The sequence below is a fragment of the Lathamus discolor genome, chromosome 3 (genome assembly GCF_037157495.1).
Source record: "Lathamus discolor isolate bLatDis1 chromosome 3, bLatDis1.hap1, whole genome shotgun sequence".
Classification (NCBI taxonomy): Eukaryota; Metazoa; Chordata; class Aves; order Psittaciformes; family Psittacidae; genus Lathamus; species Lathamus discolor.
Genome location: NC_088886.1, coordinates 146,363,248 through 146,435,336, shown reverse-complemented (window position 1 = coordinate 146,435,336; position 72,089 = coordinate 146,363,248). Strand labels below are relative to the sequence as shown.

At 41.9% G+C, this 72,089-nt stretch overlaps 1 protein-coding gene and 1 long non-coding RNA gene across 2 annotated transcripts in view; both read right to left on the bottom strand.

Annotated features, from left to right (window-relative positions):
• The window catches only part of LOC136011316 (uncharacterized), a 20,933-nt gene extending 16,864 nt beyond the window's left edge, over window positions 1-4,069 (bottom strand). The window contains exon 1 of the long non-coding RNA XR_010611326.1: window positions 4,024-4,069. This is a non-coding gene — a long non-coding RNA (uncharacterized LOC136011316). The remainder of the gene's footprint in view (window positions 1-4,023) is intronic.
• A 33,495-nt stretch (window positions 4,070-37,564) lies between these two features.
• Window positions 37,565-68,793, bottom strand: SEC23IP (SEC23 interacting protein). The gene is given in 20 exon segments (XM_065672389.1): window positions 37,565-44,829; window positions 47,976-48,075; window positions 51,655-51,817; window positions 53,343-53,528; window positions 54,372-54,474; window positions 55,203-55,358; window positions 55,973-56,179; window positions 56,726-56,821; window positions 57,203-57,370; window positions 57,963-58,081; window positions 58,721-58,929; window positions 60,151-60,292; window positions 60,458-60,547; window positions 60,882-61,002; window positions 61,946-62,035; window positions 62,366-62,559; window positions 63,051-63,246; window positions 63,731-64,257; window positions 68,315-68,609; window positions 68,611-68,793. Coding segments are annotated over 19 exon segments (3,327 nt in total). The 3' UTR covers window positions 37,565-44,829; window positions 47,976-47,993.
• Between the last annotated feature and the right edge of the window lie 3,296 nt (window positions 68,794-72,089).

The window sequence follows — 72,089 nt, the reverse complement described above, 5'->3', positions numbered from 1 at the left end:
AGTCAGTCCCAGAATCCATCCTCCAGTTCTACCAGCTGCTGTGAAGCAGGATATACACAGCTGACCCCCCTCAAGCTCTCTAAAAAAACACTCTCATGGACTTCAACAAGGCTCAGCCAGCATTAAATCTGTTAGAAACACCATGCCAGGGTTCTATTTTCTTCTTCATAATGAGTCTATTGCTCACCTCCCTACCCCATTTCTCCAGGGAGGAAGCAATGAGGCTTGCAGAACAGCTGTGGCACAGATGTGCCAGCAGTGAGTCTGCAGAAGCCAGTCCGCTCCATCACACATTCAACAGCAGGGCTGCAGCTGCTTCCTGCCATGTGAGGCAGCAGTGGGGCTGTCTTCCCTACAGCCAAATTCAGTCATCCCCATTAACAGTTACCCTTCAGTCCCAGAACAGCATCTTTCTCCCCTCTCTTTCCTCACCCTTCTGCATCTCACACGCCAGCCACCCTGTTCCTTTGTATGGCATCAATAGTTGTTCCCAAAATAAGAAAGGCAAACTCACAGCTGCAGGTTTTCCAGACCATCTCCATCCTCTGACCATTCCCTTCTGCCACAGAACATCTGCATCTCTTTTCAGTCCCTGAAATCAAAGTCACTTCTACCAGCCTGACCCTCACTGCCTCCAGGGCAGACATCCTAGCCCCTATACTGGTGCCCAGTAATATCACAATGCAAAAGCAGGCCCTGGAATTGAGGAGCCCAGTGGTACTTGTAGATAGAAAGGACATCATTATTAATACAAAGGTTCATGCAAGGACATTTTCTCTTCCCATTTCAACTCATTACTTTCATATATTTGCAGCAACAATAACTTCTCCAGAAAAGGAACGAAGTGGTTTTAGATACCTACTAATAAGGCACTAACATACAGATTTTAAAAAGGACAGAAAATACAGCATAAAGTTTCCCAAAAGAATCTCAGATCATTGATTTAACAATCTGGGAACAACTTGGACTCCAGCTTCTTTCTTTTTCTTCTGCTAGCCTTATTTTGAAGCCTACGCACAACCAAAGAGCACTCGTGCCCTTGCAGCTCCTCAGAGAGGCTTATGAAATTTCTCTGTGTTATTGGCTGTCTATGCTAATAAATACTCCTGCTGTCATCACCTGCATTTCCTTCTCCCTCTGTTACCACTTTCATGATCCAATAAAGTTTCTTAGAACTTAACTGCTGTATTTATCTTCATGAAAACACCAGCATGTTTTAACAGAGATTCCATCGCCTTGTGATCAGGCAATGAAAGACGAGTTACTGTTTTACTCTGCAGAGATACAATCACACAACAGTATAGTCACACTTAAAACATTAAAGCACTGTAATTACAGAGCACTCACACTTCACCATGAACTGCTGAGGAGTTTATTTTCCAGAGATTTCAACTGTTGTTTTGGTTTGGGTTGGTTTTGGGGTTTGGTTTTTTGCTGGGGAGATTAGGCAAAACGAAAGAAAGGTAGGGAGAGATAGAAACTGTTCTTCATATGAAAGAGTATAATAGAAAATAAAGCATTCAACATTGCCGTAAGTATTATTTCAGTTGTATTAGACCAAGTACTTGGTCCATGATGCAAATGTGCTGCCAGATGGTGCTAAACCCCCTGCTGCAGAGCACAGACTCCCTTCTTTCCAGTCATTGGCACACAGCCCTCAAACCTGCCCCCCTTCCAGCTTAAACAGGAGTATAACATGAGCAATAAACAATACACACTGTAGCAATACTATTTACACTATATTAGACTAACTTCATCTTCATTAGAGATCCTTTTCCTTCTCCAGCCTTTTTTCACTCTTAATTAAGTTAACTCATTGTTGCAAATACACATTCACTCTTATTGAAATCTTCCCTAGCCTGTTGTCCCAACCACCCTCTATATCTCTGTTGTAGCACCCCAGGAGCTCCAACATCATTCAACTGGCTTTGATCTCTATTGAAGGCACAATCACAGCTGAACAACAGGCACTTGCGAGTCTTTTTACCAGCACTGGGCTGCAGGGATTGATATTGATCTGACTGCTCTCTGTACGTGAACGTCTGGAGCACAGCCTCGGTGCCTTTTAACCAGCCACATGTAGCTGTGCCAAACAGAAACATAGAGCAAGCAGCTATTCAAGAGCTTCAGGAAAAGGGAGTCCAACCCATGTGTATTGGGTCCCTCTTGTCTCTCCCTACTATCATATATTACAACGTTAACTTATTTTTATGCACTATATGCAGAGAGTATTTACATTTTCCCTTTGCTCATTGATGCTGAGTACTATGGAAAGTTTCAGTGGGGATGGGCAATATGCTTAAACTGTTAACACACCAAATCAGGAAGTCCAGTCTAAGCATGAAGAGCTCATTAAAAGACTGGGGTTGGAAAGGACCCAAGAAAGGGCTTAGAAAGAGACTTTCATTATTATGGCAGACATGTTTTATAATCTGGTATGAATGAGCTATTCTGCGAGGGAAGAATCAGAGTGGTTTGGGTTGGGAAAGGACCTTAAGATCATTTAGTTCCAACCACCCTGCCATGGGCAAGGACACCTCCCACTAGACCAGGCTGCTGTGACAGTGTCTAGCTGGTTACATGACACAGCAGGAGTGGCAATGCATCCCCACACATCCATGTGACAACAGCATCTCCCCATACTTATCTGTGTCTTGCTTTCCCTTTAAGCAAGTTATAACTGGATAAGAGACAGTAATTTCCTTCTCTAGGGAGAGTGTTGAGAAATGTAATGGATGTTTGCAAAGCACTAGCAGAGCTTAAGATGAAAGGTCTCCTTGTAAAGAAAAGTGCTGGTGATCACAGCCCAGGGGGAGATAAGCTGAAGAGCAACCCTGCTGTGTTAATGGGACCCCAGGGAGTCTATTGAAGAGCCTCACAATTAAACAAATTCATCACCCTTCCATCTCATGCCACTTATTTACTTTAATGCAATGCATAAGGAAGAGCAAGCAGAAGACAGGAAACAAGGAGCAGTTCTGATAAATGTTTCCTTTCAAGCCCCATCAACCCCAGGGAAGCAGGTAATATTTCTCATAGGCCACATTACTTACCAAACATCCAATACCTTAACTGCCAGCTTGTAACTGAGGCAGAAAAGCACACAGCTGGCAACCAACGAGCATGTCTGCAACTGCATCAGAAACCAAGGCAGGTGAAATCCATCACCCCATCACAGGAACCCACCCAGGGCTTCCTGCACAACACAAAGCTGCGGGTGCCCAAAAAGGAGGTGAGAAATCAGGTCCATGCCCTAAGGATAGCACAGCATAAATTAACAGAACTAACAGCAGGAAAGGGCTGATGTAGTGATTTCATGTTTCCTACAAAGCCATCAGCCATCCCTGACAGAGTGACTCTCCCCATATCTCCCACCTTAGCTGTAACACCAGGCAGCTGAGGGTGTGTGGCATCATACAAGTAAGGGGACTGAACTGGGAACCAGTCACTGCCTGGTTTGTTACTCTGACCACAAAGAAAGAATTAGGTTCTTACCTCCATTTTTATCTATTTATTACTTCTCAAAACCTTCACAAACAGAAGCTAATGGGGAGCCTACATTTTCTAGAACAGCTCAGGTCACAGGGTGAAAGAAAAAGCAAAGAGATGGTGGATAAAATAGCACAGCAAAAGCCAGAGAATTAAGCTATACATGAACTTCAGCTGCAGACCCATCCCTGCCAGTCTTTGCCCTCAAGAAAGAGCCAGCCAGCAGCCCAATGCTTATAACTATAGAGTTGTTCCCTCTTTCCTGAGATAGTAGTAAATTCAATCTTAAAATATTTATATACAGTTCATTTTGCAGAGTCTAAAGCCAAACAACAGCTATACATCCTGGTCCCTGAGTTACCCTGGCCACCAAACTGCATGCAGCCTTCCCCAGAGGCTGGCCAACTAACACAGCACACAACAAGGAGCATGAGCACACACATCAGCAAGGCAGCAAACACTACATCAGTTTACAGCACATTAGAAATTATTTGATTTCCATAAAATTGAAAAAACGAGAAGAACAGCACCAACCTCTTCCAAATTGTGTGGATTTTGACCTTTCTACTCCCTCCAGGACCCCAGCTACCTCTCTGCTGGCCTAAAAGACTTTTAAATCAGCTGCTAGGAATTAGGGCTAATGACAGACTTCTGGCTTTCCCCCTGCCAGCGGGTCTGGCTACAAGTTAAAGTAGCAGAGCACCAAGCTTGAATAGCGAATGTTTTCTGTCTCAGAGACTTTTTTGTATTACTGTGATTTGGCTTTTGTTTCCTGGATTAAAAGGTCTATTTCAGAGGTCTCATCCTTTACGTTTACTGCTTCCTTGTGTTTGAATTCATTTTATTAAATTTACTCTGCCATTTATGGTCCCTCTCAGAAACGAGGCTTTAGATAGGGAAGGAAACTGTTAGACTGCGATGACACAAACCGAAGGGTTACCGAACTGTACTGGGGCAGCAGTAGCAACAGCTTCACCAAATTCTAATGCTGTTCCCTGTTTTTACCAATAAAGAGGAGGAACTATGGGTTAAAGTAATAAGCATTCACAGAGTTGTTGCTAACACAGATCATTGCCTTCTAAAGCACCCATTTCCTAAAAAAGAAGAGGAAGAATAGCATCATTACTGGCAAAGCAGTTTCAAAGGAATTAATGCATTTGGCATGGCAGATGCACTGCTACTTCAATTTGGTTTTGACATCCACACAAACGAGTGTGTTAAGAAATGAAGCAGTCATAAAACGGCACAGTGCTTTCTTGAATAAAAACTTATGACAAAGATGGAATTTAGGTTTCCATTTCTTTTGTCAGGCTATCAGGGCTGTTAGCTTTTCCAAGTGTCAATCACTAGGAGCTGAAATCATTAGAAACAGTTCCACTGAAAGCCTACAGCACGCTCACCAAGATGTGAGTGAGGGCAGAGTCTGTCCTGAAGCAAATGGCATTTGCTTGAGATTGTTCGGAGTTACAAGGTTCATTATAACTTTTAAAGCACTTCTACAGTAATGACAAAAAAAGCCACAATAAAAAGCTGAAGTCTTACAGTAGGCTTTGCCTTTTTATTTCACAGAATTAAAGCAGGTCCCGTTTGCTGCTTCTTGGAACAGAAAATGTCATTTAAATCAAACTTTTCACTGGAAAAGCTTCACAATTTTTGCCTCGTTGAGAAATCACTTTTAGCAAGTTTTTGTTCAACAACAGAAGAAAAAAACCCTGAAATCTATAGGAGATATTCTGGGGAAATAATTTTGCTGTACAAAATACATTAGAATAACAAGATAAAACCACAAAAAACCCCTAAACCACCAGCCTTGCCATCCAGCAAGTTTGTAAGATCTTTCAACACATTACAGTTTGGAAACCAGACTTATGATTATCACTGTAATCCTGTAACTTCATGACCTATTCACATATATTAAAGTAAGGAACCTGATGGCTTTTCCTATAATTCATCTTTAAACGATGACTTCTTTTTTTCTGACTATTGGAAATTCCAGCCATTTCTGTGCACAGATTTGTTTTCAGTTATTTGATGACATGGACATTTCCCTGACATGGCTTTGTAAACCTGTGATACCTTCAGAAAGGGATGTGTTGAATAGAGCGATATTGGGCTATGGCACAGTGCAAAATTCAAGGTGTTCGTATTAAAGACAACCTATTTTAAATGCTTAGATTTGATATTCAGAACCTTTTGCTTCCAGTACTGGATAAAGCATTAAAGAAGGCAAAGTGTAAAGGTATCTGAGAATCTACAGTAACAATTGTGTGCAGCTCTGTCATGAATACATAAAGGCAAACCAAGTAGTGGAAAAACATTCCTGTTTCGTATCTCATATTGTGTTTGAACTAATGGAAGATGCTGTGGCAAGTACAGCTTGCTTTTCTCCTGCATACTGATGGCTGTATCAAAAGGATTTTTCTTGCTGAATAGATTATATTTTGCCTATTTTAAGTAAGCAGTTACATTTATGGTAGATATTTTTAAGTGATTACCTTATAAGACCATGTAACTCGCTTCAACTTTCACCTTGACTGCATAAATCTGCACTTATATTAATTAAAGTGGAAAAGATTCCGACTTGAGACAAACAGGGTAAAATTTCTGTCAGCTGAACCATCTAAAATGTAACTTTAAAAGCTACATATTATTCAGCCTGTCATTTCTGTTTAGCGGGGAAAGATTCTTTGCTCTTTAATCCCATTAGCCCTGCTGAAATAGCTGTCTGGAGCCTGCGCCATGTGGAACCAGTCAGAGCTAAATGAGCAGCTCCACCGGTGATGCTCAGTTGAGCAACCCATTGGATGTGCTGGAATGCAATCTGAGCAACGCTGCTCTTTAATTACTCACACTGAAAACAGGGAAGGAAAGCATAAGTGGCTTCCATTTACCTCTCCTTCGTCTGAAAACTCAGGACTGGCTGCTAGAATAAACATCCTTTCCCAGGATGTGTGTGCCTGTACCTCAGTGGGGTCATTGACTGAAAGGACTTTAATTTGCTGACAGAGAAGATGGTGATGGATCCATGGGTTGGTGATCCTATTTCACTTTGTTTTCTTTCCTACTTTCTTTCCTTTCTCCTTTTCTTCCTCTACTTTGGATCTAGGCCCACAAAGATGATCAGATAGGAGCAGCTCTCCTATAAGGCAAAGCTGAGAAAGTTGGAGTTGTTCAGCCTGGAGAAGAGAAGGCTCTGCGGAGACCTTACTGTGGCCTTACAGCTCTTAAAAGGGGTCAATAAGAAAGATGGGAAGAGAAATTCTTTTAGCAGTGCCTGTTGCAACAGGACGAGGGGAGATTCAGGCTGGATGTGAGGAAGAAATTCTTTACAATGAGGGTAGTAAAACACTGGCATAGGTTGCCCAGAGGGGAGGTGGATGCTCCATCCCTGGAGACATTCAAGGCCAGGCTGGATGTGGTTCTGGGCAACTTGATATAGTTGAAGTTGTCCCTGCTCATTGCAGGGCGGTTGGAACAAGGTGACCTTTGAAGGTCCCTTCCAACTCAAACTATTCTGTGATGCTATGATTCTGTGCTGGTCACCAGCACATGTGAATAACAGGAGTGTCCTGAATAGTACCCTGGGGAATCAGGATGGAACTGGGGAGCAGAAATGGGTGAGGTTTGAAGGAGGAAGGTCCATGCAAGGGGCTGAGGGGCACAGTGCACTTTGCGTGGTGTTGGAGAAGGTGTGATGACACATGAGCAAGATGTTCCAAAGAACAACAACACGCTTTTTATTCTTTCTCCTCAGGCTTCCAGGATTTTCAAACGAGCTGTAAAAACAATCCTCTCCATTTCACTAAATCATTCCTTTTTCGCTTGTCTATTTTTACCTTCTAAACTACTGTCGTGGTTTAAACAAAAGTCAGCCATAAATCACGCAGTAGCTCTCTCACTCCCCCCCTTCTTGCCCTCCCCCTACACCCGGAGGGACGGAGAGGAGAATCAAAAAGAATGCAACTCCCACGGGCTGAGATAAGAACAGTTTAGTAACTAAGGTATAACACAAACCACTGCTGCTACCACCAATGATAATAATGATAAGGGGAATAACAAGGGAAGAGAATACAACCACTCACCACCAGCCGACTGATAACTCACCCAACCCCACCCTACCAAGCACCGACCGATACCTCCTCCAACCCTGCAGTCCCCAGCCCTTCCGGGTAACTCTCCATTACATCCTGGGCATGCCGTGCTGTGGTATGGAATACCTCTTTGGTCAGTTTGGGTCAGGTGTCCTGTCTCTGCTTCCTCCTGGCCTCCCCTTGCCCCTGGCAGAGCATGAGGCTCAGAAAGTCCTTGGTGAGACTAAAACATTTGTGTTATCAGCTCTGTTCCCAGGCCGAAAGTCAAAACACAGCGCTGCACCAGCTACTAAGCAGGAGAAAAATGACTGCTACTGCTGAACCCAGGACAACTACAAATGAGGACAAAACTCCCAAGCTGGTACTGAGAAAGAAACAGCAGCAGAGTGGAGGAAGGACTGATGCTGTGTCCAGAGCCTGGGTTCTGCTGCTTCTGTGCTCAGCATGTGAATTAACCTCTGTGATATGGATATTCACACCATTAACTCACATGCCACAGCCCAACACTCCTCGTTTTTTCCATTTCAAGGTCCTTATCCCATCATTGCGGTTTAGGTTCCAGTCGCCTTATGTTTTTTTCCCAGTCAGCTTAGTGATGAATTGCCTACTTCATCTCTAATCCCAGTACGATATCTAGCAATATTAATCAATTTAGCAAGCCTAATAAACAGCATAGTTTTGATTTTCTCTATTGTATTTTTTTATTAATTCACTGTGTGCATTTAAGGAAGTGTTTCATAAGGAAACAGGTATTGACTGCCAGGTCTTCTTCCCCTGTAAAATCCAGGCTGTTGCTTGTATCTGAAATAATGTTAACATGCTGAAAAATAACACAGTAACGCATTGGACAGAAGTGCTTATATTGAGAGATTAAGTATATTCCAGTTTAGCCATAAGATTTCTAACTTCTTTTTCACTTCCACTCGTCTCTCATTTTATGAGCACACAGATCATTTTGGCACAGTGCATGACTAAACTGATTTCATGACTGTATTGTCTCAAAATTAGCTTCTCTAAACTGCCAAGTAAGGAACATTGGCCTATGTACAACTGGATTTCCTTTCGCTCTTCCCTCTCCCCTCTGCAGTCTGTAATGAATCCCTACTTTGTTGTCAGCCATCATCAGATGTTGGAACAACTTTAAGAAGTGAGGAAAAAGATTGCAGCTTGTTAAGTTTTAATAGGGCAACACTCTTTGGGAGTGGATGAAACTGTTTATTTTGCTTTTCCACAATCCCGTTTGGCTTCCCTAAATGGATATAGTGTATTTCTCCTTATGCCCAGCTGATGGAGACCCAAAGCATGCTTTTACAAATGCTGAGCCATTGGAAACTCTAAATCTAAGGTCTAGGCATTCTGCCTGCATGGCACAGTCCTATGGAGCCATGGTAGGACACAATGTGGGTGTCTCTCAATGAGGCTCCTCATGGCCAGCCTGTCCCTTTAGTTGTGTCCATAAGCACACAAGCAGCAAATGCTCCTGCTGAGCAGGTGGCAGGGACATCTATGGCTTATGCCATCAATAACCATCAATTAGGAGCAATTTTATAGTTAACATCACAAGTAGCCATGCTAGGAAAGCTTCATTTGACATGTATGCCCTCCTTCACCTGAGGTATGACACATGTGCCTCTTTGCCAGGTAAGAATCATCTATATGGGGCTCAGATAAACCTAGGTGAGAAGAGTTTTCAGAAAAGAGATATTGCTTTGATAATAAACGATTTGGAAAACATGTTTTGAAGAAATAAGTGGTTTAAGAGTAAAAAGATGGTAAGAGACCAGATTGGGGAAGCAAATATTGCGTGAAACATAAATGCCTTCACTACTTTTTAATGAGAGAAAAGACACTTGATTAGAACAGATGCTCCATTAGTGCTTCCTTCCTCTTTTTAGCAGCAGCTACCACCTGTGAAATGTTTTCTTTGGACTGGGGGAGAATTTGCTCAGTAAATATGGGCAAAAAGAAAGTCTTTAATGAATTACAGCTAGCAAATATCCAGGAAAGGGTCTGAGCTTGTGCAAAGAAGGCTCAATGATCCTTCTAGTTCAAATGAACATACTGCAATGTTAACAGTGTTAAAGGGGTGTTAAAGGGATGAAAGCTCTCCCTGACAGAAAGAACCATGTCTGAAACTCTCGGTAACCTACTTTTAGTTCAGCAGCTGACTTATCTCAGCCACAATCCATTTCTCCTGTGACAGATGATATATGTGAGCAAGCACTGATGATGGTCACAAGGCAAATGATGGATGACTTCACACCTACTGCCCAAACGCCAGATTTTATCCCACAGCTTTGGTCAGGGTGCCAGGCTGAGAGGTGCTGTAAATCTGCACAGCTGCAGAGGAGCCTACATAGAAACCTTAAACAAGCTAAAAAGCTTGGCTAATTAGTCTTTAAATAAGTTTTCATGGAGTAGCAAAAGAGTTAGAGGAGGTATTAGTTTGAAACAGTTTTGATCTACATACATGCACATTGCTGACAGGGAAGAGGATGGCACAGAACTAATAAAAAGGAAAATACTAAGCTGGGAATGAGAAAGGAAATGGGCAAAAATGGTTTTAATGTAATAAGGTCTATCACACAGAGTTGAAAAGTCAGACTGTGAAAAGCCAATTAGTGCATTGAGTATGAAAAGCACACAAATTAAATGTGAGGCAGATCAAAGAGAGCTGAAATGCGGATGTTCCCAGCATGCAGACATAAAGGCATTTCGGTTGAGTATATAAGAAAATGTTCTTTAAAAGAAATTAAATGCAGTGATAATTCAGTAAAAACAAGCCAGTAATGGGCAAACGACAGCTTTTGAACTGAAAGTATAAAAAGCCAAATCTTTATATTGTATCTAATGCTGATAAGACACATTCAAGTTGAGTTTATGATCTCCTGTGCCATAAACATCACAACTTAGAAAGCCCAGTTGTTATTCAAACACGTTTTTATTTCATCAGTTCTTGGACTGTTAATGAGCAAAAAGATGGATTCTGGTATAGTTCCATATTACTAGAACAAGAAAAAGTCCAGCATTAACATTCGTGTTTTAAATCATTAACAATTGTCTTGAAAATAACCTCTCCTATTAAACAACTTGGATGCTCATCCTGGTGTGAACACATTGAGAACTGCTTTAATAGAAATATTGAATTCATAAGTGGGTTTTCTGCATTTAGAGTGATCACCTGCTGGCTTTTATTCAGAGGAGATCAAACAGAAAGGGTTTTTTTGCTGCCCTCTTACATCTGGGTAAAGGAAACTACTAGGCAGTATGGGATGCTTTCAGATTACAGTTGGAAACAAAAAGTTGCCTGAGTCTCTAGCAATTATTGTTAAAATTGGTCTTAAAATCTCCATATAACATGAGAAAATATATTGGCAGAATATTTTCATTGAGATATGCCAACCCTGAATTAAGGAATATGGGTCTTCCTTGCAGAGTAAATGAACCTTGTCTAAATGAGCCGGGTCAGTGACAGCTCTTGCCGCAGCTCTGCTTCTGATGGGGATGTAAGGGCTAATCTCTGCAATCAGCCTGGCACACCGTGTCAGTCTGTTGGGTAATATTGGCAGAACAGCCTTCTGGGGAACAGTTATGAAAGATCTCTGAATCGACAAAACAGACCAATTCCTGCACTCGTTGTTTTCTGTAATCAGAGCCTAAAGCTTGCTTATTACTCCACCTGCTGAAGTCTTGGTGGAACAATTATGCAAAGAAATCATCCAAGTAATCCCAGTAAGGAAACTACCTTAGAAACTCCTCCCCCTTTCTTGTTTTTCCTCTCTTTTTCCCCTCTTCTTTTTTGCATTGATGCATTCTACATTTAAATGGTTCAAAAAGATTTTTATGTAGCATATGTTTTGAATAGTTTCAAGCTACCTTTAGAAATCAGTGTTTTTAATATCAGAAATGTAAGTACTGGAAAAGTGGAAATTACATTAAGGGGTCTGATCCTGTCTCTTTTAAGCACTGGGGAAAAGTTTAAGGATTAAATCAAGTGTAAGTTACATATCAGGAGCACTTTACCTTTTTTGAGGCAATCGGTACCTCAGACTAATGTCACATCAACATCCAGGATTCTTGTTGATACTTAAGGTCATATTTTAGTCCGGCCACTATGCCAAATGCTCTGCAATGTATGTGGAAGGTGTGGTATGTCTGTTCTTCAGATGAGGATTTGTACTTTATAACATTTCTACAGCTAGCGAATAGCTTTGCAATGCTTATTCACGGTACTATAAATACTGAACAGCTAATAAACCTAAGCGCACTTTGTGGATGTAACCTCTAACAGAGAGATTCTGCTCAAGCTTCTAGAACTGTCTCAGGAGTTGCTCCAGCATAAAGCGACCTGACTCCACTCTGGTTATGTGCTTACTCCACCAGCTATGAGCGCTTCAACTCCTCTCTGGGAGCAGATATCACATTAAGACCACACTAATCAGAGCTAGCAATTGCCTTGCTGATCTATCCTTGCTGTGATACACAAGGAATTGTTTTTCTATCGTGCCTCAAAGCTCTCATCTTAAAACATGACGAGAGAGTCGGAAAGCCTCGGGTGGTTGTTTTGCACAACTGTAGGGTCATAATATGCTGGATATTTTACTTCCAAATGAAAGCAGCCCCATGAAGATGCCTTGAATGAGTTAATTCTGGCTTTGAGCTAGAAATGACGTAGCTGCAGGTTAATGGAGACCTGAGCAGATCAGCAGCCTTCCTGCAGTGCAGCCTTCTAAGCAAACTCATGTTTGAAGTCACATGCAGACCAACGTTGGCTGGCTGTGAAATGCCGAATAGGTATACTCATGCTAGCCAGCCATTTCTGAAACCTTGAGTATTTGATTTTTCAGCTTCTCAAGTGTTCTTTTAAAGCTGCCAATTACAGACTGTGTTTAAGTTCCTCCCCATATGCCTTATAATTTATCCAGTGTGCAACAGATACATTTCAAACTCTTTTACTGAGACTGGCTCTTTAACCCGCTAAAAGCCAGCACTACTCACAACACCATTGAGATCTTTGTTAATTTTCTAAAGAATTTACATATGCATGTGCATAAAAGTATGTATATAAATACATATATATACATATTATATACATACATATATATACACATATATATGTATATATATTTATATACATGCCTACAAATGGTTTGTGGATGGAATTAATTCCCTCTCCTCCCGGAAGTCCATTTTCCTGACTGAACGTTCAGACAGCACCATTTTTTCTACACTCAGTATTAAACTCACTCTGTTTTACAGAGCAAATAAACCCCTACCAGATGGCTAGCCAAGGCTATTACAGGCTGTCATTACTTTCCACACCCACCTGTCCCTCCAGATTCAGATATATGACTGGAGAGTTGATTTTCCTCATGTGCCTTTTCATAGCAGCCTTGCCAGCGAACAGATGATGCCTCGCAGTTATCTTCAGCTCCTCCCCACTCTGCTGATGTTCAAGGGGGTGTCTTTGCTCTCCCTTTCTTAGAGAGGGAAACATAAGTTATGAAGATGTATTCTCATTCAGAGCAAAATGCCATCTGATAGAGTGGAGTATTGAACTTTTCAACTAAAACTTGAAGAAAAATCAACTTTTCATCCAAAAATAGGCACATGACAGAGCCATGGGTATCACACTTCTACAATCAAGTAGAGGCTCCATCTACTCCAACTTACACTATGTGGTATGTACTTAACAAATGGACACACAGGTAGCTGTAACCAGGCTCTCAGGGATTTCTCATAAACCAGGCACTTTCTTCCTCATTTCCAGTTCCTTCCTTCTCTCCCCATTACCTTGCAGCACACGCACTTCCAACATGTGGAGGAAAGCCCTCAGGCTTGATGGGAACAGACATGACACTCCAAGCTCTGATTAATAGCTCTCCTGACTCCCTTTTTGTCTCCCAATCTGATCAGCAAACTAATCTGCCTCCAGCTCTAAGGGCACAGACTGCACCATGGTCATCTAATTGGTGTTAATGTAGAGTGCATGGGAGTACCTGAAGGCACATGGCAGCTGATTTGAGTTAGCATGTTGGTCATCAATAAAAGAGGCCCATTTCAAATCATGCCACATTTGCTAGGGCTGTACTCCCAGGCACTTACTACAGATGCTGTCACCTTCTAACTTGTCTTTTCATCTGAGAGCTTAGGGATTTGCTTCATCTGGCTTTTTCCCTTCATTTGCACAGATGTACACATAAAACATAATTTAGTCCTTTCTTTTGCAGAATGCTCCAAATGCTATTTGTTAATTTTAGAGCACACAGCAGGGCTGTATGTCCTGTGAATGTTACAACTGCTGCAACTTAAATCTTGCTCCACAGAAAGCACAAACACTGCTAAGTGCAAACAAATATCAGCTGAACAGCAGTTCAGCAGAGTTCCTGAAGATGGGTCTGAAGGAATATTACGGACCTAAGTGATAAAGGGAGTTTTAATGTGCACAGCAGATGAAAATCTATTGCTCTTGTTACGAGGATGCACAGACCACGTGGGCAGGACAGGGCTTATGCACCACTCAGAGAGAGACAGAGCAGCTCGTGAGCCATCATGACCATGGGTGATGGTGGCATGAGCTTGTGCCTGAGCACAGGAATGAGCAAGGCCAAGCCTGGAGGGAGCCCTTCACCCAGCCCAGGCAGAGATGAGGGAATAACCTGACCTTTCTGGCTGTTAGTGCTGTCATTGGAGGCTTTTAATAACTCCAAATGTGATAAACTAACAAATCCTCTGTTTCCTACCCAAATTCACTGCTTTCTCCAGCAATGCTGAAATTCCCTTTCCTGGCTCTGTGAGGGGCAGCCCCTTTCCAGGAGCAGGAAGAAATCTGGAATCTTGGGTGATACAGTCTAGTGTGAGGTGTCCCTGCCCATGGCAGGGGGGGTCAGAACTTGATGATCTCAAGGTCCTTTCCAACCCAAACTATTCTATGATTAAAAGGGGTGATTAACCCTTGCCACCTCCAGTTTGCCTTTTTTGCTCCTGCACCAGCATTCCATAATTTAACATTTTATTGGCAAGTAATAGCTGCAAATTGCCCTCAGGTTCTTTCTCCTTCTTGTATTTATCTTTTCTCATTCAGAGAGCCAGCTTTAAACTCCACATTACTGTGCGCAGGGACGGCGAATGAGAGGGTCTCCAAATTTCCTAAATGAACATTTTTACGGTGTAATTCCTGCAGCCCATCCTGAAAACTGTTGTGGTGACAGTTTCACTTCGGAGAATGGCAAAGGCATCTGTCAGCAAGCAGCTGGGCTCCAGAGGACTCAAGATGTGTACACTCAGACGCGTGATGGATAATTAAAATAGTTGCAAATATCTGCTATGTTGTTCTCAACATTGCAAGGTTTTTTCTGCTGTTGAGCTCATAGAAATGAAGGATTAACAGCCTTCATTTGTATCTTCATTTAAAGCACCATCTTTGACCCAAAGAAATGCAACGGTGTATTTAAGTGTGACTTATTTCACAGTAATTAATCCATTTTTCACTCTTCACTGCCTTCCCAATGTTACAGTAAATGTATGGCGATCACAGGAGCAGATGAGAGTAGCAGCGATGCAGGTCACAGCACACACTGAGCAGCCATAAACTCCCTATGGATTCTGGCTACTCACTCTAGTTGAAATCACCCATGAATAATTCCTATCTTCAGCATTGCCATCCCTTTGATAACTGTCCTAACCACAAGACAACAGCAGAAATATTGTATGAACACCTACTCCTGTTCAACCTATGGGCCTAATGATGATTTTGGTTTCATTTCTATTGATTAAAGACCTAAGAATTAATCCCTGCTGGACGCAATACAAAACATCCACTTGGTGACCTTTCCTTGCCTCTGGTTATGTTCTGCGACCTTTTTGCCAGCCAGATTTTAGCATGCTCTTTAAGGCCTGAGCTCCGACAGCCCACGAGGGTGCTTGTGCACGCAGCAGCCTCGGGACAAGGTTGTAAAGCTGCTTTGGGCGCATTTATGTTCCTCAGCAAACATGCGTGATTAGGAAACGTCAACTGAGTAATCAGATGGATGTGAGATATATACAGTGTCAGAATTAGAAGGATTCCTGGTTTTTTACTCTTTTTTCCCTTCACAACATCAGTTCCACATACGAAGTTTAGAACATAAGTAGGTATCAGTCGGCATAATCAGAGTAGATGGGGTTTCTCCTTGTTGACACTGATATTTTGAGCATGAGGATTAAATACATGTATAAACAACTTCAGAATTAGCTCCCAAACACCAGATGGAAGAATAATTGAAGTAAACATAAAAAGCTGCATTCCAAATCTCCGATATATCTTTAATTCATTGTTACAACAGATAGCTTTCATTCACATTTCTGATCTCAGCTATGACTTCTCTGGGCTTTATCATATTCAGGTATAATGAATCATAAGCAGTGAAGGACATGGCTTAAATTTCGTTTCAAGTATGCCATTTACAGGGCAAGCAGTAATGTTTTGCTTATGAACTGAGCAGACTCATCTAGGAAGAGTAAAGCAACAAATGAACACGCCATTTCCCTGTGCTGCTCTTAGAGTGACTTTCTGGAACAGAACCATACTTGAACTTGAAAACAAAAAGTATCCCTGCCAAGTAATGCATATTAAAGAATGTGATTTTAATGATATCTCATTAGATTTTGTTCTCTATGTCTAGCTAGCTCAGAAAGTGCCTAGGAGACAACAGCCTGCCCTGCCATTCATCAAAGCTGTTGGATGGATTGCCATTAATTTTAATGGGCTAAAAATGAACTCTTGAAAGACACGTTTTAAAAAAAATAATAAAAAAATCTAAGGTGTTCTTTTTAATCTGTTTGGTATCAAAAAAGATTTCTCTCTTGCTTTTTTAAACCCTAAAGTCTTGAGAGGAATCATAACAGAGCTACTGCTAGCTGAGTTTAGCGACAGATACTGCAGAAGCAATTAAAACCTTTTGAGTAGCTGAGAGCAAAGTCTGACCTCCTTTCATGTTCAGAAGGTCACTAAAGTGAATTTGAAGCTGGTGTGATAGATCTGAATGGCTTCTAAGTAAGAAGCTGACATAGAGTTGTTAGAGTTTGACAGGGAGTGTCAAATGATTTCTGTAGGGCTCGAAACACTCACTTCTGATTATTTATGAAGCAAAGTATCATGAGAACATGGAAGTGCCTTTTCAAAGCCAGACAGTGAAATAAGCTTTAATATTTTAAGCTCATCTGTGCAATAAATACAAAGCAACTTCTAGCCTGGAATTTCTAAGCCAGATGAGGAGGCCAACGCTAGCTCAGCAGAAGATAAAAATGCATTGAAGCAAATGCTTTTCATAATAGTATTAACCTTTAAAGCTCTAAGGGCACTCAAAAAGATAACATCAAGCTTTTAGAAACTGTTTGAATTCAAAGAAATTGCAGTCACACAAAACTGAAAATTGGCACTACCACGTCTCTATCTTACCCAACCAGGTAGTTCAGAGCTGGTATTGCTGTAAAGGGATATATCACTCCATAAAACCCGAAAGTAGTATATGCACAGTCTCCAACTAAGAGAAAAGAAGCCAAATATTACCATGGCAACAGGAAAAGCTGGGGTCTAGAAGACACACCACTTTCACACAGCCTGTGCCTAATTCTGGGTCATCCTCAACAATGAAAGTCCAATGACTGAAGGAAGCTGAAATTAGCAGAGTTTTTTCCTCTTTCATAGTCTTGCTCCATTTGACCACCCCGTCACAGCCAGCAGTTGCTTACAGCTACCTGCAGGGTTTCTCAGGATTACTTCTCCCAGTATACAAGTTTTTCTTTTCTTATTCCTCTTAGCCCAGCTGGGCAAAATTTAGAAGGCAATGGTATATCCCATGATGGCAGAATGCAATAAAAATCAGTGCATGCAAGAGCAGTGTCTTCTGTGACAAAGAGAATTTGATTGAACTATGAAATTGTACTGTGTTTTATTCAAGGCCACACTTTTTCTATGACTAATGGTATATTGGGTATAAATAAAAATAAATCAGTTTGTTCTTTTCGGTAGTCTTATCCTAATGCTGGTCTTGCTTCAGGGGTAAATCTACCAGCTGTAGACCTGAATTTCACTCTGTACCTCAAGCAATGACAGTCTGAATCCACAAGACAGTGACTCCTACCTAGTACATTCAGAGAGTTGCTTAAAATCATAGAATCATAGAATAGTTAGGGTTGGAAAGGACCTTAAGATCATCCAGTTCCTACCCCCCTGCCATGGGTAGGGACACCTCACACTAAACCATGTCATCCAAGGCTCTGTCCAGCCTGGCCTTGATAAAACATTTCTAAGCTATACAAAACAAGTCTAGAGGAAGACTGAAAAGACAGCTGGGTCCACCTCCTATTTCACATCAGGGATTTACAGACATTTAGGCAGCTACAATTTCAAGAAAAGAGTCAAAAAGGCCTAGACTGAATTTGCGCATACTAAAAACAGAGGAGCAGTTGTTTCTGGAAGAAGCAACCTACTCTTGTGATTGAGTAAAATGTTCTTTCAAACACCCAGATACTGTAAAGGTCCCAAACACATACTCTAGACCTGAGCACCCTTGGAGTTCAATCAAGTCCTGAGCTTTGATGAATTATGTCTATCTACAACAACGTAAGCTAGCCATACAAAAAAGGTGCATTGCTAACATTTGCATGTACCCCCAAAAAACACTCAACGTCTAGACTGGAAGACACTTAATTCTTTGCCTCTTCTTCCATCATTTAGCAATGCCAAGTGATTTCTCCATTCAGAAGGTGCAAGATTACCTTACAGTGTTCAAAATTCTCTTAGCTTTCAGGCTGTTTGAATTAGTGTCTTAAAGGATGTAAGCAAATAGGAAGGCATCTAAAAAACCAGCAATTACAAAAGCACAGGTTTTTAATATTAAAGGGCTTTTTAAAAGAATCAAAGCTTCTGTGAGCATCACTGTGCTTTGAAGCTTTTAATTAGTTCTCTGTTTAAAGTATATCAAAGAACAGATGGTTTCCAACATTAATGGACCATTAATGAAACCATTGAGTATTAGCCCTCTATTTCTAATCTGGTCTCCTCAGGAACTTCAACAGGACATAGTTTAAGGCTAGACCACCTTTCCAAATAGACATGGACATGTATATTTGTTCCTAATCTGCAAGAAACACATCTAGGAACAGATAAACATGCAGAGAACCACCAAAGTACTTGTTTTATGCAATTGGATCTTTCAGCTTTTCCCATACCGAGGGCTCTAAAGGTAGCAAGTCAGAAATTAATATAGGTCAGTATTGATTAATATTGATTTTTGAAAGACAGTATGAGATGTAGGACCTTGGAACAAGCTCTACCCGAAATACAAACCCTTAAATCCAGGATATTTTAACAGACTCTGCTTCTCATCCTTGTGACTGAAGAAATCTCTGAAGAAACAACCAGCTTCAGTTCAATACCTTTCTTTAGAATAAGGAGCTGCATTTTGATTCAGCTTTACCTAATTAAGTATATACTGCATGCTGAGCTATGCTAATGATCTGACAGATTTAATCCGAGTATTAAATAATAACTTAGTAGAAAAGTTCTGCTTAAGCTTAATCACTGTTTGTGTTCCCTTAGGTGAAATCTTTTGCTCCTGATTTTTTTTCTTACTGGGCTCCAAATTAAGATGTTCTTAATAACAACTTCTCTCTTCCCTTTAAAATCCTATGGACCTTAATGCAGTTCTCTTCAGTACCAAATAAGTTTTCTCTGCGCTAATGAGAACTGGATGTGACCTGACACTGAAAAGGTTCAAAGTCAAAGAAGGAAAAATCTCCCAGCAAACACCGAAGACAACATTTCTCCTCACCGATGTTAGACTTTTAGACCATGGTTGATTTATATCCCTATAAATGGTGTAATTTCTGTGTGCCTATCTTTTAAAAGGAGGGGTACACAGCATACATGCCCCATTGAATTTGTAACCACAATGTCCCAGGTCAATATTCATACATGCACAGAAAAAGAGCAAAACCCTGCGGTGGATACTATCCTGATATCTCACTGACGGGGTTAATAGTCAAATTTAGAGTTGTAAATGCCATTATTTCCTATTGGCCTTTATTTTTTTAATTGTTTTCATCTTCAACAGAAGGACTTTAATTTGGCTTTGCTCAATTTGCTATTATTAAATGTACTTAGCTTTGATATTAATGATAAAAGCAAGTTGTTAGTTTTGATCCATTGTCTTTATAGGGAAAATGGGAACAGGTTTTGGATGAAGGCCTTGACTTACAAAAAGAGATGACAACACCGTGATCAGATCCAGACACTTATCGTGATCATAGAATCATAAAATAGTGAGGGTTGGAAAGAACCTTAAGATCATCCAGTTCCAACCCCTCTGCCATGAGCAGGGACACCTCACACTAAACCATCCCACCCAAGGCTCTGTCCAGCCTGGCCTTGAACACCACCAGGGATGGAGCACTCACAGCTTCCCTGGGCAACCCATTCCAGTCTCTCACCACCTTTGCAATAAAGAACTTCTTCCCTATATCCAATCTAAACTTCCCTTGTTTAAGATTTAACCCGTTACCCCTTGCCCTGTCACTGCAGTCCCTGATGAAGAGTCCCTCCCCAGCATCCCTATAGGCCCCCTTCAGGTACTGGAAGGCTGCTCTGAGGTCCCCACACAGCCTTCTCTTCCCCAGGCTGAACAGCCCCAACTTCCTCAGCCTGTCTTCATACGGGAGGTGCTCCAGTCCCTGGTCATCTTCGTGGCCTCATTTGGACTTGTTCCAACCATGATGCATTTTCTCCCAATGCCTACAGTAACTTGCGTATTCCAGTATGTTCATACCCTATCCTTAAAAGAGTACCTTATCATAGCAGTGACAGGCAGCAATAATAAAGCTGTTACAATTTCTTATGTACAATTGGAAAATAACCATAGAAATTGGCCTTTTGACTGGTTTCCCTAAAAAGAAAAAAAAAACCTTGATTGCTTGGAAATACAATACTACGCAGCTTTGGAACTATGCTTTTATGTAACTGTACAAAACCAGGCTTTTTAATCTTTAGAGGGGAAATAAAAAAATACTGTATTTTTCAAGATAAATTCATTAAAGTCAGTATTCAGGACTTGGACCCTTAACCTTTTCTGCTGTAGTGGTACCACAATGATACATATCAATGTTCCAGTTTGTTTCACTTACTGGTTTTGTCCTTTATGTAGACTGCACCATCTTAGAGATGGGGTTTTTTACATATAGATACAGGAAAAAGATAGGTAAATATCTGTATCTTTGGCCTTTCATCTTTTGTTGTAGTAAAGCAATGACCACAAGTTTCTATGAACAAACATGTGTCTTGCATTTAAAAGTACACCAAATTGTGTTAGATGACTTCAGGTATTGATAACTACTCCTTGTAACAGCTAAATACACCAAAATGGCACTTTCCATTCTGAGAATAGAGACTATTACAGGTAACATGCTAAGCCAAACTCAGTAGCCTGGTGAGCACCGATGCTTTCCTGAAGCATGCATTCTCCTTTTCTAATGGCTAATATGGAAATGCTGATGTTTGAAATGAAAAACCATCACCAAACAGCTGAAGATTGTACCATATACCTGCTATTCTGCTTAGAAATGCTTCTTGCCTGAACATGCTGGGTCCATGGTTAAATGGGGTGCAGATCTCCCCGATGCTCCCAAGCAGTCTTCTGCTCTTCCTCTAATCACAGCAGGGCTAGATACAGGCATCCCTGTTTCCTGTTTTGATTTCTTCTATTGCTTTCTATAGCTGTTTAGAGCTCTTTGTGCTGCCGGTAACTGGGGATGAAAAATGAAGCTCAACCGGTGGTAGGATTGCTACTGGCAGCTGATTTATCAACATTAGCTACTAGAAGGAAAACAATGTTCAAATAAAACTATAATTTAAAAACATAGCAACTGATGGGGCTGTAATCTCTGTACTTGGCATGATTCTTAACTGAAACGAAGCCTCACAGTCTCCATTCATCGAATTCTTTTCCTTAAGAAATCTTGCTCTGTATACATTCAGAGGATATAATACGTAGCTCAAAGTCTGCAAAATAATACTGATTTCATATCTGTTTAGATTTCTTCATTCCAGGGTAAATCAAGAGGAAAGCAACAATTCCCACTGGGTTACATCAAACTGAGATTAAAGATGCACAATAAGCACATCAGTATTTAGCACATTGGTGATAAAATCAGCCTAGCAGGAATCCTATTAATGTTAATGAAAGCCACTGGACCTTGGGAAATATTACATCCCAGGCTGAGCCCTGGACCCCCAAAAAGCATATTTAACCAGTCTTCCAGGACAGATTTTTATGTGAATCTTGGTAAGAATCATTAGACAGAGTTTTGTGTTTACTTTCCTTATATTTTTAAGCCTATTATTTGCAAGTAAGGAAACGTTTCAGTTCAAGAAAGACAACTTGACGCTCATATTGAACTCCCAGTAACAATGATGACACTGAAATGGCCTCAGAGGTCTTTCAAAGTGCAAGGTAAATCTATGCCAAGTATACAGGTGGATCGGAGTGGCATTCTTTGGAAAATAAAGACAGTTTCATCCTTGGGTTTGCTGTGTTCCCTCAATTCCTCTGCAGAAGTGCAGTTATTTCTCCCCCTGCCTGTCAGGAGGGGTCAGACATCAAGGCTCCATATCCCCCCCAGTGCCACAGCAGGGATTAAGCTGCATCCCCTGAGAATGCAGCCCATAGCTTGTGAGGATGGTTCCGCAGAAAGAAGCCCCCATGCACAGCCCTTGCTTGCTGTAACAATCATTCACGTGAGGCATTTAATCATGTAGCAATAGGTAAACTGGCTGCAGTCTGTGGCCATTAAGGAATACTAGTGGAACAGAATACTGCTTTAGGTCGCTACTTGCAAACAACATGTGCTGTCTTTGTGATACTGTGAGAATACAGAGCCCAGATTGGCACATATATAGAATCCCAGACTGGTTTGGGTTGGAAGGGACCTTTAAAGCTCATTCATCCAGTTCCAAGTCCCTTCCAAAGGCAGGGACACCTTCCACTAGAGCAGGTTGCTCCAAGCCCCATCCAACTTGGCCTTGAACACATGGGAGAGCTTGTCTATTCAAATGCACAGGATTGCCTGTAAGTAATCCACAATAACCAGAAGATGGAGCTCATTGAAGATTAAGAAACTGGTGTGTGGTCATATTGTTGTAGTGACTTCAGAGAGATAAACTAAGGCCAGATTCCTGATGGGACACCATCCCTGCCTGTTTTAATCGAGTGGTGTTTCTATAATAACCCATGCAATTCCAGTTAAGTGGGCAGCAGAAAAAAAGCAACTCAAGATGATTTTGGAAACGAGCCATTACTCTGTGATTCACCAACTGAATCCCAAACCCTCCTTGCCACTATGCAAATTGCCAGAGTCGCCTATGAATCCAGCAGCAGGCTACTAACTCAGTGTTGTTTCTCTGGCTAAGTCCACTGCAGCTGCAAACCCACTGCTGAAAACTTCTCCCCTCTCCCGGATTCATTAGTATGCTGCTGTGGTTTAAATGTCAGCAGCAGAACATGTAGCATATGATGAGTTTAGAGAGGGAACTAAAATGAGCTATCACGAGTGGCATGTGCATTGCTCTGAGTGGCACAAACATTCATTATAGCAATTCACTAGTTCCCTAAATATCTCCCCACAGGCTTTAATGACACAGGGGCACATCAGCATAATTATCCAGGATATTTCGCTGCAACTGCTTCATTTTCATCTCTTATATCATATTGTCTGGGCTTTGGGGCAGCTTCCTGCTTTTTGCTGTTTTGGGGCTATAGAATGCTTTCTTTAGTACTGAAAACTTCACCAAAAGTCATCGCAACTCAGTGGGATAACTGAGCTGCCCAAAGTTATTGCTGGATGAGGAATTCTTGCATTTCATTCACATTAACTTCACTGACATTCTTGCCACTGACTTCCCCAGGAGCAGGTATAAGCTGTTGCAGCCTAAAGGAATAACTAGCATGCAGCTATCAAGACAGAGTTGAATCTTGGAGTCAACCATGAAACAGACACATAAGCCAAAAAGACCACGAGAAAATTTATGCTGCAGAACAGGAGCCTCAAAACATCTGGACCTGCTGCATTAGACTTAAGATCTTGACTACTAACATGCCAGGAGAAGCAGAAAGCATTGCAATACCCAAGCCAAACAAGGTTATGCATTGAAGTTAGGAGGCTTGTGTATCTTCTTGCCATGAAGAGGATGAAACACAGCTGACTTTAAAGAACCATGTGCAAAAGGTACAAGGGGCAGTGATGCAACTTCTTATCTTTGTCAACTGGGAAGCACTTGGAGAGTTCCAGCTGATTGTTATTACCTGTACTGCTGCTCATAGAAGTGATTTGTCAGTGGTCACATTTTTAATATCTAGCAGCTCTTCAGCAACCAGAAGTCCCGAGGACTTCCAAACAGCCACCATACCCAGCTTGTGTCCCACATTTAAACTCTGCTTAATTACAGTAAACTCGTAGTTCTTATACAAGTCTTTCCTTTTATAGGTTTTCCCCAGCTCTAAGCAAAGTCAGTAGATGCCCAGCTCTTGAGGATGGAGAAAGCAAGATAAAGAACATTACCTGAACAAAGCCTTCTGCATGCCACACAGAAGCAGACACAGGAAGATGTCACCAGCAAGTGGTGAGGGCTGGCTGCTCCCTGAAAGACAAAGGGCCACAGGACATCTACTTCACTAGTTAAGTCCTATCCACAGTACCCAGGTGCAATCAAGAGCTTGTATCACAAAGCAGTGATGAGGCAGGTCTCAGGTCCATCTAGGTCAATCCACAGGACCAGGCAGAGAATAAGCCCAGAGGCTGAGGCCAAGATCAAGGAGCTATATAGCCACACATCACACTAGAGGCATTACCTTCCTACAGCATTATTGAGACTATTACACCCTTAACAGGCCCAGAGCTAAGCTTAAATAGACCCCCTGAGCCAGGACTGGGGTGGGGTGGAGGTTCCAGGTGAAGCTGGTTGGTACAATTAGGCCTTATTAGAGCCATTAAGGCTCATTAGTGCCCTCAGGACCCTGGCATACACTCTCCATCAAGCTATGTCTGTTATTTGCTTGGAGAAGAGGGTCCATGTGCAAGCATAGCAATCTGGTTTACTGCCTGTGAGAGGGAGCAGAGTACCTGTGTTACATGGATCTGAGCTGTGTATAACTGGTTCTTCCGATGTCCAGGGCCAGTGGAACATGCTGTAGGAGACGCAGCTCTCCGCAGACAAGCTGTGTCGGGTTCTCAGGTGGTGCAAATCAGCTCTGGTGTTGTTTTAGGAATGATGCAGACTTCAGCATCTTGAATTATTTTCTGTTGCCTGAATCTGCTCTTCCGCAGGAGGTGGGAGGCAGAGGGAAGGGAGAAGGGGCTGAGACAGATGCTGCATGTCCTCAGTGGCTTTATTTTGCATGCCAAAGGCTCTTTACATGTCAGAGAGCCCTGGTGGAGATTACAAATGAACTCACCAGGCACATGAACGACAAGAGGAATAAAAGACAGAAAAGAATCATGGAATCATACAGTCACTTAGGTTGGAAGGGACCTTAAAGATCATCTGGTTTCAACCCCCTGCCATGGGCAGGGACACCATTTAGGTTATATTTTCTGACCTTCCAGCTATCAAGTCAATGAGTCCCAGGTGCAGAAGTTAGCCATATAAGATGTAATTGCCCCTGAAGCTCCATGGCAGCTTTGTTACTGGTTTATGGGAGAAGACTGCTAAAACAGTGCTAGGAAAAGGAAGACGGAGATCACTTTCTTCCTTGTTAAGATTGGATGAGAAAAATGCTGTTAAGTCTATAAATTTCATAGCATAATGAAATATATTACAGTGCTCTATGATTTTCATGGTGTTAATAGGAAAGAAAATGACAAAAATATGATTGGCAATAGTGAAATTGATGACTTTGCAAAGATCACCTACAGCAATTTCATATGTTGTCTTGTTTGCTATTCAGTTTGCAGGAGAAAGCTGATCCTATTCTACACACTAGTATAGCTCCACTTGTAGCAGAATATTCATAGAATCATAGAATACTTAGGGTTGGAAAGGACCTTAACTTCATCCAGCTCCAACCCCCTGCCATGGGCAGGGACACCTCACACTAGACCATGTCACCCAAGGCTCCGTTCAACCTGGCCTTGAACACTACCAAGGATGGGGCATAATGTCCAGAAAGAAGATGCTGGTTGTTGGCATAATCCTACCCACTTTTGTATACACATAGTTGATTTTATATGAAGCTTCCTTAGCAGATAATATGACTTAAGTGTAACTGTCTCTCCTCCTCCTGTCTACGCTCCTTGTCTCGAAGCACCAAGTTGTTTGAAAGTGGAATCGTTGCTCCTATATAACCAGCATGACTGAAAAAATAAGTTGGCTGAACTTCAGATCTTCATTTATAAAGCGGCAGTGTAAAATTACCTTATTCTTTCTCCAAAGATTGCATTTAACAGTTTAGCTTGTCAGCTCTGTCACAGCCACTTTGTACAGATGAGTTTATAGTTTGATGATTCAGCTGTACTGGAGAGAACATATCATGTTGTGCTGACTGGTAATAGTAGAAGCTGTACTTTCTTCATCAGCATGAATGTATTTGGATAATACTTCTTTTTTCCAAACAGTTTGAGGATTTTATTCTAATTCTTTACTTACGTTTTAATGAGGCATTTTGAATGAAGCTTTAATGCGTGTTGGGTTTGCTATGTTAATTAGACCACTTCCATTTATTTGATGTAAATGTTCTAGATGTAGTTCTATACTCTGCAAAACCACATTGCAATGACTACATCTTGAGTCTCATGAGATAATACAGGTGTCACAGTTTCATGTTCTGCATCGGATATAATTGCAGCTGTCTTCCAATATTCCATTTCTGACAAGAAACCAATAAACCAAGAGAAGAAAGGAAAAAATACCCAACCAAAAGAAGCAGCGATTGATGGGCAGACAACTGAGCTAGGATTTCCATGAACAATGTTAGTTACACACCATGCCAAAAGAAAGACTTTCCAAAGAGAATGGGTTTCTGATTAGATATAAATTACAATCAGGATCAGACTAGTTCTAGGAATTAGATGCTGCCAAGCATGGAAATGAAGAAAAAGGATAACTGCTCTCCTTTTAAACAGGGGTTTGTTTTTCTTGGCATCTTATTTTGTGGCAGCTGTTCTGCCTATAAATTATGGATTTTTATCTTTTCAATGGACAAGGGAAAAATGTCATTAAAATATTAAAGCAGAACCCTCCCTGTGTTGCTGATAATATTCCACGTTATTAAATCTGAAAGAATGCTTTAAAATCTCATTTACTTTTCAGTAATTCACCACTCACTCATGAGATGTCTTGGGCAAGAAAAGTATCCGTAGTTACTTTGCTTTCTGGGATGCCATGTTTTAACAGGGTTTTGCAACATGTGAAGTGCTGAGGGAGGGTTGTAGGCAAAGGTTTCACACGTTTCATTTCCCTAAAATGAAAATACGATAAAAGATGTTAATCGATATCAGAGCCTGTAAATGCATTTTGCCTTCTCACAAAACATGAATGGTCTGACTGCATTAATAGAGGGAACGGAACTGTGTGAGAGAGAAAACTTCTGAAGTTTGGTTTGAGAGGCCAACATGACAGAACAACTAACATAGGCTGTGCAAACATTGAACTCCCGTACCCAGCACAAGGCTGTGAATGGAAATAGAAATTCCTCTGAGCATCAAGATGTTTATGGGATGCCTGCAAAGGGGCTGCGAACACCTAACCCTGTTCTTTCTTCTAGTCTTCCACTTCTCTCAAGTAGAAGACCAGACCGAACTGTTAGCATGTTGTCTGAAAGCACGTATGTCTGCAGACACTTGTGTGTACTTGTTAACCCAGCTTGGTGACTTGAAGCACTTCTCCTATGAAGCCAGGCTGAGAAAGATGGGGTTTTCTAACCTGGAGAAGAGAAGGCTCCTGAAGGGGAGACCTGAGAGCAGCTCCAGTGCCTAAAGGGGCTGCAGGAAACCTGGAGGGGGGCTTGGGACAAGGGCCTGTAGGGACAGGCCAAGGGGAATGGCTTGAACCTGCCCGAGGGGAGATTGAGGTGAGCTCTTAGGCAGAAGCTCTTCCCTGTGAGGGTGCTGAGGCGCTGGCACAGGGTGCCCAGAGAAGCTGTGGCTGCCCCATCCCTGGCAGTGCTCAAGGCCAGGCTGGATGGGACCTGGGGCAACCTGGTCTAGTGGATTGCTGTTGTTCAGAAATGTGAGCTGGGCTTTACAGGCGGGAGATACCAACGAACTTACGAGGATCTCTTGGCAGTTTAGCAGAAGCTCTGTCTCAGCTGTGGCTTATGCTTGGGCTGGACAGAACACTGGGAAATGCTGCTGGCACAGCAGAAACGCTGGGCACTGGTCACTTATCCAATGGAGGCTACAGCTGGACCAGATCTGTACAGCAGAGGGGGAGGATTTTAATACACAACCCCATGAACACAGCAATGGCAGTAAATAAGAATTAATAATAAATAATAAAATAAAATACAGGTATTTTATATATAGTATAAATAAATAAATATATATACTATATATAAATAAATATAAATATATAATATAAATAAATAACAAAAAATAAATTCACATGATGAAGGATATTATGCTGTGTGCTCAGAGAAGGGGCTGTATCAAGCTATTTTTAAGTAGGCTCACTTTTTTCTTAATCCTTTTCCAATAGACTTTCGGCCTGTAGTCCTTCCCTTACTCCTTAAAACCAAAGCAGGAAAAATATGTCAGCTATTGGTTTCACATCTCACACACAAATCATCTTACTACAAGGTCAACATTGCATGTGTTGTCCTCCCATGAATTGTCTGCACTTGCTGATAATTCATTCATTTTCTGGCTCATTACCTCTTCCTTCCAAAGGATTAAATGGCCCTCATGTCTCCTCAAGAAATATGAGAGCTTGATTGCAGAGGGATGACAAAAAGGATGAATGGATTGCATTTTGACATGGCTCTTTCCTTTGCTTATTGCCCTGCTTCTTGACAAAAAACCAATCTGCTGCCAGTGCAAATGTGCATGAGAAAAGCAGGAGAGACTCACTGGGGAATTTTACCCTCCAAAATGCACGTAGGGCAGTTGCTAATAGGTGAAAGTTCCCTGTGGAAGAATCCCTCTGAACAGCAGGGTGTTACTGTCTACTGGGAGACTGGCACAAACCACATCTTTCACACCCATTTGTTATTGTCTCTGGAAAAGCTTCTTGCAATTTGCATGTCAAAGAAGGAATTCCAATGAATTTCCACAGTGGCAGTAAAAACTCTTCCGCCATTCCTCAGTAAAAGTACAGATGAAGTTCTGATTCTGTGACACATCTTCTCAGGAAAAGACTGTGTGAGAGTACTGGATTTATGCCATATCCAAGCAAGATAGAGGCATCATTAGCAGCCTTCCAGTATCTGAAGGGGACCTACAAGGATACTGGAGAGTGACTCTTCATCAGGGAGTGTAGTGATAGGACAAGAGGTGATGGGTTAAAACTTAAACAGGGGAAGTTTAGATTGAATGTAAGGAAGAAGTTGTCTACTGTAAGGGTGGTGAGGCACTGGAATGGGTTGCCCAGGGAGGCTGTGAATGCTCCATTCCTGGCACTGTTCAAGGCCAGGCTGGACAGAGCCTTGGGTAACATGGTTTAGTGTGAGGTGTCCCTGCCCATTGGAACTGGATGATCTTAAGGTCCTTTCCAACCCTAACTTATGGTTCTATGATTTTACCTCCTTCATTCCTTATCTGATCATTTAATGCCAATAAGCGCTTTTGTTCCCCATGACATCTTGGATCATACAATGAAGGACTTGTCACAGTTACTTTAACATTCAAACGGGATTTTGGACATCCTTTTCTCTTTGTGGTTTTACAAACTGCCTTTGAAGAGGTGCAGACTGAACTGGTCATGGAGAGAGCAGCAGGAGGTTGCCGTTAGGACTGTCTCTCCAAAAGCGCACCAAGTCAGATCTAAAGTCCTATTGAAGCACTACCTTGTCTGACAGCAAAAGTCCTTGTCTTTCAACTATATTTCTATTTCTGATACAATTAATCATAATTTTATGTGGCACTTCCCACATTCAGTACTGGGATGGAAAACAGCTAATTGATTTCTGCTCAAGCACACTTCAGACAGAATCAAAAGAAGATCTGCAATATATATTGAACGGCTGATATGTTCTATTAAAGGGTTATTAGAGCTCCTTTTAGGAGCCATTGTTCCACTGCAGAGGGAAATACTACAGTTGTAAAACTGCTCCCAGACTATTCTGGATATCTTCTGGGTTGACGGAAGGGGGTGAGTTGTCAGTGCCAAGGATATGCCAGATGGTTCTATGAGCCATAAGTGGCTCTTGTACCTTAACTCCTCAGGGTTGTTTGAGTGACGGAGATGGTAAGGCACAGCTTAAGGTCATGGAGCAACAGTGCTTTAAAACTGTTTTATTTCCCTCTGTGTTGTGTTTCTGAGCAGCTCCACGGCTTGGACAGCCTGCAGGGCTGAGACCCTCAATAGAAGCCTGGTGCTTGGCATGCCTCTGAGCTAACACAGGCTATTAGCAGCTCAAGCACCTGCTTGCAGCTCCACAACATGAAGGAAACAGCCTCTGAAAGAAACTCATTGCTACACGGGAGTTTTGTGAGTGTTGTGTCCTGTGGAACCATCAGAACCCCGTAACAGAGATCACGCAGAGCAACAAGTCGCATTATACAAGTCATCACTATGCACATGGCATTAGAGGAACTTGCTCATAGTCATTACACTCCCTTACTCCAGCTCACACGTGTGAATTCCAGTCCAACTGTGCCGCTTATCATAAAGGATATTCAAAGGAAACATGATTTTTTCCTGTTCAGCGTGAAGTCCATCAAGCCACTGCTCCCTTGGCCCATGAATGTTGTCCCAGTGCTCCCAGAGTAAGGATTTCTGCGCATATGGGTGGTATTACTGCACAGATCTACCCAAATGAGCATCAGATGGTTTAGGAGCCCACTGCATACCAATTTGCTCTGCTAGTAAGCGAGCAGTGAGTGCTACTTTTCTGCCAAGAGACACAGTGAAAGGCAGTACATGGTCTGCGTTTGAGTACATAGCTGAAGGCACAGCTAAGCTATGCGTCAGCTAAGTGGTATTTTTGGAGTATGCACCATGAACATGGTCATAGTCTTAAGGCTTCTTTTTTTGGAGAGGAAGGTATCTCATTAATACAATCCTTGCTTGAGTGAAAGACATTGCCATTACCTTTTACTAGGAATGGTACTTAGAATCAGTCTCTTATGTATATTAATGACACTGTAATTGAATCTGGAAACTCATTGCTCAGAAGCAATGGATTCAGGGCTAATATTAGCATTTAATAGCCTTGGATAGAATGCAAGTAAGGGTCGTGCCAGGATAAACACAAGGTTTGCTCTTATTGCTGTCAGGCACTGCTGGAGCTCCATTGTTACAGCTGGAGTTCAGCAATGCAGATCAGCAGACAGCTTACCCTGAAGTCTTTAACTCACTGCTGCGCTAGAGGTGGTCCTACATAATCTGCGCTGAAATTCCCTTGGTAAAGAGAATTGAGGATTTCCTATGTCCCTTCCCTTCTGAAGGAATCCGTTCTTGACACTCAGTATGAAAAGCCAAAGGACTGTGGTGTTCATTGTTATTTTAAAGTGCGTTCAGGAGAGCAAGAAATGACAATTTTTTTACCTTTGCATTGCAGGTTTCCACCGGTACATGACGTTTACCACTGGGTAATGGGGAAGGTTGGATGGGAACACTCTTTATCAGTAGCAAACCCTTGTTAAAAGACGGGTGGCATATTTCAGAGCCAGACATGGCCAGACATACCATCCAGAGTTGCTGGGGGCACTAAGCACTAAGACACTCTTCTTGTTTGTCATAGGAAACACTGTGCATGATTTCTGTGGTTTATCAAGCACCTAGAACAGACTTTTTTCCTCTCTATATTCCAATGGGATTTTCAATCACTCTCTTAGGTGCCTCAAAACACATTCATCCAGAGAGCTATGCTCTTCACACAGACCTTGTCTGCACAGCCCTGGAGGCACGGAGTTGTGGAGCTCTTTAACAAATCTTGGCAAGTGACATTTATTCATTGCATCTGAAACCTGGTATATTCCTAAGGGAGCTGCTTACAAAGATGACAACCCATCTGTCTCTACTTCTGGTGTTTTCTCTGCTTCCACACCCATATGTTAAGGTAGAAATAATGTTTTCAACTCAAAAGCCTAATTTGGTCTGTAAATTACAGATTTGTAATGATCACATCTAGTTGAAGCCAGACAATGAAGATTTTTCCATCACCATTTGCTGATAGGATTCCTTCTTCATAGCACAAATGGCTTCCATGTTACTGCCCCGGTATTTGAATTCAGCATGGTGTATTGTACCATCGCCAGATCCTGCTTGCTCCGCTCGGATCCAGATCCATGAGCATTTATAGCAACCATTCTGCTGCACTGGTCCCTGCCCATTGGAACTAGATGGTCTTTAAGGTCCCTTCCAACCCAAACCATTCTGCGATTGTGTGATTAGCTGTTCTCTCCTAGCGAGGTTTCTATTATAATAAATGTGTGCAGTGTAAACAACACATTGCAGAATATTGCTTTGATTAGCAAAGTGCTGCAGTAATGTACCGGAGCGTCTGTGTTACATCTGCAGACACCTGGAATGAACAGCAGACACATCATACATGGACACTGCTGATCCTGCAGACAAGATGCCTGGCTCTGTGACCAAGAAGAAATGGGTTTAGACAAGATGCACCAGGCAAGGCAGGCTTTTTGAGATGAGGCATTTAGCATTGGCAGGATAAGGAGGTGAGAAGCCCAGAGCGTGCGGGAAGTGTTGGATGCTCTTGGCAGCAAGAAGGGCAGACAGCAAAGGACATCACCTCAGGTCTTCACTTCTGGCAGCCTCTGTGGACAGTGCATATAGTGATGGCAGAAACCACTGTGGAGATGGGCTCCTTGCCAGGGAATCCCTCTGGAGCCACTGTCACCATTCAGGGTGCAGCAGGCAGAGGGACAATGTGATGTTAGCTATGGGTATGCCGGCTCCCCCACCAAAGACACTCAGGGTTATCCCAGTGTCCTCATTTGAGCTGGGATAGAGTGAATATTTTCCTGCAGACACTGGCTTTCTGCAAAGGGTTTTGAAACTGTACCCCCAAATCCATTTTTCACGCTGTTTTTCTTCCCAATTTTCAGAGGTTAAGGTCGTCTGAACCTTTCCTTCCCAATCCTGCCATCAACTTCTATTGCAAATGAATTTGGTGAACTTCACAATCCCGACACCCTGCAAAAGCACAGGATCTTCCAAGCTTCTCCTCAGGGCCGCGGTGGGTACAGCGCTGTCATTGAGCTCATTGGATTTATGCCTGGTTTGAAGCACTTCTTCCCACCAGCTTTCAAAGTTCCACCGGTGGCCACACACAATCCCTGCAATGCTTTTAGCTGATGCATTATTTTAACTTGTACTTAGCTGAGCTCTAATTGCTTTACCCTCAGTGCTTCCAGTACATCTGCTACGATTAGCTGTGCCATTAATTATCTTGTACTTTAACTAGGAACCTCCTGCTGAAATCCGAGGAAAGGTCAGTGTAAATCTAGCGAAAATGGTACGTAACAAGATACACTTATCAGCAAATTAGGCACAATGTGAGTTCAGCACACACACGCAGTCTAAAGGGGTTTTACTAGTGTGCTAATGGTACCTGCTATCCTGCCGATGATATATGCTTGTGGTCAACAGGATACTGCCTGGCTAAAACCTCCCATAACTTTAGTGTACAAAAATCCTTAATATGTTATAAGCAAATCAGATTAAAGGATGCAAATGATATTGGGTAAGTAGTCCAGTCAGCACAGGTACTGGTCAAATGATACCTGGACTAGCTGTTGTCACACAAAATAGTTCTCTCATGTGTTTTTACCTAGAATAATAAGAAAGAAATAGTCCACTCAGTGTTCACAGTTATCACCTGAGTATTATCAGACCCTCTATTTCTCCCTTCAGTATTTCTTAGCACAGATAGCAAAAAGGAAAGGATTCTGGGCCTGAATATTTGTTCTACAATGCTGTGACACTTGGATCTAGACACCATAAGTGACAGGTTTCATTGCAACACGTTTCATAGAATCATAGAACAGTTCGGGTTGGAAAGGACCTCAAGATCATATGGTTCCAACCCCCCTGCCATGGGCGGGCAGGGTCACCTCACACTAAAACATCTCACCCAAGGCTTCGTCCAACCTGGCCTTGAACACCGCCAGGGATGGAGCACTCACAACCTCCCTGGGCAACCCATTCCAGTGCCTCACCACCCTAACAGGAAAGAACTTCTCCTTATATCTAATCTAAACTTCCCCTGTTTAAGTTTGAACCCGTTACCCCTTGTCCTGTCACTACAGTCCCTGATGAAGAGTCCCTCCCCAGCATCCCTATAGGCCCCCTTCAGGTACTGGAAGGCTGCTCTGAGGTCCCCACGCAGCCTTCTCTTCTCCAGCCTGAACAGCCCCAACTTCCTCAGCCTGTCTTCATACGGGAGGTGCTCCAGTGCCTGATCATCCTCGTGGCCTCCTCTGCACTTGTTCCAGCAGTTCCATGTCCTTTTCATGTTGAGGACACCAGAACTGCACACAATGCTCCAGGTGAGGTTTCCCTGGAGTTACAGATACACACAGGCAGTCTTTTTGTTTTGCCCTGTTAGCCCTTTCCTTTATGGATGTTTCACAACATAATGTCGCAGTTCATTAATATTTTTGGTGAGTTTCCTTTGGTTTAATTTTAACTGTCACCATCAACGTACGTTTTCCATATATATTTTCAATAGCTTGAGTTAACTTTTTACCACCCAACCCTCTTTTCTTTCTTCAAACATTACCAGCATCAATGGAGGTACAGTAACTCTGCTTCAGCTGTTTCCTACACACATGTTCCCAACTCAGAATATCTCCCACTGAAGGCAACATCTTCAAAGTTTGCTTTTGTCAGTGTCCGTTATTGCCCACAGCTACCCGCTAACTTCAGCTCTTACCTACAATTGCTACTAAGGAAATTTGAGCACAATAGGCACGTATTTCCCAAAACCACCCCACTTCCTGTTGCAAAGCCAAAATAACGTAAGTGATTTGCTATGAAAGCCACTGTGTCCCTTTGCTGGGTTCTCAGGAAGAGACTCAGGAGCACCTAAGGGGAAAGAAGACAGGTCTGTAAACTGGACCCCAGTTAGGCTGTACCCATTCCATGGGTTGGAAGGGACCTTACAGCTCATCCAGTTCCAACCCCCTGCCATGGGCAGGGACCCCTTGCACTGGAGCAGCTCCAAGCCCCTGTGTCCAACCTGGCCTTGAGCACCGCCAGGGATGGGGCAGCCACAGCTTCCCTGGGCACTCTGTGCCAGCGCCTCAGCACCCTCACAGGGAAGAATATTTGCTCCTGCTTGAGGGCAGACACCCTGCTGATGTGCAGGCAGCTGTGAGTAGCTGTGCTGCACCTTCATATGGGGTGTGAACCCGGAAGAGCCTCTTGTGCCCTGGTGAGGATTGTGAGGCGGTTCCCCCTCCTCACTCTCAGCCTGGGGTTTGGGGGTGCATGGTGCTGGAAAGCAGCATCTGGTTCTCAGTGTAGGGGAAAGCATCCTGCCATTCACAGAGGAAATGTTCAGTGATGGTTGCTACTACCCCTACGTGCTTCTCCCAGTCTGACAGTGCAGTTCCTACATTTTTCAGTGCTGGATGAACACCAACAGATATGGCATGTTTTGATAAATATATCAGGATAGAATGGATCGTTTGCAAAGTGTGGACAAAATTTATCCAGGGATTTAGGACTCTCAGCTGTTGCCAGATAAACCTCACAAGGAACAGCTTGGCAAGCTTGTGCCTTTGGCAGTGCTGCTGGCATACCCGGCCTCATGCTGCCTCCTTTGTTGTGCCTGAGAAGTCATTTGGTTCTCCAGAATCAGAAGCTGAACCAGGTGAAAAAGCCTTTTTCTGCTGGGTTACATTTAACCCAAGTGGCCTCACAAACAGCAACACAGATGCTAACAAGTAGGCAGTTGAGTGGTCAAAACAAGGGAAGGGGCTTGTAAGGGTGATGTTACTACTCACTATCTATCAAAACACCACCAGAGTGGCCACAGAATCAATTAGCAAATTGAGTCCATCGAGTTAAGTAAAATTCACACTCAAGTAAAACCAGCCCTGACACAAGCCCTTTGAACACAGCACGACTGTGTTTCCACCCCGACCTTGAATTATGCTGTATAAGCGGTCTGCTGCAGCTGGCATTTTGAACTTCATCCATTTAAAAGAAAGGCACCAAGTCGAGGTGATATTAAAATATTCTGGGGATGCGTTAAAATCACTCGCGATGTTTCAGTTTGATTTATCTTACAGGGTTTGCATCTTTGCATCTCCTTCCACTTGGAGGAAAAGTCAGACTTAGGATCTACTATCAAAACAAAGGACTCGAGGCTGAAGATGCAACGCGGAGTCTGCACGCCTATTTGGCACTTCATGTTTTCATCTTCCAGGTTTTGAGTAATAAGGCACCTGGGTGCATGGAGCAGTTCTGTACAGATGGCTGAGCTTGGGACGACTTGAGAGCCAAAACAAACCAATTTATTGCAGCTCCTGCTTGGGCAGCTGCATGTCTAGGCACTGAGGCTGCAGTGTGTTCCTGCTTCAATTGTGGCTTCCAGCGCAAAGGGAAGGTATGGGCAGTCTAAAATCAAGCCTTGATGTTACAGGAGAGATGCCTGTTCTATCTTCAACACCCAGGACTTTTCAAAGAAGTGTCTCAGTTCCATTCCATTTGGCATGCTCTTAGCTTGTATATTGGTAACAGCACATCACCTTAAGACTGCAAAGCTCATACCTGAGCAACCTGGACAGATTCAAGGACAGGCTGGACGTGGTTCTGAGCAACCTGATCTAGTTAACGATGCCCTGCTCATTGCAGGGAGGTTGGACTATATGAGCTTTGCAGGTCCCTTATAACCCAAACCATTCTATAATGACTATACAGTCTCAAACTGGCCAGTGAATACACAGTGTATATGTGCAAGCTAAACCTGCTGTGGCAATGTCCTTTTAACTGGCTCCTACTGGAGTCAATGGAGAAAATGCCTCTTGATTTCAGCAGCAACTCATCTTAGTAGGGAAGGGAAATGCAGTGACCTTGAATTACCTGATCAGACTTGTATTGTGCCAGGCAGGCGTTACACAGAAGCTGCCTGTGACACTGATTTATAACCTGAAAGCTCTGCTCAGGCAGGCACTAGAACATAACCTCGTGCTGCTTGAGATTTAAAACAGTAAGCATTTGGAATCAGCAATAAGCACAACAGGCAAGGAATTGCACAGCTGTCTATGTCCACAGCTAAGGCTGACAAGATCCAGTGCTGGCTTTTAGCTCTGAAGAGCATGAATTCACCTGAAAGCGGCAATTTAATAGCCAGGAGGTAATAATATTTCAGCCTTTATTATCACGAACTAATAATACTTCAACCTTCATACAACTTCCTTCTCCTTAGGAGCTTCCAGCCCCCTTTACAGCTCAGGTGGCCCCCAGGCTATCTTTACACGTGCTCATGTGTTTTGATTCACGCAAAATCTGAATTGCTCTTCGACTTAATCCATGTTCTGAAAACAGCAACATGAAGAAGTGAGACTAGAAGCAAAGAGAAACCATCCTGGAAGAGTTTAACAAACACAAATTTAGGTCAGTTGTATTCATATAGGTAGAATATGGGTTTGAATTTTACTGCAGACTTTAGGTTGATTTTTCCCATGAGTGGTTCACCTGTGCTGCTGTGCTTAGCATCTAAGTACCATGAAGCTCCCCTATCCGGGGACTAGGGCTCCCATGCATATAACCTTACAATCCACCAAAGCTTAATGAACACACATTTTAAAGAATTTCAAAGTAATTTAACCTTTCTCCATATCTTAGTTTATTCAGAAGATAGCAATAAAGAAAATCACACTATGATTACCTGATGTCTGAGGAGCTAAAGTATCTCTCACTCTCAACACCAAACGTGAGTTTTTAGGGTACAATTTGGGTCTGTTTCTATTTTCTAATACAAAGATCATTGCATATATATTATATATATATTCACATCAATATATGGATCATCATAATATAGATGATCGTATATGTGTGTGCACATATACACATGTAATATGCACATCAATGTACACAGGCATTAATACCTAACTGTTAGTTCTATATAGTTATTACCTCAGTTCAGTTACTAGTCTCCGGCAATAGCTCTTTTTATACAACAATCAAGCATCACTATTTTCTCAGTGTGTTATCTCCCAAGAGGATTCCACAACTCATTCAACACGAGATGTCATTATATCTCAATCAATACACTTGTCCCGCAATTCTATTAGCGAGGGATCTCCCACCGCCTAAACCCACATGTATTTGTAGAAAGGATGGTCTGGAAAACAACCTTAGTCTTTTTTATTGACAGAGCTCGGTTCTGAAAAAGTGGTTTCTGAACAAATCCTTTAGCTGAGACGCTTTGCAGGAATACTGCCACCTTCACAAAGCAGCCTTTGAGGTTATTTGTTTCGACTCTACAGCTGCAACTCCCATTTTTCACTCAGTACCACTGTCATTATTTTCTCCACATGTAGCCTCCACTGAGAAGCTAAGGGGGGGAAAAAAGACAAACTATTTGTCATGACATAGCTGTGCTCCCCTTCCCCTGGCTACTTTATATTGACAGAAAACTGAGCTCTGTTTCTCTGTTCCCTTCCATAGCTCCCCTCCCTCATCACTTAAGAGACTCTCCCTAGATGCTCCTTGGGCTACAGCTCATTATTTAGGAATTCAGAGCGTGTTTTCAGTCCGTTGTGCAGACGGAAAAACTGGGGAAAGGACAATCACATCTGAGCATCCTGCTATGCAAAGAACATCATGATCCCCTGGGCTACAAGCAGATGAGTAACTGAATGTTTCACAACATCCATAACAAGCCTTGGCTTAAGAAAACTTTACCTCTCCCTGCACTCTCTCTAGTTTCTGATTAAACCTGTTCACTACTCATGCACTCAGAGCAGTCTCAAGCATAATTACTGCTTCAGTTGCATTCATCAGGCCATTTTAACATGATTACATTAAACGTTACTTCAACATTCTTCTGGCAGAAAGGGAGACACGAGGTCAACTGCTTGCTTTCTTCTGCTCTCAGACCTGTTCTCTATTACCAGTTCTTAAACAGACACACTTCACTTTTGATTGCCTGAATATGTACGGATTCGAAGCTATTTTACTGACATACAAAATATGTTTCTTCTTTTATAAACTCCGTATGTAAAGGAAGCCTGGAGAGTCCTAGGATTTGAAAGCCATGGAGCTGAAAGCACCATTCCTTATGCGTATTGGGAGAGCTGTGTTTTAACTTCAAGAAGATGCATTACACAGGGTTCTTGTACCCTCCAAAGCAGCTCAGCTGAGTATTGCTGCTGTGAGCAAAACCTGAACTGATGATCACCTCTCTTTAGGTTGCTGAAAACTTCCACTGCAGAAATAAGACAAGATCTGCGGGCTTTGCAACAAAGGAAATGGAAGTTTATGTTTTTCTGTCCAGAGGTTGCTTTTGCAGTTAGGAATAAACTCTAAGAGGGAGCACAGACAATGGGAGTGCCGGTTGATGGTTGCACTGTCAGTCAGAGGTACCTCAACAGGCTGAAGAAATGGGAGGAGTCCTATGGAGTTCAGCAAAGGCAAGTACAAAGCCCTAGGTCTGGAGGTGAACAACCCTAGGCACTGGCACAGCCTGGAGGCTGACCAGTGGGAAAGCAGATCTAAAGGCCAAGTCCTGGGTCCTGGTGAATGGTGTGAATACCATCTACACTCCTGCTTTACCACTGTTTGCATCATGCAGCAAAAGAACATAATGTGCACTCACATACTTGCAGGTCTCTGGTCGAAACCCCACATGCAGGGTGGAGAACACTCTAAGTGATGCCTCAGATCCCAGTGAACTGTAGAAGTGCTTATCTTTCCCTCAGCCCCCTTCCCTATGCTGGCAGGGAGGCACCCAGGAGCTGTGTGGTACCCACAGCCTGTCTTCTGCTTTCCTTCATCTCCTCATCATCATGGGAAGATGGGAATCTATTAGACAACACAGCTAGTAACCCTCATCCAGATCACATAAAAACCTCTCACTGACTGGAAATGCTGAGTCCCAGCTGGTCTCTTTGTAATCATATTTATACTGGAGTGGTTCCATTAGCCTTAGGGAAGCTTTTGGGCTTTCTTGTAAAAGCCTGAATCACAATTATGAAAATCAGATAGAAATCTAGAGACAAGCTCATATTTTAAGAGTTGCTGTTACAAGGGTCTGAAAAGAACCACCAGACTGCTGCTATTAAATCAAAGTAAGCTGTGACTTACACCATTTCTGTTAAATAGCTACACCAAGAGCACTGAAATGGGAGCAGGCATTTGAAATAATATTTCCCACTATTAAGCAAGAATTCATGGGATGTTTTTCTATCACCACTGGGGAACACATTCAACTGACGACTAAAAAAAAAGCCCAGGAATACTTAGTTTGGTCTGAGAAAGACAGCACTCCTAAAACATACAGGGAGGAATCAGGGAGTGTTATTACAGAAACAGCACTTTAGGCAGAGTTTCTAACACATCTACCATACTGCAGATATGAAGTTATAAATATCCATTGGGAAAGGACCAGGACAAGTCCAGAAGCACAGTGACTGAAAACGTGCAGTGTTATGCAAGACATCTGCTAGCACAAGGTGAATTTATCTGATTATGCTTCTTTTCTGAAGAGATGTGCAAGGAGGTGCTCCCAGAACACAGAAACGTTCCCCAGCAGTAGAGGCAATGGCTTCTGAAACAGCAAGAGAGAAGCAGCGCGCAAAAGGTCTTTCAAATGAAAGTTTGCAGTGGAAGATCCAATTTCATTCACACATTCTTTTGGAAATTAGAGCCTCCCATTTTTTCTTGGAATTCATGCATAAAACTTTCCACCTGAAGATTTAATCTTCCACAAGGTCTTAATGCAAAACTGGACTTGGCATTTGGAAGGAGTATCCAGAAACATGTGACCTTTGAATGAAAGCTGATTAGTTTTTCATTTCTCTGCTTGTTTCTTTTTATCAGTTTACTCTGCACATTGTGTACTTTTTCTGTCTGTGCACTTCACTTTTTCTGTGGCTTCAGGTGGGAAACAGACCCAACAACCTTTGGTTCCTGCACACCTTCTCTGTTGCAATGCCATGAGGATGAAGCCCTTGTGGAAAAGAAGAGTCAGTGGAAGCACTTTCAGCCTTCAATGACCTTACTTTCAAAGAATATACAATTTAACAGACTTAAAGAGAAATAAAATCAACACTTGGTTACCAGTGGGCTTATCTGGAAGCATCCATGCCATTCAACACTGCAGTTTCCTCACAGGACAGTAAAGGCATTTGCTTTTCAACACTTGCGCCAAACAAAGCACCGTATCTTCTCAACAGCCTTCAGATCTTCATAAATGTCTTCAGACACGGGTTTGGGCACAGAGATAGTCTCCCATTATACAAATAAAATCAGGCTGCATCAGAGCAGCAGTGGGAAGCATCAGGTTCAGAAGATCCTCCAGAGAACACTTAGCATTAACATGTTAACTGTAGGAAATATTGATTTAAATAGCCAAGCTAACCTCAGGGCACCAGTCTTTCATCAGTGGGTAGGACACAGGTGGCATTACTTAGAGCATCACATTCATAGCCCAGGGGACTTGTTTTCTCTGACTGCAGCATTTCTTAGAGCAGCTTGTTGTTAAGACTATAATGATGACTATCTGTCCCCAAATAACACTGCAGGTTTTCACGAGTAGGAATTGAGATAAAGTCACAGAATCATAGAACAGTTTGTACAGGCCCTTGTAAAAAGCCCCTCCCCAGATTTTGTGTCACCTCTTCAGGCACTGGAGCTGCTCTAACCTCTGCCTTTAAGGAGCCTTATCTTCTCCAGGCTGAACCAGCCCAGCTCTCTAGGCCTGGCTCCAGAGCAGAGCTGCTCCAGCCCTCGCAACACCTTCATGGCCTCCTCTGGATTCACTGCAACAGGTTCACGCCCCTCTTGTGCTGTTGCCCCAGAGCTGGACACAGGACTCTTTAGGAAAGTCACAGAGCTGCACAGGGCAAGACGAATCTTCCACTTCACACCCTATCAGGTGGTTTCTGTCAGCAAGAATTACTCACACATTTTTAACCTGATACGAGCAACTTTGACTTTTGCCTCTGCATGAGCTACTACATGGTGATCTGGCTCAAGGATGCTTTAAGCACTAAGTACAACTACACCACAGGAGCTGTCTCTTGGGTTAGGCAGGTGGTGCCAGCATCACTTTGCACCTCACACCACACTTGTCCCAGTATTTCTGCATACCTCCATGAGCCTATTAGCACAACTCCATTCAATGCAGCACTGCCCATCACCCCAGTCTGTATTTTCATATTAGTGCCAGCTGTAGACACACCATCAGGGCTGCAGAACACAGCCAGGATTTACCCTCCTCACATGAAAACCTTTAATTTAAAGCCCATAGGTAAGCAGCTAAAAAGCCACCAGGGGTGGGTGGTGGTTTCTGGGGGGATCCTAGAGCCCTGAGCCTAAGAGTACTGATGTGAATGTTTTAAGTACTAACACCACAGTAGAATCAAGCACTTCGCTCCCACCACACCACCCCAGCTGCTCCTTCCCCACTCCTGTCTCTATTTTCCAATAAGTTAATTTAGATAGTTTCACCTTAAACTCTCAATCCTCTTTTCCCTGAAGTCTGAAGCAGTGCTTAAGCCAGGGCAGAATCAAAGTAGCAATGGGATGGTTCTAATTCCCAGCACTCCAGGGTAGGTGAATATTTCCCCTTCTTTTCTTGTGCTGTTATACCCTACTACACAGATACTTTGATTTTAAAAATGTAAAAATCTGTAAGTCAAAATAAATAAAACTCAACAAGCCTACAGCAATATATATATATACACACACACATCAGAGGCTGTGCTGTACATGGTCTGCCTAATAAGTTGTTGCAGCATGCTGAGGAAGTCATACATCCATCTGTAGCAATGGAAACTCAGTCTTTAAACTCCATTTGTTTTACAGTTTCTCTTTGGCCCGTATAATCATTGTTATGCTGCCATTTTTCCTTCCTTAATGTCTGAACTTCCCTTTTCTTTTGAGGAAGCACTAGCTACTGTAGCTGCAAATTTTTGTCTAATTAGAACCAATTTTAATGCTATATTCCCAAAACAATTCCCCCATCCAGATGGTCCTCATTTACTTAGCAATATCATCCTGTGCATCTTTCCATTGCAAAATAAGCTCCTTGCCAGCCAGGGTCCCCCATGCAGCACCACTTCTCACACACTCGGAGAATTTTATTGTACCTTGGTGCTGCTGTTGCCTAACCTGGGGGCTCTATCACAGCCCATCAGCTCTACAGTAGAAGAAGAAAGTGAACAAGACACCATCAGAGGTATTTAAGCATAGTCATCAATTAGTCAGTGCTGCACAGAGATTATAAATACGTGTACAACCTTCCACTCCATGATACTTCAGATAAAAAGGAAGCCACTGGTTGAGGCTTATGGTCTTCTGTTGGGTTGTAAAGCCTAGGAAGCTTGGCCTTCAGAGGTTGATTTAAAAAGATACAAATATATTTTCTCTGGATAAAAAGCAAGATGTCCAGCAAAGTCTTCAGTCTTGAGAAGCCAAACAGGAAAATCTTGCTGTCTTCAACTATCTAACATGGGAGTACAAGAGAATACATAGACATTATTCTTGAAGACACACAGACAAAGGACAAGAGGCAATAGACATAAGGTCCACCAGGAAATTGCAATTGTATATTAGAAAAAAGAATTATAATTACAGCAGTCAAGCATCAGAATAGAGCCCAGAGAAGAGAAATATCTCCATCCTTGAGCACGGCCCTAAGTCACTCTTGCTTTGAGCAGGCAAGTAGGACTAAGTAAGCTCTCCAGAGGTGCCTTCCAACCTATTTTTGGTGATGAAATACAAACCCTTACATATACACACTGGAAATAAGGTATTTTTAATTATAACCAAAATATATAAACAATATGTGTATTTTACATCTATTAAAACCCCCCCCAAAAAAAACCCAACAAAGGCCTTTCAACATTCATTTACTGACATAATGAGGCAAATAGTCAGCAGCAAGGTTCAGTCACTAATATTAAAAAAAGCCACAGTTTGCATGTCAGTTGAAGCCAGAGGAAAGCTACAGAAGCTCAGTATTCAAAGGATTTCATACTACTCAACTCATCTCAATTTCATTACATGAGAACAGAGTCTGGATTGCATCATTATCTAGTACCCCTAAGCTTCAGATTACTCCATTTACATTAACTGTTTTGAGATATTAAACTGCAAAGTCAGGGCATTTTAGTTCTCGCACCTGCAGCCTAGCTTCACTAAGATTAACTACCAGATCAAAATGTTGTTTTAAATTGTTCTTCATTTCAGGCGACGTGAACACTGAACCGGCTGTAACAAGCTTCTAACGTTTTCAAAATCAAAGGTTCATTTTTGCTTAAAAAAACCCCACAATAAAACTCTTAACAGAGGCTTAAAAAGGTCTTTATAAAATAATCTCCATCACACCACAGTAAGAAAATTATTATGATTGCTAGTTTTTAGTAAATATGAACTGTTTGGTGTAATCTGTATTAAAGATGGTTACAACTACAGTTCGTTTCTGAAAGATGGATGAACAAATGTATCAAGAAAAGCAGATTTTTGCTATTTCTCAACACGTCATTTTTAATAAGGACATGCTGCCTTGCTAGGCAAAGCATGTTTGACAGCCAGCTGAGACAGGAAAGCTGAAGGAGAGAAGCAATGATCTGCATGCCAAAAGCAAACCCCCTCTTCGGCGATCACTTTATATACATGGCAACTGTACAATTAAACTGATTTCAGGTCAACATTGGGTGATTCCATTCATCTCTTGAATGACAGTGCTGATCATCTCAAAATGCAAGTTTGCTTGAAGTGACACATGAAGGTAGAACGTGAGCAAGTTCTGGACTGGCACAAAAAGAGTCTGATGCTTAAGCTGTCATCTGTGCCCATGAAAACACTAGGTGTTGTTCAAAGAGTTTTTCACTAGGTCTCTCAGGGCAACAGGTATGGCTGTGCAGAGAAAACAGAACATGTACACATGGAAATAAGAAATTTATCAAGTTTTCTATTCCTGCAGTATTAATAACATTAAATATGCCAACATTCAAGAAGACTCAGTACAATAAGCTCTGCAATATACTTTTTATGGACACAAATTGGCAATCAGTTACAAACAGAAAGAGCTCACAACTGCTCACAGGATGTCACCACTATACATTGTAATTACCTACTGGATTCTTTAAGTTATGGTAATAAACTATCGTACTCTAAATATTTAGAGATAGAAATAAAGATGAGACAGTTTATATATCCAAGCTTTAATATGCTGGTGCACTCTCCTCCCTCCCTGGAGCCCTCTTAAAAGGGCTGTAAAAATAGGAATAATAGAACATATAGTGACTTGAACAAATACTCTAACCAAGACAGTGAAAGATACTCCTATCAATCTAAGCAAAAGATGCTAATGGTGGCTATGCTTTACTAAAGGACTACATTCTCATTTGCAAAAGTCGCTTAAAAACACGTGTTTTTAGCTTCCTTTCAACCAAAATAGATACAAAAAAAAATAAAACTCCAATTTATGTGTTCAAGTTGTCCTGAAGATTTCTCTACATTGTTTATATGGAACCCTTTACTACCAGCTCACTAAGAACAGCTTTAAGATGACCTAGAAGAGCTGAATCAAGTCACTTATACAAAATAAAAGAACTCAGGAGGTTTTAATCCCATGTGTGCTCTCTTATCAGTGACTAGAAGCAAACAGGTATTGGTAGCTACTCACCAGCTTTAAATGCAATAAATTCTTCTCATGTGTAATTTTAGCCAAGATAGTTAATGCTACTGACTCAATTTAGCTAAGAGTAGGTTACTAGTAGATGTCAAGAAAAACCTGCCAAGACAGAACACTACATAAATATGCTGTGCAACAGATTGTGTGCAGCAATGACCCTCTGCTTTCAAGCTTCATCCTCCATATGATGAAGTACAGTGGCACCTTCATTCCTCTTCTGCTCTTAAGAACACTGGTCAACTCCCTTTATTCTTCCAAAGGAAAAGGATCAGCTAACTCAGACAAGAGAGGAAACCAAACATATAGCTCCTTCCCTTAGCCTGCCTCTGCTAAATTACCACAGTCTCAAAGAAGCTCATGGTGCTCTTGGACAGTGCAGATCCTTCTAAGATCAACTTTCCCACGAAGAGATAAGCAGGCTGTAGATTCTGCCTCTTCCACTCTGCTGACAGCAGGCACCATGAAATTAAGCTGCACAGCAAGAGACAGCTCTGAACGTCAAAGCAGGGATGTGCTCAGGTCTCTTCATTCAAAACATGAAAAGTATGAATTGGAGCCCAGAGCCACCTTTGGCATTCACTCTTTCCCTTGAGCAGCCTACAGTAGAGAGAGGCTGTTTCTAAATGTAATCTAGAGAGGTAAGTGGCTGTTGCTGTCCTAGGCACTACTGTATAATCCATTATCTTCATACTACCACCCTTCACATTTGAAGGTCTTAAAGGAAAAAAGAAACTATGCCAACCTTACCTGACTACTGCCTAACACAGGGGGACAATGTTTCTTTTCCATGCTGGAAGACTTACATGGCAATATTTGACATTTCTTTTTATGTAAAAAAGATCCCAGTCTTGTAGCATGCAGCCTTCCCCAGATACAACCTGTCATTAAGCACGTTCCAGTGGGCCCTAAATGCTCTCTCATTTAAGCCTCTGGGATCTGAATCCTCATCTCAAATGCTGTTCAGTCAAGGAAGTGTCAAGAGGAGTTCTGAGCAATTCCTTATAGTATTACAATCACAGAGACTTCCTTGACTGTGCTTTGTTGCATGACATCCTCCTAATCCTTCCTCTGTGTGGTTCTCAATGAAAAATAGAATTATCCCAGCAACAAACACACTTTTAGCTCTGCGGTGATAAATTATCACTTCCCATGCTCCCCTCCACGAGACAAAGTTATTTCTGTAGCACTAAGCTTCACATGCTTTCACCCTAAACAGTCATCAATAAAAGCAGAGAAAAATATTCCGCAGCTATGACTTGAGACTCTGCATAAGGCACTGTGATAACTGACACACCACTGGCAGAGCTGTGCAGCCAGACACTGCCTTCTCCCTATTTTTTGGCCATGCTTTCAAAACTGCATTGGATCAGCTATGACACTTCATTTTAAAAAGATGCTATCAACTGACTATCAGAGCATTCTGTTTCAAAAGACTACTAAAACTGTGCTAGCATTGAAGGTATCTAGAACATTCCTCTGAAATGTCAAGTATTTCTCTTCATACTGGGTATATGTGCACTGTGACATTTTCAGTTCTTCTGAGAAATGGAGAAATACATCAGAAACTATCTTCTTGTATAATTCCAAAAAGGCAAGATGCATGCTTCTTCCTCCATGCCTCTCAAAAGAGAGTACAGTTTTTTCTACAACATCCAGTGGTGCAATCTGGTAGAGATCCTCAGTTAGGAAATACAGGTCTTAAAAATACCTACAAGTATATTTCAGATTTAAGAGACCCAATTATATTGCATCTTTCTTTTCAAAGTGAACCAACTTCCATGCTATAACATTTCATCTGTTCTACTGCAATTCTTAAGCTATATAAAGATAACAAAATACTGGCATATAGAGAGGTCTTATTCAGTAGTTTATCAATATTAATGTTTAACACCTTTTTGGGAGACAAGCAACTTCTTCCCTGCATATGTGCGCACAAGCAGTCAAACCAATACAACCATACAGACATAACAGCAGAACACTGTTGATGCTCTTTAATTTACTTCACTGTAAACACAGTTTCATCATGCCCAATATCATCAAGTTTTCCTATGCTTGTACATTCACTGAATGACTGAAGTAGGGGAGAAACATGATAAAGAGAGGTCATATTTTTTGACATATTTGTACTGGCAATTATTCTCCCATACCAAAAACTCTTAACATCAGGTATCTTTCAGGAATGAAGGAGGGAAGAACTTGAATACTTCTCCTGCATTTAAGGCTAGAAATTGTTTACGGCATCAAAATGACACTTTTTGGCTGCCTGCTTTGTAATTTAAACTTCAGAGGAAAAAGCTGATGTAAAGACACCCAAGTTGCAGCCGAGTTTGGTATGAGTACATAAGTTATATTAGAACAAACTTACAATTCATGTTTCTACATATCAGTGCTGTGGCTGCTCAGGCTGGATATTCATAGTCCTGTATATTTCTTTGAGAAACAGCAAGGCAGTGTCTTCAGATCCCCTGTGAAGAAAAGAAGAAGAAAAAAGTGTTATGTTAGTACTGCCCATGTTTCATTTCTTGTAAACCAAGCTTCATCCCACTCCAGCTCTCTAAAATGTTTGTGCACCCTACTGTGCCCTGATACTTACCTTTCAGGAACATGACCAACTTCCTTCAAGCTCAAACTCTTCATCAGCTTTGCATTATTTCTGCTATCCTTTCTTTAGCGCATTCCCCCCCACCCACAGCTCTGTCCTCCCTAGCTTACCATGCTCCAACTCAAAACCCCCTTCTCTACTCACTTCTTTGATCTTACTCATTTGGCTTAAATTTCCTCAATCTATTGCTTTTTGTCTACAGTGAGCTCCTGAATATATTCCACCATGAATACACTCTACTTGTCAAGGCTTTCTTCCTCTACTTGTGCTACTGCATCTATCAGCCCAATGTCAAAATTCACCTTTGCCACTTCTGTCAGCAATATTCTAATGCTTCTCTCCCAACTGGCTGGCCCTTCCTTGTAAACAGACTATATAATAGACCATAGTCTTCATCTCTTCCTTGCCACTAAAAAGTAAGGAAGTTCTTGAATAATTTAAAGCCTAATATAATTCAAGTGTCATGCTTCCAAGTGGCTGTTTTCCGTCTTTTCAAAGTCAAAGCTTGATGCTATCTGAATTTAAGCTGAACATCCACAGATTTATCTTATGCATCTATAAAACGTTATTCAAAACAATACCAGTATAAAACAGAGACAACCCCTGTAAAAAATAACAAAGATAAACATGCAAATGTTAACAAAGTTCCAAAGCTGGAGGTAAGGGCAGCTTTCCTGGGATTTTAGAAGAAATTATATAGGGAGACAGTAAAGGTGATTTAGATGGTTGGTCAGAACTGTTATACTCCAAATGTGAAGAACATCATCTACAGAGCTCCAGTGAAGAGTTACATGTGCCAGCCAAGGAGATACAGATATTATCCACAATTGAGCACAGAGATAGTAACACATTTCATGGTGGTCTCTGCTATTAAATGAGTAAACAAATAAGCAAGCAGAAGGATCAATACAGAAGCTTTGTTCACATTTGGTCATTAATCATTGTGCTTTATCTTCCTTACTTGAACGACAAAAAAATAAGCTATAGGTAGCAGGTTTGTAAATCCTAGCAAGGATCGGCTGCCGCCTTGTGGAAAAGAACTCCTTGTTCCTTCAACTCTACCTGTGAAACAGCACTGCCACCACTGGGTCACAGACTAATCAGGAGACCGGCTAGAGCTCAGTGCTCAGCCAGCCAGTGCACATCAGTATCGATACGTAGCCCTGAAAACCAGTCCTCCGGCTGCCACTGATCTTCACAATGTACATGAGCAATACTGATACGTTCATAGGATTCTTCAGGTAATGCTTTCGATTCCTTATTTGAACCTCTGGAAACATGCCTGCTTCTAAAAATTCTCAGCTATTGAAAATCAAAACCTTTAAAAGTAGTGTAGAACACCACACATTCGGCACCTGCTAAACTTAAAACAAGAGACCGATCACTTCTCCCTCACCAGCACCTTTCTGCACAGCTCAGCAACTGACACCAAGCTTGTCTATTACATATAAAGATGTTGTTGTGTTGTTAAAAAGGGCAAATACTACAGACCAATAGGTACTGCTCTTCCTGTAATTAGAATTACATCTTTCTCCACTTGAATGACAGAATCACAGAACAGGCTTTGACTTACAATGGACCCTAGAGCTCATCCAGTTTCAACCCTCACACCACGGGCAGGGACCCCTTCCTCTAGAGCAGCTTGCTCCAAGCCCCTGTGTCCAACCTGGCCTTGAACACTGCCAGGGATGGGGCAGCCACAGCTTCTCCGGGGACCCTGTGACAGCGCCTCAGCACCCTCACAGGGAAGAGCTTCTGCCTAAAAGCTCACCTCAATCTCCCCTCTGGCAGGTTCAAGCCATTCCCCTTGGCCTGTCCCTACAGGCCCTTATCCGAAGCCCCTCTGCAGGTTTCCTGTAGCCCCTTTAGGCACTGGAGCTGCTCTAAGGTCTCCCCTTAAGGAGCCTTCTCTTCTCCAGGCTGAATGAGCCCAGCTCTCTCAGCCTGGCTCCAGAGCAGAGCTGCTCCACCCCTCACAGCATCTCCATGGCCTCCTCTGGACTCGCTCCAACAGCTCCACATCCCTTTTGTGTTGCTGCCCCAGAACTGGATGCAGGACTGCAGGGACAGTCCCATGAGAGTTGACTGGAGAGGCAGAATTACCTCCCTTGACCTGCTGGTCACTATTCTTTTGATGTAGCTCAGGATAAGGCTGGCTTTCTGGCTTTTGTGTTCATTTGAAACACATAAGCACTTAAAAAAAAGTAAATCCAAATCCAGATAAGGCAATGGTGTACTACAGCTCTGACTACATGAAAATACCAAACTCTGCTTCTTGTTCTATAAATGGCTCTGTATATGAGCAACCACTGTATACAAGTAGTAAATTAGAACCACCCAAATTTACAGGAAGTTTCACTGTGCATTTTCTCTTTTATTTCTTTTGTTAATATGTGATAGCAAAGCATCAGTATAGAGCAATTTCATTCCTACACAAAGAAGTAATAAAGTTTTACTACACGCTGTCTAATATAACAATTCACGAAGGAATTATAGTTGAAAAAGTACAGTTGTCAAAACGCTCACAGAGCTCTCCTTGTTTTGGAAATGACTGTAGCTAAAGGTATGTGTTTTGAGTCTCAGCATATAATGTCGTTACTGTGGAAAGGACAATACATTTATTCAGTTTGTACTAAAGCAGAATTAGATCAGCTAAGAGTGACATCTAGGTGTGATGCCTTGAGAGTGGCATTGCTGCACAGTCACACATACCCTTTACCTTCATACCCAAGTTGTCTCAATTTTATAACTCTTGAGCATCTAGAGTGTAACATATTTATAATCTCCCCAGGGAAGTGGGAGATTTCCCAGTGTTCAACACTGAAGATTTGGCTGGACATCTAGTCTAAGTCATGCTTGCTCATTAAGGTTGGACCGCATGATCCTTAAGGTCCCTTCCAACCTGGCATTCCATGATTCTACAGAATTTATCTTTTCGCTATGCCTGTGTAAAAAGGCAACATCTTTCCAAACAAGAGGCCATTTCAGAGTTAAGTGATACAGCCTCCTATCCAACTCTGCAGTCATCTTTTCCAAATGTTTAAATTACAAAGACCCAGAAAACTCAGGGCTGAAGTCATATGCATACACATCGATCACTGGAATAACTCCTGTTCCGGCTGCTTTATAATTGGTTAGTCCTTCTACAACCCTTCTCAAATCAGCAGTAGCCTGAAAAATAGATCTGTGTATATAAACCTATATTATTTTTGTCAAAATGTGCTTGAAGTGAAACACTAGGGCATGATTTTTGACAGACGTCACCTGGGTTTTCATCATAAACACCAAGACAGGAAACATGATTGCAACTATCATCAGATTGGTCACAGGTAAATAACAGACAATAGAAGCAAGATAAATGGCAGGCATGTTATCAACATTTAAAGATAATACAGTTATCTCAGACAAGCAGTACTTATAGAATCACAAGTATCCCTCTTACCAGTAGCACAAATGACTCTGTAAAGCAAAAAGGTATTCATTGAAGCTTTCTATTGGTTTTTCTTGTAGAACATAATCAATCCGACGTCCTCCATTTAGCATTCCAACCTTTACTTGATAATCTTCATCTTTTGGAGGGTCTGGACTTTCAGTGACCTTTTCAGCTGAAATTAGAGTTTAAGATTTAAACTATTTTCAAGCACAGCCTGCTTGACTGTAATCAAGAAACATCACCCATTTTCCCTGGTTTGATTTCCAAGTGCTTCCAATAAGACAATAATAACAGCCTTAACTGACAAGCACACCCTGCATAATTGAGAAAGGTTACTGGAACTATAGGCTTATTTCTTTCAGAAGAGTATAAACAGAGTGTATTTGAAGAACAGCTCACAAACTAGCAGCTGAGCAATTTTAAAACCAAACCTGTGTTAATACATGGCAGATCCAGTCATTCCACAAGTTAATAACCTCAAGTAATACATTTTTACATCCCCCTTTCATAGAATCAATCACTATCCTCAATTTAAACTAGAAGGAATGCTTTGGTTTTGTAAGTACAGACAAAGGCAGCACCATGAAACACCAACAGTTAATTCACAACTGGGAAACCTGCCCTTGGTGTCATTAGGGGTAATATTTATATCCAACTTAAGATTGTCTTCTTCAACAGCATTTTTTTCTCTTCAAGTACACACTTAAATGCTTCTTAGCTCATCCTAAAACCTCAGCAGAACACTACTAAAGAGATTAAATCTCACAAATGTTTATTTGCATTAATTTGCCCTGAGGAGAAAGAAAACACAACTGATTTAGAAACCTGCCCTTCCAGCAGAAAGTTGAAAGGTTATAGAAACTCAATCCTAAAATACCCTTCAGTAAAAGTTATTAACTTCTCCTTTCCTAATAGAAAAAAAAAATACAGCAGTAGATCGGCCCAGGAAGGAGCCCACACTGGAGCAGGGGGATGCCTGAAGGAGGCTGTGACTCCATGGGAAGCCCATGCTGGAGTAGGTTTGCTGGCAGGAGCTACGACCTCTGCAGGGGACCCACACTGGAGCAGCTTGCTCCTGAAGGGCTGAACCCCATGGAAGGGGCCCATGCTGGAGCAGTTCATGAAGAACTGCAGCCTGTGGGAAGAACTCACGTTGGAGGAGTCCATGGAGGACTGTCTCCTGTGGGAGGGACTCCATGCTGGAACAGGGGAAGTGTGAGGAGTCCCCCCCGATGAGAAAGGAGTGGCAGACACAATGTGTGATGAACTGATGAACATCATTCCCATCCCCCTGCACCAATGGGGAGGAGGAGGTAGAGAAAACTATGAGTGAAGTTAAGCCTGGGAAGAAGGAAAGGGTGGGGAAAGGTGCTTTAAGATTCAGCTTCTTTCTTATAACCTTCCTCTGATTTGACTGGTAATAAGTTTAACTAGTTTCCCTAAGTCTGGCTTGCCCTTGACAGTAATCGGTGAGCGATCTCTCCCTGTCATTATCTCAGCCCATGAGCCCTTCATACATATTTCCTCTCCCCTGGCCAGTTGAGTGACAGAGCACCTTTGGTGGTTACCTGGCACCTAGCACAGAGGCCTCCTTAACAGGGTCAGGAAAACCAAGAGCAAGCCATCACTAGGATACTTAAGTTTCTTCTCATCTGATATTGACAAGTTAGAAGAGAAACCATGATGTGTCTACATACCTTCTACCACTTGTTTTTCTTCCTCCTCTTTAATTTGATTAGCTACTTTCTCCAGTTCTTCTTGCAGTTGAGATGAAGACGTATGAGCACGTGCAAATTCATTCAGGGTCTGCCATGCACTCTTCAAAGAGCTAATAAAACCCTGTTTCAGATCAGAACCCATACGAGAGAGAGAGTCTTTCAACTCTAAGATGGGGGGAAAAAGGAGGGGAAAAAAAAGTCACCACAGGAGAAAGATGTAAAATTATAAACTAAAATCAGAATGATGAAACCCTGTTTCTCCTAATAATTGGGATGCTTGTTGAGAAACAGGCTGCTAGGTCATGAATATGTGTTTCTTGCTTCTCTATTCAAACAGGATTAAGTGAAATGCAATTAATGCACCATTGATTTCTCACTGAATGGGTCAATGAGTTAAAACCTACTAGCACAGGAAACAGTCCAACAGCCTCCATATCCAGAAGGGTCCACAAAAATAGCTTCACCAGCTAACCCCTGACCACCACCCCCCACAATCACTCCTAACATCCTATACTAAAAGGAGGGTATAGAGAGAGTAGTTTCAAACTCCAACAGAGCAGAAGAGCCCGCAAGAGCTGCCAAAGTGACTTGCAGTAGCAGCGGTTTAGAGAAACACTCCCAGACAACTCTAGCCTTTAATTCTGCTACGGCTCAGTAACTGTGTCACCAGTAACTAAACTGCCATTCAATACTGGTGCGAAACTCTGAAGGAGCTCTTCACAGTAACTGGTTAGAACCACCTGGATCTGTTAGATCAGGGCTCACAACTGTTCCATTTTTAAAAGGAACTTTAGAAACTCAAATCTGGAGGAATTACAATTCTTGCATCTGAATGCAACTGTGAATATCTAATTTATACGGCTGGGAGGAATCCCCCTCTGATATTTAGGCAAAACATAGAGGCAGATATCCAGGAACATTAATCAGTCCTTTGAAATTTTACAATATTCTAAAGCAAATGAGTAAATTAGGAATGAGATCCATATATGAAAGAAGTTTTCTTTTTACCCAGATGAAGTCTTTTTCTTCCTTTATGATGTGGAATGAGAACTGGTTTTAAATCTAGGTCTTCAATGATCATTGGTTCTAACCTGTAAGCCACTGGATCAAGCTGTGAAGAAACAACACACTGACATTTAGTTAGCTTCAAAATCATTCTAATTATCACATTTCAGAAAAAAAAATAAAAAACCCTTATTTATGAATAGAGAACCATTCTGGAATTCTGTGCCATTTCAGTTTTATAGAAACTCTGTTCATGACTACTTAATCATAAGATTAAACAGGTTCTATTAATAAATTAAGACTTATTCTCTTACAGAGATTCTAAAAACGAAACAACCGTGAAAGAACAGCAAGTTTTTCTTGCACTCTGGTGATTACTATCAACATATCACTGCTTAATTGTCAAAGAAGATGGGACAGAAGAGAACAAATGTACTGTGTTTATGGCAGAACATCTAAGTATTTCCAAATTTCCCAGAATCCAAACTGGAAATTCAGGAAAGTCCTATAAACAGCTAAAACAGTTCATAAAAACCTACAAGAGAGGCTTGACATTAATGGGGAGAAGAAAAAAGCTGAACATGGCAAATATTATCAAGTCAATCCATACCTAAAGTGCTAGGTATGGAACCTGTAGCCAGCTCACTTTTGCAGTAAACACCACAGATATTTGGAATACATATTTCATATGGGTCATTTCTTTTTAAAGGGGTGTTTTGGGAAATGTACATAGTGGAACAGGAGGTGTAATGCTCAGAGGTTAAAGCTTAAGTCTTCTGCATTGGTCTCACCTGCATCAAGCAAAAGCAAATCTCGAAAGTACTGCTTACTCACTGGATGATAGATATTGAAGAATCCCTTGCAGGTTGGGAGCCTGTAGTTTTCATCAATCTTCTCCACACCTCTCACAGTAAGGAACACACCAATAGGAGAACCAAGAGCAAAGAAAATATCTGGTTCGAAGTCCAATGAACTGTACGCCACAGAAACCTACCAGACACAAACCAGATATGTAATCTCTCAGGACTGCCAGACAGTCAACATAATGCTCAGTTGGGAAGGAAAAACAAGCAGTGCATTAAATCAACCACATGCTCACAATAATTCCCATCAGTTTCAGTTGCATTGCCCTCTTCCACACTAACACCATGGTACTAGTGAATACTGATAATCTAATATTAAAATATTCTTAAAGAAAAACTTCAAAATAAACCAGAAAAATTAAACATATGTTTGAAACATGAGGTCTTTGAGGTTTGGGTTGCAAGTTAAGTTTGAAGTAAATCTTACATGCAACAGTATAGATGGATCAGTTTAAGCTGACCACTCAATATCATGTCATTCAGGCAGTTCTGCTTCTGGAACAGAACTGCGTTTACAGCTCACTCACTGCTGAAAATGAATTTTAGTGGCACTCTTGTTATAAGAAGTTTTGCTTTCAGTAATCTAACCCACTTCTCCAATCCTCCCACCAAAGGGTAAAGTTCTGTTTAAGTATAACTTTTGTACAAGGGAAGCAGCAGAGTCATCAACATTAAGAAAACAAAGCCCAGCAAAAGGACAGGATTGTTCCAAGTGAATCATTTTAATTTATGTAGTCTCACCTGGCCAGTTCCAACCTCAAAATACTCATAGTCAATGTTCATTGAAGAAACGGATGCACCAACTGGAAGCTTCCTCTTTGAATGCAGCTGACCTGACTCTGAAGAGGAGACAGAACTAATTGTCTCTTTTGCTTTCTGGGCATCTTCTTGAGTTTGGAGCGTGGCAGCCAGCACTGCCTTCTTTTCTGCTAGTGCCTTCTTTTGTTCCTTTGGAGAAAAGTTTCAAAAATCAGAGGAAAAAGAAAGTTTATTTCACAGTGATCAAAAGCCAGGGCTGTTCAGCCTGGAGAAGAGAAGCTGCACGGAGACCTCATAGCAGCCTTCCAATATCTGAAGGGAACATACAAGAATGCTGGAGAGGTATTGCTCATCAGGGACTGCAGCAATAGGACAAGGGGCAATAGGTTTAAACTAAAACAGGGAAAGTTCAAGTTACATATATGAAAGTTATTCGTTACTGTGAAGGTGGTGAGGCACTGGCACAGGTTGAACAGAGAAGTGGTAAACACTCTGGCAGTGTTCAAGTCCAGGTTGGACTGAGCCTTGGGTGACATGGTTTAGTGTGAGGCATCCCTGCCCATGGCAGGGGGACTGGAACTGGATGAGCTTTAAGGTCATTTCCAACCCAAACCATTTTGTGATTCTATGATCCTATATTACCAAGTGTGTTAAAGAACAGATGTCACTCCATAGCAAGGAGTTCAGTTACATTTGTTTAACAATGTTTGTTTCATTCCTGAAAAGTGTGTTTACCTGCTTAGCTGCTCTGTCTTTTACAAAGTTAGCTATTTTCTTTCTTGGTCCAAGAGGTATTCCCATCTCTTTCAGGTCATCAATTGTACACATGAGCTAAAAAAACCCAAACCAAACAAAACAAAATTAAAAAAAGTAAAATCAAACATATCAACACTTACTTTGGAACTTTTCTGGTATTATATATGATTTCTTATTGGCAATGACTTATGAGTTAGAAAAGACATTTTATAAAGCTATAGAATTTACAAGAAAAGAGACAAAGTACCTTAACATAAGGGGGGGGGGGGGGGTTATACACCACACTAAGAAAAAGGAAGTCACATAGCAATTAGTCCTCATGTCATGCAATAATTCTCTTACCTTTGCAGCTGCTTTCATGCCTCATAGTACACTAAACTCAAAGAAAAACAAAAAACCCCAAACAAACCCCTATACACTGGGCAATCCCCAAAAGTCAAGTGAATATTATTGTACCAGACACTCCATGTCAATTTTCTCCTTTTCAAATGTGCTAGCGTATTCTGACAAGCTAAGCAGTTCTAGAGTCTTCTGCAAAGTCGAAACATCATCATCTACTTCAGGCTCACAAAGGTCATCACCAGTGGTAATAGAGGAGCCCAAGGAACTGGTATCTTCAGTGATCTTAAAACAGCATAGAAACAGAATAGCATCATTTTACAGTGAAAAAGCAAATGTACAGCAAGATAAACAGTTCAATTCCTTTATCTTAAAAACTTTATTATATAAGCTTTATAAATTTATGTCTATTTTCACTAAAGTAGGATACAGATTCTCCACTAACAATAGAAAAGCAAAAAAAACACAGTGACTTTGAAGAGGCAAAAGGTTTCTTGAGCTTTCTAACACCCAAAAATATTCCTTTTCATCTTCAAACAACTGGTTACTGTTTCTAGTATGAACATGGATAGGTTCTTTCCCCTTTTACTCATCTCCCCTACAATTCAGATACTGTTACAACCAAGTTATATCTCCACAAGGGTCAAAGCTGATGTTCTGATCAAATCCCATCAGGGCCTTCTTCAAACTTGAAGGAGATGGCCATAGTTTGTCCTGAGGATTGACAATATTTACGTAACTGCACATTTCCATTCACATGTTAAAATGTACTATCAAAACCACAACTGTGTTTCAGCCAATAAATTCTTAAAACTCAAGAAAGCCGCTGAAAAATATCAGAACCATTTGCCTGGAAAGACTAACATATAGACATTACCTGTTTATCATGACCAGCCACATCCTTTCCAGTCCCATTAACATCAGAGAATGGTGCAGTATTTACTGATGATGCCAAGTCCTTCTGATGAGACAATATGTCAAACAGAATTAAGGAACCTGGAAACAGGAATTAAAGTTGCTTTGAGAAAAATGTCAGATTTTCCTATCACTAAATCACAAGCAAAATTTATATGCAACATATAGATTGATTGTATTTCAAACTAAAATACCTACATATTAACTTGGACGTGATCATTCTCAGCAAGAAACAGACCTTTTTTCCCTCCTCATTCATGCTTCATATAGTTACCATTATCAAACTTTATTTAACTATCTTAGACTGCTTGCCAAATTGAACAAGTTCCTGCCCCAACCACTATGATACATGTTATAACACTTAATCTATGTTAAAAAAAAAAATAATCATCTTACTTTTACTAAGTGAGGGGTTTGAGATACAGAAGTTGCCCACCTATCATGACACCAAGTAACCTGTCAACTTTTAAACACAAAACAGACATTAAGTCTTCATGTAGGAAGCTAAAGGGGGATAGGAATGCATGCATACATGAAGTGCCTAACCTTCTCTCAAAGCTTAATGAACTTAGGTATTGAGAGGTATTTGACTTTAATCAGCCATGCTCTGAAAGACAGCCACCCCCAACAGCTAATTTTAGCCCTATGCTTAATGAAGGCTTCATTTCCCTTAGTGTAGGGATGCCTGTTTTATCCCAGATCAGTTCCTAAGAGAATTACCTAAACTGTGCCCAGCCACAGAGACTCCTCCTTTGAAGTCTGGGTTACGACTCACGAAAAGTGCATACAAACGATTCATTTCCAGCCCCACTTTGTCCACAATGGTCTGGCAGTAGGTGGGGCTGTTGTAAAACAGGACGTCGAGCAGGGTTTCGTTGGTGAAGTGCCGCAAGCGTCCAATGCTAGGCAAAGTGATCTTCTTTATATTCCTAGTAACACAAAATCATTAGAAACATGAACGCCTTTAAAGTAATGCAGATATAAACTTTGTTAACTTTGGAAAGACAGGTAGTGGAACTGCAATGGAAATAGTACAGATATGGGATCTACAGACATTAAATAAAGCGTATTGTTGCATCCTCATACGTTACAGCTATCTGCTGATTATATGTATTTAAGAAAGGCACAGCTCCCTTTTTTCCCCTCCAGGCTGAAGGGATGCCTGAAATTATCTCTCCTCTGTTCCAACACTGCTCTTATCTAGAAACAGGAAGTTTTGTGACCATTGGTCAAAGTGGATGAAAAAAAGAACTTGCATATACAAATTGAAGGTGAAATTGAAGAAACGGGCAACGTAATCCTCATCACCAGGCATCACATCTGCTTGCCTGGACTTAAGACAGCTGGAATTGGTAGAGAACTGAGACTGCTTAGGTAGCATTGCCTGGTTTGGTTTATAGAATCAGGATCCTTTGTCATGCTAATGCAGAGTGCAAATGCGAAAAAAAAAAAAAAAAAAAGACTAAGCTTCTAGGAAAGCAGTATGACTTGACTCAGCTACAAGAGCCTGGAGAACACCAGCGTGCGCTCTAAGTGGTACAGGTTGCTACCCTCACAATTTCTACTTCCCCATCTTTGAGCAAGAGAAAACAGCTTGAAATGTCAAGCAACAGCAAAGGGATAGGTTCCAAGAAGCGCTTTTAAAATAGACCTTAAAATATTGTAACACTACTACCCAATATATTTTTTTTTATTTTATTTTGAAATGAAGTTAAATAATCTCAGCTCCACTGCCTAATCGCAATTCAGGTACTACTGCAGGACTGTACAGCGGGCTCAATGTCTTCCTCAGGAAGAGGACACTAACATCTCATCTCCTCAGGTCAGACTCAATCAGACTGCAGGAAGACACAGGAAAGAAAGTTCTTCACTCCAAATTGTACATAGCTGTGTTGGACAACATGTCTTTATGCTCAACACCTCGTACTTAGTGTCACTACCTCTACACACTCATATTATCAATGCATTAGCCACTTCCATGAAAACGTAGTGCTGGAAGAGTGTGTGTGTATATGCATCCCGTCACCCAGTGGCATGAAAATTAACAAGAGAAAATACTCCACATGCCTTTTCAGCTTTCCCTATACACCTCATCAAAAAAATAAAGATGCTGCTTCTACAAAGATCTCAACATTAAGCAATGTACTCACCTGTCTACACCTGTTGCATCTCCATGCAGAGAACTATGCCAGTGAACTGGGAGGAATTCCACCCTGCTCACTTTGTGTTCCTCTAAAGCCTTCTTAAAGTGAGTCTGTAACAACTTCAGAGAAACAGTCCTAAAATCATCAACTGTAGAGAAGAAGAGTAATGAAAATCCAATAGTACCAGTACTCAAATAACACAAATATAAATATTCTCTTTTGGTTTTCCTCAAAGACAAGCTTCTGTGAATACAAGAGACCCACATTTAAACAGTTAAGAATACAACTGCTCATTAAACAAGCAAAAACTTACCACATTCGACAACACTTCTAAACCTCAAGTCGCATACAGGACCTATGCCATGAACCATAAATACCAGATGGTCAATTTGGGTCATTTCTCCTGCAGACAAAGGAAAGAAAAAAAAAAAAATCAGAATACCAATGTGTACTGCAGTGGTAAAGTTTACAGTCCAGCAACTTTAAGATATACTTGCTTTCTAAAGCTTCTTATACAACATGGTTCAGGACATAACATAGCCCACAGGACTTCTCTGATTAAAAAAAACCCAGGTAACTTCTTTCAGGCAGCTTAGATTGAGGAATAACTTTAATCTTTAGACTCTAAGTATGAACAGTGCATTGACACTCCACCTACTACTGTCCTTTGTGCACTATCTTTGCACAGAACCAAACTGACTGCTCAAGCTGCAGACCCACGTAGAGTAATTACATACCATCAGGAATTTCATCATGGTCATCATCAATTCCACGCTTTACTACCCTTGGTCTTGCCTGACCACCATCTTGAGAGGTGCCCCATTCATCTGGTGTGGCAGGCTGGAACTGGACTATGACCTGAAAAACATATTGTCCAATTATAAACACAAAAAAACCTTACGATCCATACTGTTAGTCTGAAAGAATTGCATGGGTTGACACACTTTTTGCTTGATAGCTTTACCTTGCACCTGAGATTCAACTACTTTGTATACATGCAGAAAACAGCATTAGCAAACCCTTAGGGTATTCCCTGTGACAATGATAGCTTCACTGCCACTGGTGAGATAAGACACTGACTCAGTGTAGTCTGAAGTCATAAATATGACACCAGGTGGTTTCGGCACTCCTTTTCTAGGTTTCTACTGGACAGAAATCCTCAACCAGTATTATTTAAGTGCCTAAACAAGGAGCAGCCATGATAAAATAATCCAAGGGGCAGAATGTATTTATTATTACTGCATCTGTGATAAGTGAACAGTTAACAGCATTGGTCAATAAGGCTGAAGTCCAAGTTTTAATCCCATGAGACTGATGGCAAAGTATTTAGAATAACTTTTAAAGCTTTATTTGCTAGACTTCCTTATGGTCTAAAAATAGTTGCTTGCAGTGGAAACTTCTCGTGGCTTAGATACCCAAACTAATTACCTTGTAGTTAAATTAATGTTCTTCTCCACATGAAAGCTCTTAGTCTAAATTACCTTCCATTTGATACAGACTGTCTGAGGTTAAACCAATTCAAAATGCCTCCTGTTTGCTGCAGGTTGATGCTCAGTTGAAACATTTACTATGCAAACCCTTACTTCTCTTAGGTTTTAAAAGCAACATCTTTTAATAACCTACAGCACACTGAAACAAACAGGAGTTCGGTGTTCTATAAACTTCATCATCTTTAATGCACACATACACAAAACAATCAACAAGTTTGTTTCAAGCAAGATTGCATTCAATTTATGCTGCCATCCATCTGCTCATTCACCCCTAATGAATCCTGCTAGAATCCATTGCCAAAATCCATTACCTTGGGATTATGCATAACAATTGTCTCCCCATTTGGGAATTCAAGTCGCCGATGCCATTGATTTGTAGTGACAGCCTTTTTATATTCTGCCTGAAACAGTAAACAAGTTACACAAAGTCAGTATGCTTTCTCAAACTATTTCTTGGCCTTGTGCATCATCTGTGTTATTAAGTTTATAATTGCCATCACTTTGCTTATACAGGAGTGTCACACGAAGCCCTACACAAGTTGATTTTAGATCTCAGCAGTGTATGAGCAACGTGGCCTTCCAGCCACTGCCCTATGCAGGATTTGCTTACTTATACTCCAGGGAGTGCATTCTAGAAGTCATTTTAATGAAACACAAGGAGGTATTTCTAAAGTCATAAATACAAAGAACTATCAAGTACTTAGTGAAATTTGTGTAAAGGTAACACTAACCTCTAGCTTGTCACTAAAATCCTCAGTGTAAGGAATAAACCGGCTGTCCTTGTCTCCCTTATAAAACCACACACAGCGTCTCACTTCAGAAGGCTCTTCATCCCAGTAGACAGCTTTCCTCATCCTGTCGTACAGGTACACATCATAGCGTCCCCCGTCAGTGCTCAGAACCACACTCTCAGGATCAGGCTGGACTATGACACAAAAGTCACGCTCTGTTACAATACTAACAGGTACACATCCTTCTTCTCTCTCACGCCAACCCCACTCACTTCAGTTACAAGTATTAGGCCATTAAGACAGATAATTATACCATAGAAGAGAAGCTCCATAATATCAGGCAACCATCATGTTGCTTCTAAAACACTTCCAGGTCTTCTGTACACAGCAAAAAGTTTTGAACAACTCCCAGATACAAATTCTTATTCCAGAGCTGACAGTTTAACAAGAAGGCAAACCAAGACAAATAAGAAAGGAGTTCTACATGAAAATGAGATATCCACTAGGCATAGAACTTCTTAACAAAATGACAGCATCAAGCAAAACAATGTAAATGAAATAAGTGGCACAAAATACATCTTCAAGACATAAGCATTACTTATTATTGCCATATCATACTCTCATACATGGCCTTACTCTAATATCTTTCTTCTAGTCCTGTTCACCTTTGAGTAAGACAACTTACCGGAGTTATAGACTTCCTCTAGTTTTGCAGAATCCAGCATGCTGAATGGCATCCATACCTGCTTGTCCTCCACCTCCTTACAGTAGAACCAGTGGGGCTGAACTGGCTCATATTGGTTCTGCAGCAAAACAGGAGGTGCCTGCACCAGTGAACCTGAAGGCCTGGGAGCCGAGAGCTCTGACTGAGACTCTGGAAACTGAAAATACAAGTGGGCTTATCACCTTAATCTCATAGTTTTTACAGAACTGATCTATACTCTGCTCTAGGCAACACAACCTTTACTTCTAGCTTTCTTTTTTTCTTCTTCGATATCATTACCAGAATGAATGGGGAACCAATTTTTTAGCTCATATCTTGCAAATGGCTCAATTTGACCTGATTTACAGCAGAGGCACAAATAAAGCAGCAGCACAGCTGAAACAGCAGCAAACTCAGCAACAGGCAGAAAAGAACAACAGAACTTCACCACCTGGCTTTGCTCACCTAGCTACAGCCTCAGGGTATGCTCACTTCAAAGATCAGTTTTCCTAAAGCAGCTAGCTCTAGCAAAAAGATTTTGCTATCAGAAATGGTTCAATGGGAGGAGAAAAACCTTCAGAAGATGAAATACATAATACAAAGAGGAAAGTGACTTGAATGGGTTTGTTCTGGTAGCAGGCCATCAGGAATGATTTCTGTACCTGTGTCAATGACCCTGGAGGTGTCTGATACATCTGGACAGGTGGCACAGAGCATGGAGGTTGAACAGGATGACTCTGTTGCAGCTGTGGTGGAGTCAGGTATGGGTTAGCTCTGCTGCTTAGGCTGGTGTGCCGGTAAGGGTTATACCCCTGCTGAGGTGCTCCCTGGGGAAGAGTAGATGCACTTGCAGGTGGAGGACAGCTCTGCTGAGGAGCCTGATATGCTGTGATTCCCATCTGGGAAGTAGGTGGTGCACTGTAAGAGGATTGTGACTGTGGAATATGTGGTGAAAAGGCATTTTGCCCATCCTGTGACCCAGAAACAAGTGGAAATGAAGTTGAAGGCCTGGAGAAGGCTGGTGCTCCAACAGGTGGTGCAACAGTTGTTAAGGGTGGCTGCCCAATACTTCCAAATGGATCACTGCTACTAGGTACTTGAGAGAAATAGTTGAAAGTCTGTGGTGGATTGGGGCTGGCAGAAGTCTGACCCAAGAAGCTGTCCTCTTCACCAACATCTGCAGAATCATCTGCAAAAAACCACAAAGATAACTACAGCTATAATAGGAGGTTCAAAGCAGCTAGTGTATGTAGTCAAAATGTTCTGTAATTATCAGCTATTACCAAAACTCTGTTGGTCTCCATAAAGGCAAAAGGATTACAAAGCCTACATGCACTCGATGAATAAATACATTGTAAAATGAAACAAAACATACTAAGTCTTCAAGAACATTTAGAATGGACCATAACAGTCACTCAGTGAACCCAGATAAAGCAAAAAAAAAGTTAAAAATCTGGAATAAGAGACCAAAGTATAACTGAAAACAGGACCTTTCCAAGCCAACTTGGCAAAGATCCCTGCTTCCAGGGCACTAAAATCCCCTCCAATTTCCCTATGACTACCAAATAAATGCAAGAGCAGCCTTGGTTCATTTCCTTTCACCATGAAAATAGTTACTAAGCATAGGAGTTTACACTTGTAATTTCTAGACTTCCAAGATCAAACTCAAAAGCAGATCTTAAGGACATTCCCAAATATGCCAAACCTATTGGTTAACAAATCCATCCTGGCCTGCTCCTTCAGGCAAGATCCCTCACAAGGTTTCTCATTTGACTTGCAAGGTGGCCATAACTCATCATTCCAAGTTATTGATGAGCACAACTGACTCCAGTTCTCTCTGAAAATCCTACTCTAGACTGGCACAGAAAATAAGTCCCCATTCTGCATAAGTGCAGGAGAAGGCTTAAAAAGGTGCAAGGCCATGACTACCATTTCATACTGAGAATATACACAAACCACGTCCTGGTCAATCCTGGTTTTCTGCTTTGTAGTAACCTAGGAACAACTGGGGAAGAAAAAGTGGTTTGATACTATCATAGGTCTCACAGTAATCTCAGTTAAGCCTGTGACATCTGAGCATCACTGCCTGGCTGCTGAGGGAACAGCACCATGCAAGCACCAGTGCAATCTGCAGAAGTCATAAGTGTGGTGTTATCTGCTCTGGCAATCAGATAATTCCCATGCTGTGGGGAAGAAACCACAGAGCTATCACTGCTTCTCTACTATTTATCCCCTGCCAAAGACAGAGACCAAGCATCTCTGAAGCTACAAGCAGCCAGTAACAAATGTCATTATCCTCAGCCAACAGAACTGTAACATAGAGCATCAAGGGAGCACAGGGGAATCCACAGAGAAGTCTTCCTAGGAAGCTGCTGTTCTAATTAATTAATCGTAAAAGCAGCATGAGTAAAAAGGACTATTTTAATCATCTTTTACTTATAAGTCTTTTCAGACTGGAAATTTGAGGCATCAGCTGAATTTACCAACTTCTCTTACTTTCACCTATAACATTTTATCCGACTTTGAGGAACAAAACCCAAAATCTACGTGTGTGAGCCATCACGTGGAGCATAATAAAACTATAAGCAAAGAACACTATGAAGCCAGGCCTACAGATTATCTCCCAACTACAAGCCAGAAAAGCCATCTATACTAAATAAAAGGTCTCAGCTGCTAAATAATAAAATTCTTCTTTCTTTCATACTGCATAAACACTGCAGAATAGAGAGAAGCATACTGCATGCCACACTCTCATAGAATCATGGAATCAACTCAGTTGGAAAAGACCTTTAAGGTCATCAAATCCAACCATCACCCCAGCACTGCCAAGGCCACCACTAACCCACGCCACTGAAGGCCTCATCTACACAGTTTTTGAACACTTGAAATGTCAGTTCTCAGCTTTCCAAAATAACTACAGAATAGGCAATTCACCATCTCAGATCACAATAAACACATAGCAATGTGCTGAAGAGTTTAAGGCCTTTACTAAGTGCCCATTCACAAAACACCTACTGTTTTCCAATTTCAAGTAGGTTTCAGAGATTCAGTCTAACTGTATCTTCCTTTGGCAAAAGTTATGCAAACACCAAAATTCTATGTATATATACATACACACATCCCATACACAGTTTTTCAACTCATTACTTCATACTTTGCCTTTCTCTAGTTTTTCAAAGCCTACATTAGGACATAAACCCAGACTGGCAGAAAAACAAGCACTTCATACACATTTAAAAATATCCTATGAGTATACAGCTTGGACATACAAAGGCAGTATTCTTCCCATACATAAAACAGTCTTTCTTCAAAAGTGACTGTGACAACCTCCTGTATATCCCTCCCCATATAAGGTTGAGCCTTGTCATTCACAGATTGTCACCTGACAACCATAAGTGACATTAGCCCACTTCCTCATTGGGAATGCTCCTCTCTATCTGCAATCAGTATTTTGGTTACTTCATCCACACCTGAGCCAGGGAATGTATTTTCTATTGTCACAGAAACACAGGATGTCCAGGTTGGAAGGCACCTTAAAGCTCATCCAGTTCTAAGTCCCTGCCATGGGCAGGGACACCTTCCACTAGAGCAGGCTGCTCTAAGCCCCGTCCAACCTGGCCTCAAGCATTGCCTTTGATGGGGCAGCCATAGCTTCTCTGGGCGACCTGTGCCAGCTCCTCAGCACCCTCACAGGGAAGAATTCAAACTGCAAAGCATAAACACTCTTGGAAATGTAATGTAAATTCAAGATGCAAACTGTTCTACACAGCCAGATCCCTGGTGAGTGCTGTGGGCTACAGCAATAGAACATTTAACAGGACAGGGGCCGTACTCGGATAGACATGGAATGCAGCACAACCCCCAGCACTGAAATTCACCCCAGCTGCAAACCTGTGAATTTTCATTTGATCAAATTTAAATGAGACGGAGAGTACATGATACACCACATGAATGAAATCCCATTGGATCTTCTTCCTGGGTACCTTCTAAGTCTTCAGGAAATTGCCACTGCAAAGCTACTGGCCAGACAGGCACTTCAAAATTACTTTTGTTTTTAAATGAGAAACTATGTATATGTATATGTATATGTATATGTATATGTATATGTATATGTATATGTATATGTATATGTATATGTATATGAGTGCTCCATCCCTGGCAGTGTTCAAGGCCAGGTTGGATGAAGCCTTGGGTGGGATGGTTTAGTGTGAGGTGTCCCTGCCTATGGCAGGGGGTTGAAACTAGATGATCTTGAGGTCCTTTCCAACCCTAACTATTCTATGATTCTATGTGCAGGAAAGAAAAAGTACAAGGATTGCCCAATGGAAGTGGTAACATAACATCTACCAAATACCTCAAGTATTGTTACGATTTAATCCACCCCATCCCAAAAATGTAGTTTATCAAAAAAATGTTTCAAAGCCACACTTGGCAAACATTTTATTACATCTACAGAGATGAACTCCACTGATACCCATCTGTATTAATACTTACTATAGCTAAGGTACAATACTGCTGAAATAATGACTTGGATTTTGGACTCAACACATACCAATGCAGCAAACTTTAGATTATCTGACTTCCAGATGTATTTTCAGTGTTTAAAGCTTTAATCTCAGACTGAATGAATTTCCAGAAGTCTTTTCCTTTCTGAAACTATTTGAGCATCAGATTTTTAGACTGCAACACCATTAAGGATTTACAAGGGAAGGATACTAAAGCCACGCTTAAATTAGCAAGGGAACTTAAGATGCCTCCCTAATTCACTAATTCCACACAGGGAAAATGGGTAACAACACGGAAGAGGAGCTTAAAAAAAACAAAACCATTAAATACACCCCTCAAGTTCTGCTAGCTTTTAACTGCTGGAACAAACATGCTGATCAATGAACCGAAAACACGATAACCTCCCGCTATCCTTACACACAGAGCTAGAAATCAAACACATAGCCATAACATAGGCTCAGGAAAGCGGGACGCGCGCATCTCGGGCAGCTTATCCTCCATGAGGCACTAACGCCCGCCGGTGACAAGCAGCAAACGAAGGTCTAACCGACACGTAGCGGGCCCAGACGCCAGGCAGGCCCGCAGCCGCGCAGGGCAGGCCCCAGCTCGGCTCCTCAGAGCTCCCACCGACCCCTCAACCCGTTACCCAGCGGTACCGAGGGCTCCACCCGGGTCCTGAGCGACCCCTCCGTGCCCCTCCACTTCCCTCACAGCAACCCCTCAGCACCCCCCCCCCTTACCGGCTGCCAGGAGAGCGGAGTCCGGCGGGATAACCGGAGCCTGGCTGACCGGGATGAAGGGCACGGTGAAGTTGAACTCAGTAGCGGAGGAAGAAAAGAGCAAGTTGGTGGTAGCACCGGTAACACCGGGCTTCGCCGCCGCCATGGCTGCACCCGGCCACGTCCCTTCCCTCACAGCATCCCCGCCCTTTCCGCCCTCATCGCTTTGCCCGCTTTCAAGATGGCGGAGGCGGCGCCGCGCCCTCACGGCCTGTCCGCGCACGGGTGAAGAGGAGAAGGCGGGCCCGGGGCTGGCAGTGCCGCCATTGCCGCAGGAAGAGGAGGAGGAGAAGGAGAAGGAGGGCGGAAGCGGGGAGCCCCTGCGCTGAGCTCGCGAGCGGGAGTTGGCGGTAGCAAGGCGCTGGCAGCCCCTTGCCCGCCCTCGCCATGCCGTGCGTGGCCGACTGGCTCAACAACCCCTTCAGCATCGTGCAGGGCATCTTCGGTGAGTGCGGGCCGGGCGGGGACGGGGCCTTTCGGCGCCGGGAGGGAGCCGGTAACCGCGCGGTGGCCACACGGGGCTTCCCCTCGTGGGGTGGCGGCGGCGGCGGGAGATCGGCGAGGCCGGGGATGGACCCGCGGCCGCGGGGACAGCGAGCAGCTGCGGGTGGCCGCGGCCGCCTTCCGCAGCGGAGCGGGCGGGACCCGCCTGCCCGAGGCCTCTGAAGGCTGGGGACTGCGGGTCCTGTCCGGGCGCCGAGCGGGTACCTCACGGGCGGGCAGCGGTGTCCGCCGCGGCTTGGCAGGCCGGTTAGGGTTAAAAAGGAAAACTCAGCATCTTTTGGGCTTCGGGAACAGTGTGTGCTGGCTCCACGGAATACCGATCGGTGGTAGTATTACCAGTGCCAGCAGCTGAAGCTGTTTCTGGGCTTGATCTTAGCTACATAGGATTTCCGCAGTGAATGTAAAGCAGACAGTGGTACCTTACGTCCTCTACTTCTGGCTGGGTGTACTGGCGTGTTTCAGAGCTTTCCTTCCCTTCCAAGAATAGCCATATTCATCTTGGTTTGCCTGTAAAGGTATAGGGTAGGAAGTCAGTGCATTTATAAGAGGCATAAAGTAGTCTAAAATGCAGTCAATTGCCCAGAATAGACGTAAATGTTTAAGTTGCGTGCTATTTTAGGAGTATGGCAACTAGACGTCGGTTATGTGATGCTAATCCACATGTAAATATGTTTTGTTTATAGCTCAAAATGTTCCAAACTCTGATTGGGAAAAGAAGGTAACCGAATACTTCAAGGAGAAATTAAAAGAAAACAACGCTACTAATTGGGTAACACTTTTCTTCTTTCTGAGTTGCACCTCTCTTAAAGTTCTTCTTTACTTTCGTAAGTTTAGTTCTTTATATCTCTTGATTATTGCAGCGGTATGCTTTTGAGAAGTACTTCCTTTTGTCGATAAGTACACTTGCGAATTCTAGGCTTTCACTTTGGGAGACGTTATTTGCATCTGAATTGGTTTTAATCACCTTGTAAAGCAAAGATTTAAAATCCTGACTGAAACTGGAGAAGCGAATCCACTTGACTTCAGCGCGCTGTTTCGCCCTGAGCCATAACTGCTGAATGCTGCCTATTAGTAGTACAAGCCAGTAGATGGCAGGAGCTGACAAATGCTGTCAGTCCTGAAGGTGTTAAATCCTGCCCTGCCCGCTGTGTCTGCAATGAGCATTTGTGCACCACAAGTTTCTGAACTGCTGCTTATAAACCCGTTCTCTGGGGTTGTTTAGTCTGGAGAAGAGAAGGTTTAGGGGGGACCTTATCACTCTCTACATCTGCCAGGCAGGAGGATGGAGTGAGGTGGGGTTGGTCTCTGCTCCCAAGTAACAAGGGATAGGAAAGAGGAAATGGCCTCAAGCTGCACCAGGGGAAGTGTGGACTGGATATTAGGAACAATTTCCTCATAGAGAGGGTAATCAGGTATTGGAAGAGGCTGCTCAGGGCAGTGGTGGAGTCACTGTCCCTGGAACTGTTCACAAACCACGTAGATGAAGCCCTTGGTGACATGGTTTAGCGGTGGCCTTGGCAGTGCTGAGGAAACAGTTGGACTTGATCTTTAAAGGTCTTTTCCAGCCAAATTGGTTCTATGATTCTCTCGTGATCTTTGATCACAATGCTGCAGACTTTATGTGGGTTGAATAAAATAGCTGCTTGGGCTTTCAGGTGTTAGGAAAAAATACTTCCATCTAAAATTGTGCCTTATTGGGCTGGATCAGGCCTGGTTTTCACACTTGAGCAGGGAAGGTCTGCTTCGGATTTAAAAATAAAGTATGCACTCTTGAGTTCATCAGCTGATATCTTCCTAAGATGCTGCTGAAAACAGCATCGTGGAAGAACATTTCTAAGTGGATTAGAAACTTTCATATCAAATCTGCCCTACTTATGGCTAAAAAAAAAACCCAAGTGGAAATTGTTTGGTTTCTTTTTTTCTTCCTCTGTCAGAGTATTCTGTAATTAATATTTCAATGGCAGTTTGAATGGAAGTGTAGATGGCAAAACTGTGTTAGATTTATAACATTGGAAGGAATTGAAAGTTCATTTTCTCACTTAAGAGAAACATAAGGGAATATATGTTAAAATGCCCTTTCCTATGGGGCCACTTCTGGATTTTGTTGCATTTTAATGTGGGTTGGGGGGGGGGGTGTCAACAATTTATCTTCCGAATCATAAAACTCTATTCATGTTGCAAGTCTCTTTATTTCAAGTTATACCACATGCTCAGGCATTGATTTTTTTTGTCCTTCTGTTTCTCCATTGTTATGTAAACATATGTGAAAAAGACTCCCCCAGTGTGGACTTGGAAATTAACATACAGGTTTTCCACAGCCTTTTGTTAAAGAAATTGTGCATGCAATTGCTATGGTACTACTGGTGCATAATACATGCTGAAAGTGCTGTTAAGTGGAAATAGGATAAGTAGTAAGTTCTATTTAATAGTGCAGCTGCAATAATTCCTAGTTTAAGAGTTAGTTTTAAATGTTCTACAGTTTTCTTGCACTGAAATGCATTTCTTTTATAGTCCAGTATCAGGACTGAGAAATGAACAGGACTGGGGGCTTTGGAACTGGAAGGATTTGGGAACTCTTTAAGTGTCTGGTAATTGTAACTGAGGTCTGTAACATCATGTATATCTTTGTGTTGAGATATACACATTTTGTTACTGACTGGATTAGGATGGGAGATGTACTCAGAAAATAGGAAGTATGTTACCTGATGAGGCATCATATCAACACCAGCAACACTGGGGTTGGGTCAAGTAACTGGGTAGTAGGATATAATGGATGATCAAAGTGATAACATAGTGACGGCTTTTTCACTGGTTTTTGGCTTACTTCAGAGCATTTCTTAATATATACCTATTGTTTAGAGTAAACTCATTTTTTTATAGGTTCCATCATTGAATGATGTTCCTGTACACTACCTAAAGCCCAACAGTTTAGTGAAATTTCGCTGCATGGTCCAAGATATGTTTGATCCTGAGTTTTACATGGGAGTGTATGAAACTGTTGACCCAAACACAAATGCACGTGTAAGTGAAATGCTGATTTATTATCTTAGTAACCATTTACCATTCTATCTGTTCTAGTCCTCATATCTCACTGGTTTCTGAGTTAAACCTATGGAGTCTGGAAGCTATTAATAGTAGCTCTATTTGTGTGGCTCAAATGGCATTGGTAATACATCATCACTTCTTACGTATCTGTTGGGGAATAAAAATGACTTAAAACGATGAAAGCTTT